General features: G+C 40.7%; 2 protein-coding genes across 2 annotated transcripts in view; one reads left to right on the top strand and one right to left on the bottom strand.

Moving 5' to 3' along the window:
• clpb (caseinolytic mitochondrial matrix peptidase chaperone subunit B) overlaps window positions 1-37,868 on the bottom strand; it is a 43,199-nt gene extending 5,331 nt beyond the window's left edge. The window contains exons 1-10 of the mRNA XM_036149767.1: window positions 37,204-37,868; window positions 37,041-37,092; window positions 33,718-33,804; window positions 23,956-24,059; window positions 22,714-22,842; window positions 16,519-16,616; window positions 13,106-13,220; window positions 6,625-6,702; window positions 3,444-3,499; window positions 1,043-1,087 (exon numbers count right to left, since the gene is read on the bottom strand). Of these exons, the coding sequence (XP_036005660.1) occupies window positions 1,043-1,087; window positions 3,444-3,499; window positions 6,625-6,702; window positions 13,106-13,220; window positions 16,519-16,616; window positions 22,714-22,842; window positions 23,956-24,059; window positions 33,718-33,804; window positions 37,041-37,092; window positions 37,204-37,660 (1,221 nt within the window). The 5' untranslated portion in view covers window positions 37,661-37,868. The remainder of the gene's footprint in view (window positions 1-1,042; window positions 1,088-3,443; window positions 3,500-6,624; window positions 6,703-13,105; window positions 13,221-16,518; window positions 16,617-22,713; window positions 22,843-23,955; window positions 24,060-33,717; window positions 33,805-37,040; window positions 37,093-37,203) is intronic.
• A 4,329-nt stretch (window positions 37,869-42,197) lies between these two features.
• Window positions 42,198-71,793, top strand: stard10 (StAR-related lipid transfer (START) domain containing 10). Its single transcript, XM_012859400.3, has 7 exons — window positions 42,198-42,717; window positions 42,797-42,975; window positions 62,073-62,220; window positions 62,356-62,459; window positions 67,870-67,987; window positions 68,456-68,508; window positions 70,415-71,793. The coding sequence occupies exons 2-7, from the start codon at window positions 42,817-42,819 to the stop codon at window positions 70,619-70,621; spliced, it is 789 nt and encodes a 262-aa protein (XP_012714854.1). The 5' UTR covers window positions 42,198-42,717; window positions 42,797-42,816; the 3' UTR covers window positions 70,622-71,793.
• Window positions 71,794-72,089: the final 296 nt, after the last annotated feature.

Here is a 72,089-nt window from a genome sequence, read left to right as displayed (position 1 = left end):
TCCAATTGGTAATCTATGGTAAGACTAGGAAAAAAAATGACAGATACTCTCCATCCAACTTTTTCTTTTTTTTTTTTGGAGATTTTTCACAGCTCTAGTGGCTCGCTTTTTAGCACAGTAGGCTGACAGGAAGGGGGTGGAAGAAGGGGAGAGACATGCGGCAAAGGACCGCGGGTCGGAGTCGAACCCGGGTCGACCGCGTGGAGGACTAAGGCCCCTCCATCCAACTTTATTGAGCTATTTTGCAAAGAACAGACACACTGCCATACAAAGTATGGGCTGTGGGGGACTGAATAGAAATGCACGACACACTTTTCAGATTTTATTTGCAAACAACGTTGCAAACTACGTCTACTTTCACTTCCACTTCACTTTCCTGCAACTTTATTTTGGATCTGTCAGAGAAAATCCTAATGAAACACTTTGAGGTTCGTGGTTGTAATGTGAAAATATGTGGAAAACGCAAGCTGTGCAAATACGTTTGCTTTGTATTATGTACGGCTCGCTACTGAGGCTGGTTTCTGATACGATCCTCTTAAAGTGACATACTCTATTCAAACCTCCTAACAAACTTCTCACACTGCCTTGTAAGTGTGGTCCGTGACAAGACTGAGAAATAATAACTGCCCTTGAATCAAGGCTTTTACTGCCTACAGAAGTTTCTAAGATGTTCAACACAAAGTCTGTAGACTGCAGTAAAATGATTAGATGCAGTTATTTAAGGCTGGAACAACATCCGAATCACTGATTAAATGTATCCATCATCAAACCCCCATAAAGAGGCAAAAACAGTCAGAGCACTCATTGTGGTTTATGCATTAATTATGAGTTCATAAACAGAATTAATCCAAAATGTCAGTGCCATGCATGCAGTGCAGACAGATAGCAGAGTTACAGCAGCTCTCGTCTGGAATGATCTCACTTCTGTAGAGCAATATGTTCATTAAAGTCTACATCACAGACGATTACAAATAAATACGCACACACTTTATGCATTTAGTTACATTTTATAAAAAAAAAAAAAATAAAAAAAACAGCTTACCTCGTGTTTTTCCTGGAACTCAGACATGTCCATCCGAATGAAACCCTGCAAACACACGGCGGATAAATAGGAGCCCTGGTTCCAACACAGTGTTTGTGTGAAAATGTTCAACTTTCTAGAGCCTGCCCTTTCACAGTCATTTTAAAATATTAAGCACAAACATTCACAATGAATTTAGGAGATATGTGCAGAGTGGTCAGGGTCTGCATGCCAGAAAATTCCAGAAACTGGAGAGGAAGGGGGAAGGAAACACTTAGGAAGGAAAGGAAGGGAGAATGAAGAACACAAGGGCACAGAGGCAGGATAAATGGAGGGAAGAAAGGAAGCATGTGAAGGAGCTTCATAATAGCTCCTAACTCCTGTTCCTTGACCTTTCATGGGGTCAACAGTGAGAACTCTATCATAGAGAGGAAAGGAGCTTCGGACTGCTGCGCTGAATTCGGACAGCCTCTATCTCAGATGGAAACGCACATGGATGACATGAGTCCAATCCAGGCATACAGCCTTCCAAAAATGAACTACAAAGTGAGCGATCTCTTCTCTCTGGACATTTTCGATGATTTCCGTGAGGCGGCTGTGCCGATACGTCATGTCACGCAAAGGATTATGGGATACCCACAGTGCCTGTAAGGGATGTTGCGATGTTCCTAGACAAAACTAGCTGTGGGAGGGAGCATACAGGCTACTTTTCCTGCCTCCTTCCTTACTGACTGCCCTATTCTGAAAGCACTTATCATGGCAACTGCTGACGCACTTCCTCTTTGGCTAAAGAGTCCTTGCAGTATAAGGGTATTCGGATGGAGCCTAGGGAGGAAAAAGAGGAGGGAAGGAATGCAAGAAGAAAGGACACAAGAAAGGAAAGGACAGAAGCAAGGAAATTAAAGAAAAAAGAAAGATGTAATGGAAAAAGGAAGCATACAAAGAAAGATTGAATGACAAAAAGGAAGGAAAGAAGGAACCAGGAAAAAATTAGGACACAAGTACACAAGGAATGAATGGACTTAGGACACCATTAAGGTAGGATAGACAGAAAGAAAAGATAAATAAAAAGGGAAAGAAATAGCATTACAAGATAGGAAGGAAAGAGGGAAACACATGAGGACACAAGGATATACGGACAGGCGACAGTAAAGACACAAAACGGAAGAAAAGACGGACAAAAGAAAGATATAAGGGAAGGAAAGGAGGAAGGACATTGATGAGCGGCAGAGACAGGAAGGTTGAACATCCTGTTTAGACATGGAACAGGGAATAACATCTGTAAATACAAATATCTGTAATAGTCGTTGCTGTTTACATACATATCCAGGCCTTTAAAATACTCAAATCAAGTTTCAGACTTTTCCACACAGTGTAGGAACCCTGGAAACAAGATGTGGATTTACAGCAGCCATGTAAATGTATTTACCCCCCCCCCCCCATGGGGTATTTTTATACATTTTGTTTAATCCAAAGCTCAAATTCTTTCCCACTGTGCAATATTTATTCACTCTGGTATCTACTTTTTAATCTTCTACTCTTGGTGTTTCTTTAGAGATCATTTTAGATCAGACTTAGTTTGTTCCTTTTTTTCCTTCACAGCTAATAATTGTGTGTAACTGTGCCACTTTTCCCACTGTGGGACAATAAAGCAATTCTTATTTTATCTTGAATGTTTTTAAATCAGATTGAATGTCATGGATCTGCACAACACGGTCTAAGTTGGCGAAGTCAACTGAACAAATATGTATAAAAATCATGAGCACATATTTTTTTCTCTTTTTTTTCCTTCTTTTCCCCCCCCCTTTTTTTTCTCCTTTCTCACATTCTTGATATTCTGGAGCAGAATAATGAAAAATGTCTGCCTGTGATCTGAGGTCCGGGACGGAGGTTCACCTTCCAGCAGGACAACGACCTGAAGCTGACTGCTAAAGCAACACCGGACTGGTTTAAGCGGAAATATTTTAATGTGCTGGATTGGCCTAGTCAAAGTAAAGACCTCAGTCCAATTGAGAATCTGTAGTTAGATTTGAAGATCGCTGTTCACAACCCAAAAAAAGCATCCAACATGAAGGAGCTGGAGCAGTTTAGCCTTGAGGAATGGGCAGAAATCTTGGTGGCAAGATGTGGCGAACTTGTAGAGACTGATCCAAAGTGACCCAAAAGGTGAACATTTTATGCACGCTGAAGTTTTCTGATATTTTCTCCCCATTTGCTTCACAATAAAAAAAATAACCATCTTCAAAGTTGCAGACATGTTCTGTAAATGAAATGCTGCAAATTCTCAAACAATGCATTTTAATTCCAGGTCGGGAGGCAACAACAAGAGAGACATGCCAGATGGGTGTGAATACTTTAGCAAGGCAGAAACCTGCTCCACTTACAGCAAAACCCCTCCTGTTCATGTGTGAACAAAACGTACCTTTTTAACGTCTTTGTGCATGTAGCGGGCCACCTGTTTCGCCAACTCCGTCTTCCCTGTCAGAAAACACAGACGTGGCTTTCATTATTCCTTCGGCAGCACAAACAACCTCGTCCGCCATCTTAATTGCTGCACTTTGAATTTGACATTGAAAAAAACAAAACGTCTGTCTGTTCGGGGTACAGCATCATCAGAAACCTTCGGTCAACAAAGCGATTTGACTCTTTTGAGGCTCAAACACAATGTTTTCCTCTTTGCTAAGTGCTCTGGCCTAAATCCCAGCCAGCACCTTCTAGAAAGCATTCAATCATCTCTGCTCTCCTGAAGCCCACATTATGTTTGTCGGTAAAATATTCTGCATATAAATGCTCATATGTGATATTGATGTCTTGTACTCGGCATGCGTGTGTGTGTGTGTGAGGGCCGTGCGTGTTTGTGTCTTGTTGCTGGGTTTAATATTGATGTCTCATGGCCAGAGTTTGTCGCTGAAGGGAACGGAGGATATGAACACTGCCTCTCCCTCATCTATCTCGCTGCCTTGTCATTTCATGATCTCTCTCTTTCTTTAGCCATCTATCTGGCCCTTAATATCCCTCTCTCTCTCTCTCTTTTCCTGCTGCTGCCTGCGATCACACCTACACACGCACACACACACGAGCACTTCCACATTTTGCTGGTGGTAGAGGATGCTTAAGTTTCTTTGGAGCAATCTAAAAGTCGTTTTTTTTTTTTTGCTTTATACTGAAACTCCTCAGAGAGTGGAGCTACTAGACTACTATAGATAGCTGCCTCAACTTTAAAGCCCCTCTCTGCATCCTGTTTCACTCAGTACTTCCTTGTCCGAAGTATTCATAAACTCTGTACAGGAGTGCAGGTCTGCAGCGGCAGAAAGGTCGAGGTACTCTCGGTTCATGCCCGTCCCCTGAGGACATCATTTCCTGAAACCACAGGCTGCTGTTGATCATCTCGCTCCCAACAATAGAGCCTTACAAAGAGGTTGCAGTGTTTCAATGTGCAATCAGCTGTTTATCTGACAGCTGGTGTGCGCTCAGACACACACACACACACACAGCTCAGGGGGGCTGTACCAAACAAAGGCTACAAATGGACGAGGCTTTCTGCTTTCAATACTGATCAATTAGGAAAAAAAGACGGAGTGCTGAAGAGAGATTTTGGCAAACATGTTCGAGGAATATGTGAGCAATTCAAGTTAAGATGGATTTAAGGAAAACAGGAACTTTGAATTTATGATCTCCAGCTACAGTACTTATACCCTTAATAATTTTTGCCACATTACAGCCAGCTATCAATTTTACAGGGATTTTTTATTTCCCTTTTTGCACAGACCAAAACAAAGCAGCCGATAATGGCATAACAGAAGGAAAAGGATGCACCAGACTTCCCCGTAGGCCTGTCACGAGAACACATTTTGCTGGACAATAATATTTTATAAAAATGATTATGATTAACCGTAATATTGTCACTTGGGGACTTTTTTCAAATAATATGATAATGGAATAATGACACAAGTATAGACTGCAAAAAGGGAAGTCAAAGTAGGTAAAATCCTCTTGAAATGAGTGGATTTTTCATTGATTTGAGCTGGTAAATCAGACTATTTGACCTACCGGCTCAGATAGATCAAGTGGTTGCTGCTGTGAGACTGGATGGGAAACATCTGTGCGCTTCAAGTCTTTCCCCAGATTCTCACTTGTTTTTAGATGTGGACACTGGGTCATTCTTAGAGATGCTTAAACTTTGATCTGAAGCGTTCCACTGCAGCCATGGCTGTATGTTCAGGCTTGTTGCTCTGCTGAGAGCTGGGCTTCGCCACAGCATAATCCTCCCACTGCCGTGCGGCACAGAGGGAAGGTGTGTTCAGGTAAAAGTAACATTTTCTTGAAATGAGTGTATTTATCCTTGATCTGAGCAGGCAAGTTTAAATGATCTCCCAATGGAATAACATTTTTGCATTTGAAATAGGAACAACTCATCTCCATCATCTTTTTTCAAGTGCAGTATATTTTATTATCTTATCTTAGGGGTAAAAAAAAAATACTCTTTCCATTGGCAGATAATCTTATTTACGTGCTCAAATCAAGGACAAAAAAAAAAACACTAATTTCAAGAAAATGTTACTTACTTTTAGTTACTTTTTGCAGTGATAAAGACTAAATCTCTAGATCTCTCTCCCTGTACAGCCTGTCATATTAGAAGGAGGTGAGGTATGGCGATGGACAGCCATGTCCTGGTAGGTTTATTGTCCCATAACTAAAGTTACCCAACAATGTGGGATAGTCTTTGAATTGTCTTGTGACATTGTTTTTTTTAAAAAAAACAACCCAATCCTGCTTTTAACTTCACCACCACTTCATCTCTTACCTGATTGTGGTGTTCCTCGGCCTTCATTTGGGTATCAGCTGATTTCAAATCCATGCCAAACTTGATCGATTTTTATTTGAGAAACATCTTAAACTCTCGGCCAATCAGCTCTGAGCTGCTTGGCTTCAGTTTATCACAAAAACCACTAATTAGAGATTCGGACCTTTTTGGCTGCAACTTGAGAAAAATGGGAAACATTTCAAAGGGTTATGAATTCTTTTGCAAGGCACTGTAGTTAAAGATCTCCTAGTAAAGGTATTTCACTTATTTAATAAGCATCTTGCATGCTAAATGTGTTACTAGTCAGAACGTGTGTGCCTCAGAAGTTCGCTTTAATTAGTGCGGAGAATAAACTATGAGCTCTTTAGTTGAGTGCTTCTTTTGGCCCGTTGCTTTAATTACCCACACTGATCACATATCTAATAAAAAAAAAAAAAAAACGTAGGCTAACTTAGTAAATTGTCTGTTTCTCACAATCCCATAAACCTAGATTAGAAACAGCTAAAGCATGAATTCAATATTTTGTTCATCTCCTTTAAACTGCAAAGTAAAGAAAGACAGTTAAGAGAGAAATGTATTTGCTGAATCAGCCTAAATTGTATTTGCCATGTGGCGTACTTCGACCATCCTGTATTCCTTGTTCTGTCACTTTAACCTCATCATCTTCTGAAGGGGAAAAAAAAAAAGTGCTCGGCCTCTTTTGGCTGCTATTTAATGGCAGCAGAGGAGCTCCACCCTGCTGTTTACTACATGAGATCAAACCAGGGTTGAAGACAGGTGTGCCGAAGGAAGGAGCTACCGATTCCTGACGAGCCAAGGAAGAGGAAGACGAGAGGATGCTCTTCATCGTACCAGCCGTTCTCCTTTCTTCTGATGGCTAAAGAGCAAAGAGAGAGAGAGAGAGAGAAAGACCTCGTTATAACATTTGCATTTGTTGCCTTTGCTTTTTGCCATCAAGTTTCTTAAGTATCACGGAGTTGACCTGAGGGCGGACGGATTCCTGAAACTTTGATCAAAGAGTAAAAGATCAGGGATGAGAAAAGGGTCAGAGACATTTGGTTTGGAGGAAAAAAAATAAATAAAGAGGAGAGAAAACAGAGCAAGACAAGAGAGCTCCAGAAAGCTACCCACGATGCATCTCTCCCCCCCCTCCTCTCAGTCAGTGGGGCCATTAGCCAGCAGTAATTGTGTTAGCCTCTCTGGCGCGGCCATGGTGAAATCAGTTTAGCATAGATCGCAGCCTCACACACACTCCTGCTTAAAGAGGAGTGCCTACCCTACCCTGCCATCACCCCAGCAACCAAACCCACATATACACAAAGGCAGGATGATGATGTGGATGGCAGGAGAGTAAAGAGAGTATTTGACTGTGGTTTGAGGCACTCAACAAAGAAACAGACACCAGCACAAACCCGTCTAAATGTGAACCTGCGATCCAGACTGGGGTCCGAATCAAAGATGATCAGGGATTTCGTTGTGGAACCAGTGGAGTAATTATTGCTTTTAGCAACAAAAAAAAAAAAAACATCTTTCTTGCCTGCTGGTGCTGGTCTGAGTTCTAATTGTAAGTTGACCAGCTTCCTATACACATAACAGTTCAGTTAAAAAGTCCAGAAGATAACATCACGGCCAAACCAGGAATTTTAATCAAGTTATTGATGTAATGTGGCATGTTGGCCTTCTAAGGATGGGAGACATTTGTGTAAATTACATTCCGAGTGTGGCCACAAGTCTCTTGTGAGTTTTAATAACTAAACACCATTCCAGTGGAGCTGAATAACACATCACAAGGCCTTCCAACCTTTTTTTATTCAACCTTTATTTATACAGCTTGTCTCATTGAAATCCAAGAACTCATTTACAAGAGAGACCATGGCCTCATCAATGTGGGCCGTATTGCAATGCCAAAGGACTGCGTGGATGCTACATTTGAAAAAGTACATGTCCCACTGGGTTGAAAACAGCTGAAATGTTCTGTTACACAGTTTTTCCTATGAAAAGCCTCATTAAAGACATGGTTTTAGAGCAGCAGTTTGTGAAGCAGGCGAGCAGACAGCCTGACTAATCTGCTTGGTATACTTGTGTTAAGCAGCTATGTCACGGTCTCCTATGTTTCCAACACCCATTTTGTGGGTTCAACACAGCCACAGTAAACAACGCTTTAATTTTCACTTTCAGTTCGAAGCATTCAGCCTCCCGAGGTAAATCAACGGCCTGCATAGCAGAGCATTAGATTAAGTCATATTATTGATCCATTGCTGCGATATTTGATGCATTCGCTTCGATTCTGAAGCAGTGGCGTATGACAAGCTGCTATTCACACACCAGCTGCCTCTACTACATTTAGCAGGTTGTCTAAGTAGCAAAATCAAAACAGTAATTACATTATAAAGATATAGAGAAAGATCTTTGGCTCTTTATTCATAAGTAACTCGACATAAAGATAGATTTAAAAGGGAAGGGGGCGACTGTAAGGCCAGGGTTTGGGAATCAAACCTGGGACTGCTGTGTTGAGGAGTACAGCCTCCACATATGGTGCACCTGCTGTAAAAGCAAGCCGTGGTGCGCCCCCTGATAAAATTATTTTTACTGTTCGCCGACACTTTGAGCCCATCTACAAGTCCTGAAGACAAAATATTGTAAAAAATGGGAGGAGGGGGCATTTGGTGCACAGTTATTGTTCAGGTGGGGTTCATGTGGCGCTTATCTGCATGCGTTCTTCCACAAAACGGATTTTTATTTTAAGACATATTTCTTTTTAAAGTCCTGTTATATCTACTTCAATCTTTTAATCGTCATACTAAGCGTTTCATCATCTCTTTTTCTCTTTTGTTCCAACTTGTTCTATCACTCCAGACATGTAAAGCACTTTGAGCACCGTCTGGATTGTTGAAAAGTGCTATATAAACAAACTTTGATTGCTTTAACTGCAATAACCAATAAGCTACGTTATGTTTTAAAGCAGGAGGAATGTTTACTGTGTTAAATATCATTATGTTTTCACTCAATGATGTAAGTGCCAACTATACTCCTTCGGTCCTTGACGCTCACGCATCTGACACAGATTTTAATGACGTAGATGCTAAAGCTCACAGGCAGCGTTGGGTGCATTGGGATGAGGTTAGAGAACCTGGATAATGAGGAAAAAAGTCAATTTATAACCAGTCCATCTCTAATGAAAGCATCATAGAGCCCAAAATGTTGCACTTGTGCTAAATTTTCCTGAATGAACGGCAAAGCTTCAACCGAATCCTTACGCAGTCGAGTTAAAATATGAAAACAACAGACACAGCGTATCTGACACGTGACACAGGTGCTAAACCAGGCACCAATAGCTGATAATCAACGAGGAGGAGGAGGAGCAGGAGAGAGGAAGCAGAGGGAGGAAGCGAGATAAGGAGAGGAAAGAGGAGTGAAGATGTGGAGGGAGATAAAGAAGGGAAAAACAGAGGAGTGATGGAGATAAGGAGACAGAGAATGAGGCAGAGAAACAAACGAGTGTGTCAGAGATGGACCGAGAGATGAAAAGTGACAAGAGGGGCTCCAAAGCTCCGTCTGCTTTATCAATGGCCGTGTGAATGACAGGGTAACCTTCTGCGTTTTTGTGCGTCTTTTAGCTGATTGAGACCGACTTTGACAGAAGGGCACACTGACATTTCTGAGAGGACCCTGACAAGAAGAGGGAAAGGAAAGGGACACAAAACAAATGAGAGCTGGCTCTCTCCTGCACACACACACACACACACACACACACACACACACACACACACACACACACACACACACACACGCGCTGGGCAGCGTGTATTCTGCAGGTCTGGTTGGCCCTAACATGATTACAGAGGGATGATTCTCTTCAATAACTCTTAGCCCTGAGAGCTAAACCTGGATCAATCTAACCTCCTTCCTGTGTGTGCATTTATGTGGGTTTTGTGTGTTTGTACCGCGTGTGTGTCTGTGCGCGTCTTGCTGCAGGCAAGCTGTTTGTCATGAGGAGTTACGGTGGAAACGACCATTTTGAAGACATGACAACACAGCAAAACATTTCTTTAATCTCTTGCCGTCTGGTCTGCAAAAATATTTACAACAACAATCAGTTCAGCGGACTGTCTGCGAAATTCATTTCCTCACTCACATCCTGCCGCGGAATTAGATGAACAACGATGAAACAATAACGTGATTAATCAATAAGTTGGTATAAAACCATCTATCAACAACTGAACAACAAACTATGGTTCTTTGGGTAATTTATCAAGAAAAATGCCAATTATTTGCCATTATTTGCTCTGCTCTTTAGTCTTTAAATTATTGCTTTTAACCCTTTGCAGCCTGACAGGTGAAATGATTGGGTTTTCCCTTTTCTAAACTGCATTGTTTATTGGATGCTTTTGGTTAAAAAAAAACACAATACATTTTCCACATTTATCTCCACATTTATCACTTTTACCATTTGTAAAACCAGAAGACAATGTGAAAAATACGTTTAGCAAGAAAATGTACCTAATAAAGCTAGTTTTTTTAAAATAAAGTGCCAACTTTTTTTAATAGGAGGAAGGGATCTCAAATACTCACACAAAAAGAAAAAAAAAACGTAGACATTTGAGAAATATAAGTAAATTATTGTTAACTGGGAAGCCGCTACTCACCTAATTTAGTTTGAATAACATACAAAGTGCCAATTCAAGAAGGTGCGAGGAAAAACAATCCTTTAAAACATATTTAGAGACGGACGGTTGTCAAATATGGCTTTTGAAATAAAATGTTGTTTTATGACGTCGTTTGTTTTAAGAGTGTATTTCAAATAGAGATTTTCATTAGGCAGAACTGTATGTGAAACAGTCTATTGTCAGAGTATTTTATTACTTTTTATAACCTGACAAATTAATAACAAACGGGCAGACTGATCAATAATGAAAAACTAACAACACAATCTGTTGCTGTGCGGTGCAAAGCTTGCATGTGCAGTTCTGAATCCCGCCCTCTCTCTCTGCTTATCTCTACATCCCTTTCTCATTTGTCGTCCCCTTATCTGGACTGTAACCCTCTCTCTTTCCTGAACAATTTCCTCATCTGGAGATCTTCACTACCTCACACACACACGGACTCCCCCGGAGTTTGACTGATTGGCATAGCCTTTGATAAAGCTGACTGAAAACAGCTGACACGGGTACAAACGTTCACAAGATAATGGCAACCTTGTAAATTTATTAGAGTTTTCTATCTGTAAGCCTCTTCTTCCTTCACTATAATACAGCACCGTGTCTAGAAGCTTATGATCCTTCACGTATTTTTGTCCTGGAGTATAAATATGACTGGACATGGAGAGCTATACATCTCATCCCGCTCTTCCAATATGGAAGAGAAGACAACATGCTTTTAAAGAAACAGCTCAACTAGGTCTATACTCAGAGGGATATTATTAAAAATGAAAAAAATATATATAAAAACAACAGGAACCATGTCAATTCAGTCTAGATGTGGATCCAAGGGATGAAACAATCTTCAAATCTCTCTCCGAGGACTTTCAAACTCACCAACTCTTTTCTTTTTTCTTTTTTTTTTACACAAGCAATAGCTGATTCCCTACTGGTTGTTCAGGAGGAATCATCATAAAGAAAAGCCTTTTCTGCTTCGCCATAAAACAAACAGCTGGTGTACACTGCTGGGTACGGTGGAGGATGTGTGATGCTGGGGGCCTGATTCACCTCAGGAAGCCCTTCTTCTATGAACATCTCAGCCTCCAGACCCAAACCCAACAGAAAACGTGTTGGTTGAGCCAAACTGAGGAGAACATCAGCGAGATCCCAGGACGACGGCTCTAGAGCTGTGCAGAGAGGAATAGGTCCATCTCTCTGTGTTGCTAAAGGTGAAAAGAGAAGAGGTGCTGCTTCAAAAATAGAGGGGTGTATAAAAACTTAGAAGCAGGGATATCAACAAGCTCTGGTAATATAAACAAAAACCTATTATTTATTCAACAGATAAACGTATTTAGATTTTAGTGTGACACAATGCTAATACAATTTAAAAGGAGTTCATTTTAAGGCCTTTAACACAACATTACCAGGGAGGGATGAATAAAATGTGAATTGGATCGTTTGTGTTTTAGTAAAAAGTCTTGTATAGCTTTTAGGACGACTTGGGAAATAAAAAAAACATTCATCGTCTTGTCAAACACTACAGGTCCCATGATTATCTCCTTCCCGCTCCGAGGGCTTGTTGGTTTCCCCCCCCCCGCTGACACTTTTACACCAACTTTACGTAACCGTTTGCCTTCAGTGAGGCTTCAGACCGAGGTGAACGCTATTCTCCTGTTAGTTATTACCGCAGCAGCGGACTCTTAATGTCTCCGCCTAGTTTCGGTAATAACTTTATTATTTTCACAAATCTAAAAAAGTAAAACGTACAACACTCTAAAGATAACAAACGGCTCGTCTGTGAAGCAGCACGAGCGTTTCTGAACATTAACTCTCGCTCTCTCTCGTCTGCAGATCAATACGCCGCGCGGCCTCCGCGGATGCCTGCTGTAATATCAGCTCTTTACTGTCTTCTGTGTTATTGTGCTCTAACTCATCCGCCCTCCTCTTTTCTCATCGCAGGACTCGGCTTCACGGCTCCTATCGGCTCCAATCGACGTGAACGTGTTCGTCCTCGCGTCCTTTCCAAGTTGCCTCCTATTAGGCGCGCTTGTTTCGCCCGTCCTGTTAACACGATTTTACTTATCCACCCCCTGACTGCGCCGTGTAGCCTGATGGAACAACGATGTAGAGATTTACAAGCTACAAAGTTCAAGTGGAAAAGGGAAAGCAGGATGAAGGAGAGAGCCGGTGAGATGGAAATCGTGGCAAAGGGGGGGAAAGAAAAAGAGAGATGGGAAAGGGGGTAAGCAGAAAGACAGAAGGAGAAGAGAGGGAGGGGTGTGGGGTCTGTAGTATGTATCCTCTCTTTATAATTGTGTTAACTGGCGGCTCCAAGCCTGGCCTCTTCAGCTGTCCTCACACACACACACACACACACACACACACACAACACCTGTGCACGCCTGACAGACAGCTCATTCATCACAATTAACCAATTACAGCCTCCGCCGGTCTGTCTGATCCCGCCTACAGCTGCAGGGAAGAGAGGAGAACAGGAGGAAGAGCGGAGCAGAGTACAAAACACAAACAAGAGCGCCGACGGGGGAAAAAAGGGCCGTGTTGGGAAGGAAAGCTGTGACATGCGTCTGCAGTCTGCTTCTCTGTGCGCTCTGTGATAGTCCTTTAGAATTTGTGAACGTGTACCTGAAGCCACCGTGTTGATGGCCCCTTCCTGACCGATGATGTGCTCCTTCAGCCTCCTCTCCAGGGGGAATCTCCTCCTTTCCTCTGCCTCCCGACGCGCTTGCAGCTCCTTAAACTAAATGGAGACGGAAAGATCAGCTCGCGGGAGAGTAAATGAGTCTGGAAGAGGGAGGAGATGCTTGGGGGGAGTATTGAGGGAAATCAAACTATAATAGGCTCTCAAACTGAGGTTAAAAGACCAAATGAAAGGCGGAGGTTCTGCTTCTCACTGCCAGTGGTGCAGGGTAGCTCTGATCAGGTCTGTCCTACCTGGACACGCCTTTGGCTGCAGTCTTTTGCTGCTGTCTTTTAAATGTGAAATTAATCTACATCCGAGTCTCTCCTGCTGCTGGGTGTTTACATGTTTTACTGTTTATAAAGTCCACAACAAACTGGGGAGAAAAAAAAAAGACGCTATTTCTGCTCCTAACCATTAGACACGCTGATTTTAATTTGATAAAGAATCAAACAGGAGGAGAGTCTCTGCACATCTTTAGTGAGGTGTAACAGCAACACCTTTAGTTAGAAACACAAGCAATAAACATAAAGCGAGGTGAGTAAGATGCCCCTGAAACAGAATTAACATTGTGGACCAGAAAATGCTTGTTTCAAGTATGACTAAACTGAAAAAAAGAAGAATTAAGAATAAATAAAGCCAGGTTAGTGCTGCTTTGTACCAGAGCTGAAAGGCTTTTATTTGCGCTGAAGGTGACCCATAACTAGAGATGTTAGAGTAAACACAAAAAACACTCGAATCAGACAGTGTTATTGTGCCAAATCAAACATCTGATGATTGTAAAATTCATATATACCTTAATACATTGTTAAATAAACGTCATCCATGACTTTATTTTTTCCCCCTGATGTTTTAAATCACAAAGCTGCAGCGACCAATTTCCCGTTCTCCTCATTCGATCATCTCTCTTTAAAGCCTTCCACACATCTACCCCTTCTACCTGTGGTTTTCCTCCATCCGTTGCTTCTTACTTCCTTAGTTTCTCCTTCTCTTTGTTTCCCACAGCCACCCCATGACTCATTTATCCTTCCCTTTTTTGTCTCCTTAGACTCCAGTTTTCCCCCTGCAGTGGAGGCAGGCGGCTTATTCTCTCTTTCCATCTTGCTTAGCTGCAGCCTGCTGTCAGGCTGGTGGATAACTATGGATAACTTGAGTTTGATTTCAAAGAAAAGGCAGAAGCCACTTCCGCCACCATACAGCGCTGATGCTCAAAGACTAAAGACTTAAAAGAGGGGTTTAAAATGTCTTTAATGTTAATTCTGTTTCAGGGCATCTTACCTAAAAAATATATTTTTTTTACATTGTAGAACATGGATCAGTACAAGGGAAGTAAATCTATTCTTTCAGGCGTAGGGTTCATTCTGTTTTTAAAAATGTCTCATCATTTTGCATGTTTCCTGCTTTTGCTCAGTTGTGCATTCCTTAAAGATTTAATGTGCATCAGACCTTAATCATACCTCATCCTTTGCACGTCGGCGCTCAACAAGACTCCAAAAAGCCATGAAAAGTATATAGAAATGTCACAGGCTCGCCTTTTATGACATGTTTTACACAAGCTTATAAACAGCTTGGAAATCTAATAACACCTATCACTTTCAGCATCTCCAGAGAGCACTTATTGTAGAGCAGAGGTTACAGATAGACACACCAAAAAAAAAAAAAAAAAAAGGTTATTCTGCAATGGGTTAGAACAGGAACAGTATACGATGTAACAAACAAAATATATAACTGTTTATGCTTATAAAAATGAATAAGTGAGCAGCGTGAATGTCAACATATGACCACAAATGTAAATGCATCTATTTGAAAATAAGAGACCTGGAGAAATAACTTACAAGTTTCACCACTAGTGAACCACTCTTTATTATATTTCAGTAATAATTTGCATTAATTCATACTCTCCATTGTTTCTGCAGCAGGTAATACCATTTATGGGGCTGTGTTTGCATACGAAGTCTGGTTCTGTAAACTTGCAGCATTTCAATCGAGATTTAGGGAGCACTGCTGACTCTGCTGTCAGAACAGTAAGAAAAAAAGTCTCAGCCTATGAACACATGGATTAAAGCTGCGAATGTATTCCTGAAATTCATCTTCATCGTCTTATAAAAACTTAAAATGATTGTATAAGTATCAGATGCCATCAGATCAGAGTCATGGTAATGAAACCCGATGGCGTAGATGCTGTTAGCTGTTGGATGAAGGCTCTAAATGAGCCATTTTCAATAAATGAGAAGCTGAAAAGATGTAAGCAGCTATTTCAAAAAGGAAAGTATTGCCTACGATATTTTGAGACGAGGGTGACTCACTGAAGCTGTGAGGGAGTGAAACAGAGGGCAAGACTTTGGGTAGATAACAGGAAGGCTGAACACATCACAACAAAGTGGCTTTATTACAATCATGTGAGCTTTCCATGTCTGTAGTGGGGCTTTTTAGATTTGAACGTTGGCAGCATTTTGGATATCTCAGAGCTGAGGTAAGGATCTAGATCATAAAGAGAAGCTACTCAGAGGTGGGTCGTGAGTAGTTACATTTTCTTTTACAATTGAGAAGCTTTCTGAACCGTTTTAGTAAAGCTAATCGAACTGGGCAACAATATAAGATGCTAAAGACAAGTGTATTTATATAGCACCATTTATACACACGGTAATTACAGGTGGTTTGGAGAAAAAACAGAGAGAAATTAAATAAATACCAATACACCCAAAAAAAAAAAACAAAACATTAATATTTTGTTTTATAAACTCAATTTTACACCATCTTTCCTCCTGTTATTTCACCTCGGCTCCTAAAATACTATGTTTGAGTATTGCTTAGGCAGGAAAGCTCAAAATAATAAAAATAATGAAATAAAAATGCTGTTCTTATGCCTTCTTATATTATCTTGTTAAATCAAACTGGAGTTGATTTAATTGGAATTGCAGGTTGAAGCTATAAAAAAAAAACTCCAGATCCAAAGTCTGATACTAAATTCTGATTAGTGCATCGATTAAAAAGCATCCAAAATATTCCCAACCCAAAACAAGGTGTCCTTATCAATGACTCAGCTCTGTTGTCTAGCACAGGTTTGACCCCATTTAACCTCCACCAGCTTTCAAAACTTAAACGCTCAATAGCACCTGTCAGTCAGTGACGACACCGACACAGACCTCCTGAGGAGTGGCTGCCTGCGTGCATGATGGGAAGTCAACCAGACAGATGTCCGAAGCTCTGAATGGACCCGAGTGTTTCAGACCGGGACGAAGGACGTTTGGAGGAATAAAAGCTAATCATAGCTCCTTGTGCATTCTACAGCGCTTATCCGAAAGGCTGAATGAGACGAGTCTTTTGTGTTTGTGTGACGGCGAAGCACGGGTCATACCTTGCCCTCCCACTCCTGCAGTGCCGCGCTCACTTCTCCCTCCTTAGCGTAGGTCCGCGCCGTGTGTCCCAGGCCGTTGGTCTGCAGCGGGTTGGCACCTGTACGCCATTACACACACACACATACACAGTTTTACAGTTGATACGTAGCGAATCAATAACAGGGTCATATGGCGTTTTCATCGCAAACAAAATAATGTGGACACACAGCAGCAGCCATGATCAATGGAAAGAGCGAGGAGAGAGTTCGAGAGGTCAAACTGGTTTAATGATTGCTGGGGCCTTCTGCAGGAAATCAGAAGGACCATGCAAGGCCTCTGTAGGGGGTTTCATATCTGCAACGCGTGCCGATAATGCCCCCTCTGACCCCTCCACCCAGGCACCAGCAGCCTGGACTGTTGTGCCGACTGAACACGCAGCAGGCTGTTGAACCTCAGCATGAGGTTAAATAAAGGAAAATAGCAGTTAATGGAGTTAGACTATGAATGCTGAATAAGCATAATGTCACAGCATGTGCAAAGTGGGGCAGAGCTGGATGAGATCAGTCAGGGGGTTTAGCATAGTCATCGACACAGTCCTACACTTGAGCGCTGTCACATTTTACCACGCTACAGCTACAAACTTCAATTCACTCAATAAGGATTTTATCCATTTACGTCACACAAAGTTTTATGTAACTATAAAGAGAAAACAATCTGGGGCTTTCTAATCTTTTTTTTTTACAAACAAATATGTAAAAGGTTTGGTCTGCATTTGTATTCAGACCCCTCAGAGTTCCCACTACAGGTACCACTCAGTAAATTACCGTACATGTAATATGAGTCATTAAAAATACCTTTTGAAAATAACAACCTTTAAGCAGGTATTACACATACTTATTATGCCTATATATTTATTATTTTCATAATGGTCTGATGTAATAATCTAATCTTTTGGGAGATCAAATGTTGTGTTTCCAATTGCTATAAAAGGAGAAGCATCATAATAAATAGAAATAAAGGCTTAAAAACATCAGTTTGGGAGCAATTATTCTATACAATGTGTTTCACCTGAATTATGGAGATAAATTAACTTTCAATAAACTTACTGAGACGCACCTGTCTGGCTGCAAGTCTTTTGGGATACGTCTGTCCTAGCTTTGCTCATCTGCCTAACATAAACTAAACCTTTTGGCCGCTGTTTGTTGCAAGAAAACCCAAGGTGAGTCCGACTGGATGGAGATTATTTGTAATTATCAAATTCTGCCCAGGCTGCACAATATACTGCAAGTATATCTTCATTGCAATGTCAGTGTGTGCAAAGGACTGTTTGGAGTGCAATCAATGCCAAATATAATCCAAGTGTTAAGAACCTGCTGAGGTAACGTTTAGCCAGCAGATCCTCATACTGGACACAATTGACAGCACAGATGACAAAGAGAGTAATGAGGAAATTAGGCATTTATCGCAGTATTTACCGATGGCATCTCCTGTGCAAGGTTTTCTAATACCATAGTCTTGCAACAGACTCTCAACTGGACCTAGGTTTCATATTTTTAATCAGACCCTGGATTTTTTAAGGGGGGGGTTAAGAAGGGCTGAATATATATGCATTTCACACTTTCCATACAAAACCATACATCTTTTCCTCCTGATTCAAAACGTTCCTACTTTCTGTTTGTCTATCACAAAAAATCTCCAATAAGTACATTGACATTTTTGTAAAACGCTGTATATGCACACCTAAATAAGCGTTGCTCTTTTGCAGATCAACTAAGTCTGGTCCAGCAAACTCAAGTAAGTTTAACTACTATATAACCTTTTTAAACAATTTCTTATGTGCTAATACAAACCAACGCTGTGCTCGGCACGAAGAATCCTGTGTTTATCAATACATTTGGAAAACCGTTCGGGATTTAACTTTTAGCTGAGCGTACTGTTGTAAGACCTCTAAAAATCAGACCCAAGTGCAAATCTAAGTTAAAAAAAAAAGTGTGAGGGCCTTCGACAGGAAATCTGTCATTAATGAGATGTTGGTGATACTTGTAGTGCATTAACAGCACTTACAGGTAATATTAAAAAAATTACAATTCCCATCCACCAAGTTTGCTCTTTAGCAGAGAGGGGATACAATCAATGCAGGTAATGGCGGATCTTATTACTCTGTGCCCCGACTACAGAGACTAATAATCATTGTGCTGATTATTGATAAATCCTTAAATTTCACGACCAGCTCCCAAAGCTATCGATCCTGACAACAATACACCACTAACAGTCCCCCAAACAACAAAAACTTGAGGGAGGAAAGCAATAAAGTACCCCACACCGCACACACACACACACAGATGCACACACAGTGGACATAATAAATAGCATCATTTAGGGCTTTAATATCAGGCCAACCCTCTGGGCCATAGCACTTTATAACAGGATCAACACTAACACGAGTCACACAAGCAGACACACACACACACATCCCAGCTGAACATTGCCTTCTCCTCTCCGTCACCCACACACAATCGCACACATCCCTTCATTAGGAGTGCTTTAGTTATGCCTATTAGGATTCCCTCCTCTTTCCCCATTTCCTCCTCCCCCTCTTTCTCTGCAGCTGGTGGGAGAGAGCCCCTGCTGGCCTTTATGCATATGTGTTGCCCTCGTGTCTGTTTCTGTGTGCGTCTGTGAGCATGTGTGTCTCTCCTGGCCTCCTACCACCTACGGAGCTGCCCATTACTCAGCGCCCCTGGCCAGAGGCCTGATGTGGAGCCAGGGGAAGAAGCGAGAGAGCCGCTGCAGGTAGGGTGGGGCGACTGCGGGACGCGGTGAAGCCTGAGGGTCGGCCTGGAGACTGTGATGGATGAAGATGGGAGCCAAGGTCCGGCTCAGGCCAAAAGAGCACACCCGTAGCTAGGAGAGTAACGTGGGTGCACTCAAACACAGGGGAAATAACAAGCCAGAGGAAAGACACTAACACGTACAGTGCATCAACAGGAAGACAAATAAGGGAAGCAAATGGCACCTAAACCCAAAGCTGTGGCAAACGGCAACTTTCTTTGTCACGATGCAAAACTAAGAAGCATTCAAGGCAATAAAAGGAAGTGGAGTAGAGAAAAAGACCCCAGAAGGGATGTAAGGTTTGTCAAAAACGATTGCCACCATCAAAAGCTAATACTTTAAAAAAGTCTCCCGTTTTGCATACATTTGCACAGGGTGACGGCAATGAGGGCGACTGAAAGCGCGCTACCTTTTGACTGTAATTGGCCCCGATGGTGGCGCCAAGCCAGCGAAGGGCCCCCGCCGGCCGAGCTACGACCAAATCTGCCATTGATCTGATTGTCTTAGAACAAATGTCTCTGCTTTGTGAAATTTCTTACCTTTTTAATTCAAAAATGTTTCTGCGGAACATTTGATCTAGTTAGACGAAGTGATTTGTTTAAGCGCACTCCCAGATGTGGGGTTGAGACGGGAGGGACGGAGCTTCAGATGCACCATCAATCATCAACATAAGCAAGACATTAATACGGGCTCTTGTGTGGGTTTCAGGTGGTTAGGGGGGTGTTTTGTCCAAAAAAACGAATGACATTTTATTAAAGATGCAATCAGCTTAAAAAGAAACAACTCCAAGTCGTCTCCAGGCTGCATCACAGATATAAAAAAATAATAATAATAATCACACAATGTATGAATTCATCCATATGTTAATCGAATGGAAATGACTACAAACCTAAATGGTACACATAATATCGCTTTATATGTAAAAACACTTCCTGCAGTCGTCGAGGTACCCCAAGGGCATGTTCGCAGTTTGGGCAGGGTGGGTGGGTGGGTGGGTGAGGGGGGGGGGGGGGTCACAGTTCAACGAGGCCTAGCTTGTTTAAGAACAGCTCGGCTGGAAACTGAGTGAGATACGCTGCCCCCGGGGCGTGTGTGTGTGTGTGTGTGTGTGTGTGTGTGTGTGTGTGTGTGTGTGTGCGCAAGTCAACGACAGGTGTAATGGGGGCTGGGGGAAGATGAACAAATTATGAATTCTGGATTCGTTTTATAAATCTTTTTATATCAATAACTGATTAAATGTTTGCTCAAATCTCCATAATGACCTTTTCCATTCTTTAACTCACTGTAGCAAATTGAAGCCTTTGCCATAAATATTATCACTAATAACTGTCGGAACAAAAGCCTCTTTTCAGACAAGGGGACAAAATAAAAGAAAGGCTTCGGTTTTTTGTTTTCTCCCCAGGAAAGATGGGCGCCTTTTTTTTCCCAAGCAGGAGCAGAACGTCTTCATTCAAATCTCCTTTTTAACAAAGTTTCACCCGGTATTACAATTCCTAATCTCATCTTCCATCTAGAGAAAATGTAATGGGACCTGTGCTATTAGGCAGACTAAACTGATAACTTTAGGGTAAAAAAAACCCAAAAAACATAGCATTCACTGGCCAGCAGTACAGCGCCTTGAAAAACCTCAAAGTATTTGAACAGCTAGACTGTCACAACAATGAAGTCTGCAGGGGAAGAAAAGATTTTCACAGATTTTGTACAGATAAAAACCTGAAAGTGCGCCGCATTTCTATTCAGCCCTCTGACTTAATAGTTATTAAAACCACCTTTTGCTGCAATTACAGCTGTAAGCACTTTGGAGTCGTCTCTAGCAGCTTTGCTCATCTAGACGCTGATATTGTTGCCCGTTCACCTTTTCAAAATACATCAAGATCAGTCAGGTTGGATGGAGAAGGTCCATAAGCAGCATTTTTTTTTAAGTCTTGAAAGAAAAAAAGGGAAAAAAAAGAGAAAAAAATGGGAAAAAAAGAAAAATAGGGGGAAAAAAAGGGGAAAAAAAGAAAAATAGGGGGAAAAAAAGAAGAAAAAAAGAAAAATAGGGGGGAAAAAAGGGAAAAAAAGAAAAATAGGGGAAAAAAGGAAGGAGATAGATAGATAGATAGATAGATAGATAGATAGATAGATAGATAGATAGATAGATAGATAGATAGATAGATAGATAGATAGATAGATAGATAGATAGATAGATAGATAGATAGATAGATAGATAGATAGATAGATAGATAGATAGATAGATAGATAGATAGATAGATCTCAGAGCCCACTGTCCTTCATGCCACGTCTAATGACTGCATCGGCTCCTCAACAGGCAATCCAGTGCTGCAGAAACTTGTTAACCACCTATTGACTGAAGTCAGGTGCAGCAGGAAAGACCTAAAACATGCAGGACAGTGGGTCTAAACCATCCCAGCGCAGGTCTGAGTGTGTGTTTCTGTTGTCCTTGAGAGAGGTGCAACTCCACAGCAGTCTCAAGTCTGTTGCTGCCTCCAACAGGTCTTCTTCCTGGAGTGCGCATCCATCTTCTTAACAACTCTTGACCAGCACCCCTGACCCTGCTAAAGAAAGCCATTTCCACATTATGATGCTGCCACTGCCATACTTTAAAAGGCGGATGGCATGTTCGGGGTGTTGGAAAGAAATGTACTCAACTGGCTCCGGCAACTTCTTTCACGTGTTTCCAAATTGCCAGAAGCCAAGTAGGGCTCACGGCAAAGGGTTTCCTTTTGGCTTTCTTTCAACAACGTTGGCGCTCTTCTATAGATGCAGGACTGAAAGTGCACAACTATCTGACTCTCTGATTAACGATGCTCTCCTTGCGCAGCCTTTCATTTTAGTGGCAGAGCATTTGTCGGTAAATGTGCAGTTTGTGCCGCACCCCTTTCGCTTTCAGATGACGGACAGAGCAGCGCTCTGCAAGACGTTTAAAGCTTGGGACATTGTTTTATAGCCCAACCCTGCTTTTAACGTCTCCACGTTATTCCTGACCTTCTGCCCCGTTTGTCGTTGATCTTCACTAATTGTTCTAATTTTGCTCACTGATGTTCTCTAAGAAACCTCTAAAGCCTTCAGAGAGCAGCTGGATTAATACTGAGATTAAATTACACACACGTCAACCCTTTGGACCCACAAATAACTTTCCTTCATAATAACACACAATCTGGTCTGTCTCAAAGAATCCCAATAAATACACTGAAGTCTGTGGTTTTTACAGGAAATAAAAATGTAAGAGGGTTGAAGGGGTCTTAACACTTTTTGAAGGCAATTCTTACCGGGATCTTCAACACTTTTGACTTTTTTTCAGTAAACCTATAACTCTGAGGTCCTGGTTTGATGGGTGGAATACACTGGGACGGGTTCAGCGGTCAGAAGTGGCAACATACCGGCCTCCAGAAGCATGCGGACAGTGTGAGGGTCATCGGCCAGGGTGGCGTAGTGGAGCGCAGTGCAGCCGCGGAAACCGGCCCGGCTGCTGAGCCGGCTGCTGAACTCGTCCTCTCTGGACACCAGGACTGCACAAAAACAAACAGAAACAGAGACAAGAGCGAGATAAAGACCAACGTAAAAGAGCTTTCTCCATACAAGACTGTTTTTAGGTCGCTTATGAACTTTCGTTCTGAAAGTTTGCAATTTTCTCCACATTTTAGCTCAACCGTCTAACATCGTGGTATATATATAGTCCAGGTTATGTATTAGGAAATCTCCTGCTCTGTTCTTCTGTCATAATGGAGACACTTTATCACTCTCTCCTTAGTTGTGTTTCATAAAAACACTCATCTTGTGCCACTATTCTATCATCCATTTTTATTTTCTCTGTCTCTTTCCTCTCCTCTTGTGTCCATCAAATTCTTTCATCACCAGGACCCTCTTCCCCCCCGTAACTTTGCCACATCTATTTCCAGAGTTCCTCTAAACTCCCTGTTTCGTCCTCCCGCCCTTTCCCTTCCACCCCTCCTTCCCTCCAGAAACCCCTAAACATCCACATCTTCCAACTCCTCCATCTTTAACCTTCTCTCCATCCGTGTTCTTTCAGTGCCTTCTTCTCTCCCTCCATCCTTGCTTCATCAGTCTTTCCCATCCTCTCTGATAGTCTCCGTCTGCAGTGTGTGCATGTGTGCGTGAAACACAGGGTGGGATAATCATGGCTAACCCAATAAAGCGTCGCACAGACCCCCCTAGCCCATCCATCAGTGAGCGTCTGGGAAACGCTTCCCCACGCTACGCCAGCCCCACGTGGACCCAAACCTGACAGCCATATAAATGTCTGCAATATACATATCCCGTATAAATATGTCTGCAGAAACCCAACGCAGACTTGGATGGTGGTGGTGGTGGAGGTGGTGGTGGGGGGGGAGTAAAGTGTCGGTGCATATGTGTGTGCACCCCTCATGCATGCATCTGCGTGAGTAACTGTGTAGCTTGGAACAAAAACAAATAAAAAATACATTAGTTGTCACTGAATATGTAAAAATAAATAATACAGGAGGAATCGAACATGTGCATAAATGTAAATTCTTATGCAAATGATTATGTCTCGTATTATCCGCAGGTTAACGTGTGTAATAAAACAACCACACACACACAAACACACACACAGGAGAAGGCAGCTGTGAAGTTTTCCCCACCTTCCAGCGAGTGGATGCCTTTCTCCCTGGAGGTGTCGTAAACGTTGTTGAATTCATCTCCGGCGTTCGGGTCGGCGCCGGCTTCGAGAAGGACCTTCACCACGCTGGAGAAGAACAGAAAAATAAATAAATAAATAAATAAATAAAACACGAGACGCATTTACTATCCACTTCCTAATCCCTGAATGCAGACCTTTTGTTTAGGGGTCAGGACACAAAGGCATCGTTCCAGGGAGCAGAACTCCTCTATATGCAAAGATGTATTCTTTTTTTTAATGTAACACACTGGATGACCCTGGACATTTGTTTTGATGGTACTTCAGGCTGGACTGTGTCTTTAAATAGTCCAGATAAAATATATTAAATAAAAGTTGACTTTTTTCGGCTCATCAGTCCTGTGCAATTTTTGTACCTAAAGAAAGACAAAAAGTCAGGCTTGTCTGTCTCCTTCTGGGTAACCCCACAGACGCTCCAACCACATTTAGGCATCAGCAGACATCTTATTGTAGATTTCTGGTCAGCTTTCTCTATTCAGCCACATTTGGAAGGTAAAGTTGCGTTTCCATCCTTTTCAAACAAGGTGGTAGAACCCATGTTGTCTCCGCAAACGCGTCGTGTTTTAATAAGAGCGAACCAATGATCCCCATTCTCAGCAATTAATTGGAACTTGTTTTGAATTTTCTCTAATTTTTCCTGGTGTCACTCAGCAACATTCACTGAAATATTCATAATTATGTTTGTTTAATGGAGCCGTTTCCCTTTATTTAACCCAAACTCAGCTGGTTGGACGTATTTTTGGTTAAAACGGACGATTCTGATGCGGCAACAGAAATATAACATCACATAAATATCATGAATTATGTGACGTATACTGTATTAGTATTTTAACTTAAGGTTATCATACCACAAGAATCTCATGCTAAACCTGACGGCAATAAAGAAATTCTTCAGTTGTAAACATTTAATCCTTTTTTTACTGCGTACATTAGTACGTCACAACACTCCAAATGCAATAATGCGGCTCATTTCTAATGCTTTCTGAAGACGGCAGCTAGAACCGCAACAACATTTCACACGTTTCTATTTTAGTTTTTGCAACACCAACCTTGACCTTTACTTGTTTCCTCACTCCTGAAACACAGAGACATGCAAATGCAGTTCGTCAACTGACCATGACACTTGCGCCGGATCCCCTTCCATCCAATCTGTCTTGTTATGGTGGATTCACTCCAGTGGCCACCCCCCCCCCCCCCTTCTTCAGTTTCCATTTGTATGTCTTGTAACACGTACATATGTGCAGAGTGAGAGGGCAAGGGTCGGGGCCCGTTTCCGGCACTGATTGGGTGGGGGGCCTGTGTGATGAGGAGGGTATATGCGTGTAGCCCTTCACTGGAGCGTACCGTCTTTTAAAGCAAACACAACAACCTCGGCAACACCACTGACTGTGACCCAGCAGATATTGCAGGTAGCGAGTCTCTGTCTGCTCTGACTTTTGTTCGTCACCGTGAACATGGCCATTGGCTTTGACCCGAAGACACGGATATTTACACACGGGCACACAAAAACAAAAAAAAATATTCTGAATGCGGGCTGAATGGGGTTGACGGCATCCGCGAGGCGGTGGCTAACAGCATGACCGCTGTTTGTGTCTCGCTGTAGTCATGGACCTGGAAAACTGCAGCGTCCAACACATCTCACAACTTATTAGGTATTAAAATAGAACCTGACTATTTCTAACATAGTGAGAGTTTACAAAACAGAAACTGCAAGGAAGCAATCAAGTAAGAAAGAAAGAAAGGATGCATGGATGGACCAACTGCTGGGTGGAAAGATTGATGGATTTACACAATACGATTGATATTGTCTGAAAAATAATTATTTCGCAGACTTTCCAGACCAGGTATAAACCATTAAAATGTAAAAAAAAAAGTAAATTGAAACCATTAAAATGGAATGATGCCATAGAGATGTTTGAGGATATGACCTCAAGGGCCTTAAACAGAGCAGCACTTAGACCATATAAAGAAAAATGAGCAGATTAATTTATAGGAGAGGGCCCTAACGCCTAACTGTGCAACATTTTTAACACATCCGACATAACACCAGGTGAATGCATTCTTATTTATCGTTTCATTTCCTTTTATATAAAATGCCAACCAAAACAGTCTCCCCCCTCCCCCATGTCTAAACCTATTAAAATGTGAATTACCTTCATCCAACCAAAACAGTCTACTTTTTACACCACTATTAGTTATGATGGCATTAAAAGTTTGGTTTACAGCTAGTCAAATAATTTAGTAATCAATTAACTGTTAACTGGAGAACACAGACTCTAAAACATGGCACTTGCTGAAAGGACAACCCACACAGAACAGTAACTAAGCCAAATTTGTAAAAACAACAACTATATATATATATATATATATATATATATATATATATATATATATAAAATTTCAGATATATATAATGAAAAACCCTTGTCTGCATATTTGCTCCATCCAGAGCTCCTCAGGTGGCAGTTTAAGCTTCACTTGGTTCAGATTCTGTTAAAATAATTAACTCTAATAATTAATTAGGCACCTTTTGTTATCCAAATACTACTCAAGGCCATAATTAAATTGTCATAGGTGAGCATTAAATTAAGTATTGTTTTATTGTTTTACATTTTTGCCATTTACGATGCATTTACAATCCAAAACTACAACCAAATAAAAACACTCGTCTATTGGAGGCACGTTATTTTACTAAGAGGATGTCTTTTTAGAATAATAAATCAATCGAAATACAAAAAAAACAATATATTGATTACTGAAAAAAAAAAAATCAATAGCAGCAGCCCTATTTACAATCATTTTAAATACACATGCAATTTGTAGCATTATCTGCTTCCAAATGTCCTCTTATATTTTATTAAAATTCAGATCTGGCCTCTGTCATATATATAACAAAAGGACATATGAATCACGCGGGGCAATAAGGGTGTGAACATTTTGGACAGGTCTTTGTGTCTGACTTGGCTCGGGGCTTATAAAAGGACTATCAGGGGTCTCCTTTTGTTACTGTATCAATGATGCTTGGGGTGGGGTAGGGGGCCATGACCTACAGAGGGCGTCTCTCGCACCCTTGCAAGCACTTCTACAAACGCATCAAAGACGTCTTTTCGTGCACGCACACAATCTCAAACTAGGTTTGGTCACACGAGGGTGGGCAGGACTGTGTGAAGAGAGGAGCTGGCCTGAAAAGGTTTAATGGCACAAGAAAGGTAAACACCGGGGAGGATAAAGAGAGGAAAACTCCAGAGCAGGATGAGGAGGAGGAGGGCATGAAAGGAGGAAAACAATGCTATAAAGAAGAAAAGGGAAGGAGATTTAATTAAGCAGGACAAAGCTAAAACTAATGAGCTTTTAAAAGCAGTTTATAGTTTTACTAATCAACTGACGATCGAGTGTCCAGGTTTATTTAGGACAGTCAGGACGGGAGCTACAGCAGTAATTTGAGGCCAAACTAAAGACCTGAAAAGGTAAATTAGGTTTAACTCCAATTTTAAAGGGACGGAACATTATATGTGCAAAAGTAATAATGTCTACCAACTTTAATATTCTTTTAAACCTTATGTTTGATCTAACAGTACGGTCAAGGTCAATGTCTTTGGATAGACTGCTTTTCTTTGTGGACAGCATAGATGGCAACTCAAGTTAGAGACTTAAGATGCAACAATTTAAACAAAAAGTTCAGCTTTGACTTAAAGACTTAAAACATGACTTGGACTCCTGGTCTAAGCTCTAGTTTTATTACGTGTAATGAAAAGTGAAAGGAAGTCAGGCTGTAACAATACATCTATCCATATATATATATATATATATATATATATATATATATATATATATATATATATATATATATATATAATGATACATATTGTCATTTTTAAGATACACCTTCATTTTAAAATTCACAACGTATCAGACTTCATGTGTTCTATTTTTATAATTATTATTAATTTTTTTAAATTAAAAGAATGGCGCTTTTGATTTAAATGCCTGATACCCATAAGAGCTCAAAAATAAAATAATCAAATCATGTTTGGGTTGTTTGTGAGTTGATATCAACGTAAATAACATGACAGTGTCGTCCACAGACTTCAATTTAATGGAAATCGTATCATAACAGATTTTGTGACATCGGCAAACATCGCACCGTCAAACCAACAAACGGGTATAAAATTGTCTCGTGATAAAGCTGGTGATTTACACCCTTGTTGGTGGATTATGGAGCGCCACAGGAACGTAAAACAATCTGCTCATGTTGGCTACTGCACAACGCTGATCTTCTCCGTCTCTCCAACCGAACACTAGTAATCGATTCAGGCTAAATTAACTTAACTTGCCTCCAAAAATCTCAGTGCTAAGCTGGCTGCAACTTAACAGAGAAAGTTAAAAAACAGAGACTGGATCTGGAGTTAGGGCGCCAGACTTCAGACTTCAATTAGACTTAAAAAAAAAGAAAAGAAAAGAAAACTTACGAAGATCTTACGATGGACAGTGGTGGAGCGTAGATAAGACAACAAAGAAGCTCACAGGAGAGAGATAAACACCAAAACTGCACCTAATCGGGTTGAAGGATGAACAAATCGCACGAGCCAACATTCCTTGGTCATGATCAATGGGGGCACGGCCATCTTTAAGGAGTGTGAGCTGGTTAAGACGTGCATCATCCAATCGGAAAGCCAAGGTTTAAGGAGCTGAAGACAGCCAAGCAGCCGGTAACATCATCTCTACTAATTTATTTTTTCAGTAAACAGAGTTAAACAACCAGTCTGAGTGTCCAACGGTACCCAGCAGCCAAATGATGCTGACGTTAATGGATGGCAGATTTATCTCATCCTCCAGTCAAAGAATGCCAAAACTAATGGCTGTCTCGACTGGAGTTATAAAATACAATGGCAAATTAAACAAGCAAAAAGTCTAATTTCAGGCATTAAATGCCAGCTTTATTTATTGTACTTCTGATTAAATATATCACTCTAATTGGCTTTGGCGGGATGGCTTTGGACCATTAAAAATGGACCCCATGGAGATGTCACCGCTCTGCTTTAAGGAAAGGAAGGAGAGTTTATAATTCTCTCCCACTGCTTGGCTCACAGCTATAGCATTGCTGGTGTTAAATGTTCACAAACCGTATTGCCTCTAACTCTCCTTTCCTGGAACTACTGGCAAGCTGGTGGATTACAGCTTGAAATTTAGCTACAAGTCCTCCCTAAAACTAAGCAGACGTCTCACCAAGGAGCCATATTGCTCAGACCTGGAGGCGTGTGGGCAGCATATACCATTCTTTGGGATTTACAAAATCATCTCTATGCTTATTATTGAGTATTCTTATACCTTAGAACTTCCTGAACTTGACTGAAACCCTTCTTGCTCTGGCCCCTTGCTCCTGCGCTCGTTAGCGGAGACCCTCTACGTTAAATGATGGAAGAACAGCACTGGCACACTTTGTCAGGGCGCTTAAATCATTTACATTCGGTTTTAAAAGATTAGAACAGAAAACATATGTCTGGGATCCAACTTCTCTCAAGCTCAGCAGCACCAGTGCTACGACCTAAAAAAAATAAAAAGGTCCACCCTGTAGTGCTCTCTACATCCTCTCCCTGCGTTAGCACCAGGCATGCAGACACGGGGCCGGGGCTCGGTTCCTATCTGGCCCCGGAGGAAGACAGGAAACAAAGACTTCCGCCTCCCTTGTTGTAAAACAAGACACCCGAGCTGAACCGACCATCCATGCTCCTCAAACCACCTGGACCAGACGCCGGACCTCACTTGACCCCGCCCTCAGTCCATTCGCACCTGGGGTCAGGGACAAGGCAGAGTAAAAGGTTTCTCTGCACTTGATGACCATCTGTTGCTCAATTTCAGCAAAAACAATAAAACCCATGTGAAAATACGGTATTATGTAGGCTCGGGTGTGTTTATCTGAAAGTTATAGGCAGAACATGTAACGCCTGCTTTAAACGTTGTAACATCTGTAACTTTTGTTTTAAAACGAGCTGAGCAGTAATTACCTTTTGACAATTACCGTATTTTCCGGACTATAAGTCGCAGTTTTTTTCATAGTTTGGCCGGGGGTGCGACTTATACTCTGGAGCGACTTATGTGTGAAATTATTACACATTTTTACCGGTATATCATTACACCTGTTATTTTCACACTAAACCACAAGAGGGCGCTCTAGGCCTGTGTTGAATCAGACGTAAGCGACGTAGAAGCGGAAGTGCCGCATCTTCTACCTCCGGAGTTAACAAAGTGATTTGAAAGTGACACAGAGGATGAAGATTTCACTGGATTTTAGTTATTTGGAGTGACACAGACGCTTTGGTTAACTTCTTCACATGTTATTTATGCTATAGTTATTCGAATAGCTTTTAATATGTTATGTTAACATACCAGGCACGTTCTCAGTTGTGTCATGTAGCGTAAGCTAACCGTACAATTATTCAGCCTGTTGTTGCCTCCGTTCTATTTTTATTTAAAATTGCCTTTCAAGATGACATGTCTGTTATTGATGTTGTATATTATCAAATAAATTTCCCCCAAAAATGCGACTTATACTCCAGCGCGACTTATGTATGTTTTTTCCTTCTTTATTATGCATTTTATGGCTTGTGCGACTTGTACTCCGAAGCGACTTATAGTCCGGAAAATACGGTACATAAACTATTTTAAAAGCACTATTGGCCGAATATGACACTAAAAACCATTTTAAGGTCATAACTCTTTAATTAGCCTTCTTTTGCGGCATTAAAAATAAGACGCTGGTACGTGGAAAGACATTCCATTAATGGCATATGCGACAAAGCCTGACAATTTACCAATAATTTGTTTTACCGCGGCCAAAACGTAGCGTGTTAGCAGGTAATCCCGGGCCCAAACCCATAATCCCCTCTTCACCTCCCTCTCTGCTCACATCTGCCCATTCCTCTGCTCCTCCTTCGTTCCAGTCCCGTCACTCGGCCGGCGGCTCGGGGTGGTCAGCGGGCGTTACACTTGGCTAAGCCCTCATTGTGCACGTGAATGCGGCGAGGGAGGGACGGAGGGACAGAAAGAGCGATGGAGATGTGCATTGTGTGTTAAAGAGTGCAAACAGAGGTTCAGGCCATACGCCTCCCCGATTTAGCCCTACATCAAAGCTAAGCAAACACACACAGCCGACGTCTTACCCTTAACGCCACCGTGACTCCTTCCCAGAGCCACGCCTAAACCCCTGGATGTAAGCACGGCCGCCTCTCCGCGGTTTTAACTCGGATAGTTTAGTGATGAAATCCTGCACATCTTCAGATTACAAATACCACTTCTGGTCCAGAAAACAAACAACAACAAAAACAAAAAAAAAACCTCCGACAACACTGGAGGTGAGGAACGGAGTACCTCAAGAATGAGATCCAAAGTGACACCCTAGCTACAGGCCAGGCCTTGCTCATGACTAATGTTGCCAGCGTTTTCACTTAACAGCTGCAAATAAAGTTGTGTGTGGCTGAGTAATAGGCAGTTGGCCTGTAAGATATTTGGTATAACCTCCCCTTGTTTCCTCGCTGTGTTATGGGAGTGTGCGCGCAGAGCGTGCGTTTGTGTGTTCGATATGAGTGATGCGTAAGGACCAATGTTCTGTCTTCCCTGCAGCGGTGACGGCACACTGGGGGGTTGGAGGACTGGATTAAACACAGAGGAGTGTCTGTCTTGCTGAGTTATAGCACTCATAACACAAACACACACACACACGCACGCACACGCTGCTGTGACACACACAGACAACGGGAGCAGACACACAAACAATCAAATTTGTATCCAAAAACATTTGACACACCAAGCGACGTGTCATTAAACACAAAGTGACGCGCGATCAATACGTTATCCGGAGACAATCAGCCGGCGCAGGAGATCTAAATCCAGCTTCCCGGCGTATTTTTCACCGCAAAACTCTTGTCTGTGCTTTCTAGAATCAAGAGCAGGTGGTTGGGTGGATGGAGGGACGAAGTACAAACTGATGAACGGACGGACGGATGGATGGATGGTTGGTCAGCGGACAATTAAGCTGATAAATGGACGGACAAAAAAAATGGCTGGGTGGATGGATGGCCGATGGACTGACCCATGGATGGCTGGACCAGTGCCTGAACGGAGGACGGGATGGGAAATTAGCAGATACCAATAATTACTATTCAATTAGAAATACCTTTATATAAAGTCCTTACAAGACAATGTGTGAAGACATATATATATATATATATATATATATATATATATATATATATATATATATATATATATATATATATATATATATATATATATATATATATATATATATATTAGGGCTGGGCAACGATTAAAATCTTTAATTGCGATTAATCGCATAGTTTACCTGATTAATCGCATTGTATGCACGAACTCCATGAATGAATTCAAAAGTAGTGTAAAGACCACTTTTATTTTAATGTTCTGCTGCCATATGAACAAAAGTGTTGTAACATTTGTAGCACATGTAAAACAAAAAATAGCAATAATAATAAATTAAAGCTTATTGCCACTGACAGGAAATTCTCTTTATGGGGAAAAAATCTACCAAAAACAGGCAATTTCTGAGGTAACAGCAGGGAGCAGCATTACCATTTTATGTTCAATACCAAAGTATGAAGCACAAAAAAAGGTCTACAGTAGCTAATTATCCACTTCGCCATTACATTGGTTAGCTTCTCTGAGTCACTGAATTGTTTGGCGATGTCTACAGTGTGTTTGGCATTTAAGTGATATGTTAAGCTCAAGGTGCTCCGGTGATAAGAAAGCTTAACTTGGCAGTGGTTACAACTAACTTGTTTCTGTCATATTCGTTGGTGGAAGAACTTTAAACTGAAATGCTTGCTAACTCGATATGCTTGCATGTTTATTTGACGTTAACACGCGTTTTTTTGTTGTTGCTTTCACGCGTGCATATAGTGAATGGCAGGGAAAAAACAGGCAAAACACATGGATACTTTGAAGCGAGAAGCGACTTCACCGACGGCGTCGATGCAGACCCCAGCTCCGCCCGCTCCGCACAAAACTTGTTTCGGCCGGCAATTCATATTATATATATATATATATATATATATATATATATATATATATATATATATATATATATATATATATATATATATATATATATATATATATATATATATATATATATATATATATACATACACACACATTTCATTTTTCCATCTATTTTCTTCCCTATTGTCCATCACAGTAAGTCCCTTTGCAGCTATTTCCATAGTCAGATTTCCCATAATGCCTCTCTCTCATGGAGACCCTGTAACCAGTAAAGTGACCTCAGAGTCCTGATGGAGCAAAGAAAGAAAGCCTGGTTAAATTGGATTTGGCCCAGTCTTAACCTCGGCCCCTCTCTCTCTGTGTTATGTGTCTTCTGTGGGCCAGGAGGCTAATTTAATTATTGGGGGAGCGGGTTAAAGTGGGGGGGTGGAGGGGGGGGGGGGGGGAAAGGGGAAAATGCCGTCTGTCAGTCTGGAAGTTGCACTTTGCACTTCTCAAAATGTAACAGTAAGAGCTGCGGCAGGAACACGGAGGACATATGTTCGCTGGCAGCTGTCCGGCACAGAAACCACCACATCGCTCTTACATGCACAAACGAGGGCGGGCGTGTCACAAGTTTAAAACACAAGAAGCTGTTCGGGAGGTGAAGACGGCAGAAACGGACACCGACCTGTGCTGCCGGTTCATGGCGGCCACCATGAGGGCCGTCCATCCCAGGCGGTGCCGGTGATTTGGATCCACGCCTTCTTTTATTAGCCTGAAGGGGGGGCGAAAAGAAGGAAACAGCTTCATTTTACTGTCACATCAACACTCACAGAAGATGGTAAAAGGCAGCAGACTCAGCAAAACACAACACAAACTCTTCTTGTTTCAACACGTACCGAAGTACAACAAAAAAAAAAAGCAAAATGTGCAGATGGAAGGATAAAAGTTGGCCAAATGCTGGAGTATTGGAAGGCCTTAACGCAGTTTTGTCTAGTTAGTGTGTCTATGACCCAGCCAGGTGTGTGTGTTTGGGGGTGGCTCTGCCTCAGGGTGCACCATCAGGGTGCTGCAGCCACTGTCCCCTGTAGGTGACCGTGTAAGGAATCCTTCTATCACGTCTCGTGCCGGTCAGAGAGGCAGCGTCGGTGTTTACAGTCAACACGGTGGCCTCCTTCTGGTCTGCACTCAGCCCCCGACTCGCTCCGGCTCTGTTTTCACCGCCGGTTCTGCATGAGGTGGCAGGGTTAGGGATACAGGTCTAATGGCTCGACGCTGCAGCTGCAGGTCGGCTGTGCAGAGCGGACCAGCTGTTTTCAGCTCAGGCGCCTCTTAAAAGTTAAAGGCGGGGGCAGGATGGCAAAAAGAAAACAGATTCGGATCAGCATCTACGTTAGAATAGTTCTGCATCTTGAAGCCAAATGTTCTTTGTGCTGGTATTACTATTACTCTACATCTCTCTCTACCAGCCATGGTAAATAAATGCATGACCACAAAACATATAGGAAATCTACGGGTTTCTACCTAATTATCAGATTAAAAGTCCAAATTCCAGAGTTATCAGGCCTATTCTCACATAAAAGTGTACTATTACCAGTTAATGTAGAACAAATTACTAGATCAATGTGTGCTTCTGTGCTTTTTCGTCTCTCTTGTTGTGTCTCTGTTCTGTCTTCTCTAACCCCAGTCGGTCGAGGCAGATGACCGTTCATACAGAGCCCGGTTCTGCTGGAGGTTTTTCCTTCCCGTTAATGGGTGGTTTTTCTTTCCACTGTCACTTCATGCTTGCTCGGTATGAGGGATTGCAGCAAAGCCATGGACAATGCAGACGACTCTCCATGTGGCTCTACGCTTCTTCAGGAGTGAATGCTGCTTGTCGGGACTTTGATGCAATCAGCTGGTTTCCTTATAAAGGAAGTTTTTGACCAATCTGTATAATCTGACCCAATCTGTATAATATGATTGAATTTGACTTTGAAAAGTGCCTTGAGATGACACGTTTCATGATTTGGCGCTATATAAATAAAATTTAATTGAAATGAATTAATTATATCACAGTTGATAACCAGAGGATGCATGGATGGATGAATTTGAATCATGTTGCTCATTACAAAAATTGCAATTAAAACGTATTTTAAGCAACAAACGGTTATGCAGTGGTGGATTTTGTAAGGCCCTCTCAAAAAGCAGAGCTCCCCTTCGCGGAGCGCCTCCCAGCAGACACGCCCTGACACTCTGCCACTCCTGATAACTCAACCGGAGCACTTAACACATCTGTGACCTGTTGAATGGCTGACTCCCTGCACTCTCACCTACACCATCTGCCACATGTGGAAAGGTAACCCAAGCCTGAAAAGTGGAGACGCACATATGCGCACACCTATACATCTGCATTCAGAGGCCCACCCGGGGACACACAGTCAGCTCTGCAACAATTATAAACCGTGTGCTGATATGAATATCGTACATAACTGGGTAAATGACAGGCAATATGACTAATGTTGATAGCAATAGTATGCATTAACTCTTCTTCTTGGCATATATGCGATAACAGTAAGTATTTCAGAGTTATTTCCAGCAATAAAACCTTTCAGCAAGAGGGATTCCGACTAAGGGCCACCAAAATGTTCTCATGATGATGGCTGACATAAAAAACATGCGGTACAACACGCCCTTTTCCACAGAGAGGGAAACAATCCTAAAGTTTGTAGAAAATGTCCTGCAGACCCAGATGGTCCAACTCTGCCACCCGCTGGTTTATGACACATCTGCAACTGCAGGAGAGGGACGGAAGGGCTTTCACAACAGCGGATGACCCTGACTGTTCTGGAAACTGTCCACACAGCCTTTGATTTTGTGACCACAGAGGCTGAAGAGTGGCGAACGCGTTCTACTGCATTGTCTGATGAGCGTGCTCAGATTCCACAAAAAGGAAATTAAATGTGTGCATTCATATTCCTTACGAAGCCATGGACATTGTTATGAAGCAATAATGTCCCGTTAATTACAATTTTCCAAATAAGTGATAATAAAAGGAACATATGTATTAATACAGAAGATAAAAGTGGCAAAAAAAGAAAGAATGTAATGACGGGTTGGATGTATCCAGAACGCAAACACAGGTTTCCAAGAAAGCTATGTAGAAGAAGAACAACAACGAAAGAAAGTTCAATTCCTTTGCTCTTTCAGCTGGGGAAGATCAGATCACCAGGAATTTTCCATAATTCAAACGATTCAGAAGAAATGAGATGGACCGGTGTTAAGAAGGAACACGGCACAGCAGTGAGAGGAGATGTCGCCTGAACAATCTTAAAAGATCATGGAACTAAAAGCAAATAAAATAGGGTGAAGAACACAACATCGTTGATCTTCATGTTCAAGAGTAATGAGAGAAATCAGACATGTTTAAACAAGGTTAGAGATTTAGATTTGAGGCGACATTATAAATCTCAACTGCTGCCTAAAACGGAGACATGACTACTGACCTGGTACTATTGTGAGCTTCACAAAGTTATAGCCAAGCCAGCTTTATTTAAAAAAGCTTTAAAAACTGCAGGCACCTACCAAAGTGCTGAACAAAAGGCATGAATGATTAAAATTTTGAACAAATGACATAGATAGTAGATATAGCCTATAATTACTTGTCATTATTGCCTAGCGGTCGTAGTTTCTAATTCTATTTTAAAGATTTTACAACAAAATTATTTTTCTAATCAACAGCTGAATTTGTGCAAATACTTTTTCATAGTTAAATGATAAATTATAGGAAACGCCCAAGAGTTTGTGTGGCCATTGTTTTCAATGCCTGTATGATGCTGTCACTAGGAAACTTATTAAGGGTGTTATAAAATACCAATTTAAGAAAGACAGCCATTTGGCAAACACCACCAGTGTTTTCAAATGAGTTTTTTTTTCTTTTCTTTTTTTTTTTTAGCAACTAATAGCTATAATAATGGCAAATATTTATTAAGGCGGAATGATAAAGTGTTTGTGTGTAAACTTGTGTTGTACCTGGATACATCCTGTGCATTGTTGGTTCTCGCTGCCTCCAGCAGAGCATCACCTTGTCATTAAATAAACACAATAATGGCATTAGTACACAGCAGAAAACCGTGGTTATAATAACTTACTGCAGCCAATTATTTCAACAGTATTTTTATCCTCCATTTTGTACCTTTGTTATCTGAGTCTCTCCTCAGGCAAAAGGCCACCGCTGCGGCTGACAGCACACCGGCTGAGGCCAGTCCTGCACGGCCGGCGCCCCCACCTGCACCGCGGCTCTCGCGCCCACCGGCCTGCCTGCCGTCCTCCCAGTACTGGTTGTTTTGGCGCCCCCTGCTGGCCAGAGCCGCCCAGGAGCTGCGGCGATTCTCCAGGTTTGACAGCCATCTAGGGGCGAGGTGGTGGTACTGCACCGATGGGTTCACGCTGGTAACAGCGGTCTCTTCAGACAAAATGCCCCTCCTGGAGACCCGCGACGTGGAAACGATGGGGCTGCGGGGGGTCTCCGCCGGTGTGCCGCGGAGGCTTTGACCTGCGGCTCCGCTGGCGCTGGTCTGGAGCACGCGACCGCACGGTGACAGGCTGCGCGACCTTCGCGTCAGCAGCCTGGTGGGAACGGATGACAACATGGCGATAAACTCACAATAAACACTGTGAGGTGGACGGTCGGTCCCTCAGCGAGACAGCGATTCGTGATGAGCTTGACTCTCTGTGAGAGGAAAGCGCCGCGTTGGTCCAGGTGTAGCTGCCACTAGCTCTTCTTACAGCCAGGTAGTTAGCCGAAAATAACCGTTTCACCTCATCTTAGCCCTGGACGTCACTGGAAGTCGTGGTGCATTCTGGGAATTGGAGTTCTGTCACCAAAGTAAAACGTGCATCTTGGAGATGCATTTATTAAGCCCGGGTGAATCTAAGCTGCATTTAAGATAATAAAATCAACTTCGTGTCACACACGATTGATAAAACTGAGTTCAATATTTAGAACATTTATTCATATCTATTATAACTGAGCAGCTAATGGTATTCATTTAAAAATATGTTTAGATATAACTAAGGCAATCTTTAAAATATCATTTTATGTTTCCTATGGAGATAGGTGGAACAAAACATAAAAATAAAATAATAATAAATAATAAAATTAACTGATCTGGTCCACTCTGTCCATTGATAAAAAAAAAAACACTCTGAAGAAGATTCTGCATTTGAGTGTTGCATCAAGTGTTGCGGAAGTCTTACTCCATGTATCTGTAAAGATGTTTACGAAAGATATTTTTCCCAAACAGTCATATTTAAATTGGATCCTTCCTACCACTACTCCTCATTATTAGCCCTCCATGTTTCTGAAATAATTTGTTACTGTGAATAAGGAGAGGGGTAAAAGGCACAGCTTTCTAGTATTTAAGAACAAAGCTTCTGAAAATTAAGGGTTACTGGTTTCATTTCCAAATGCACCCCCAAATGTTAATCCAGGACAAGGGTTGCATTTCACGTGTCAGGCTACTCCTGAACCAGATACATCAGAAACATCTGACTTTGGCTGAGGAAGAAAAGGACTGCACTGTTGATGAGGGGGCAGACCTTGACACCAGTCCATACTATCAAAAGTTCCAATACCTGCTTTAATGACCATGGTATCACTGTGCTTGATTGACCTAAGCCTCATAGGGTAGCACCGTGCAACAGGGAATAGTCAAGAGAAAGATGACAGACACCAGATCCAGCAATACACATAAGTCTAAGAGTGCTTTTAAGCAACCTGACCTTTCTTCACACCTCAGCATCTCGATAATATTCTAATATGTTGAGATGCCCCTTCATGTTGAAAATACAATGAAGAATTTTCAAAGATCGATATATTAGTCCTTCGTTAACAAGGATAAAAGTATTGTCTGGTGCAGGATTAAAACAACATACAGGCCTGCTGGCGTTTATGTAATAGGAACCTGGAAAAATTATCTGCTGCATTAATCAAAAGTGAGCATCCCATTCATCAGTGGGATATTTTACACACAACCGGAAGTAAGTGTGAAAGCAAATGTGGAGCAGGATGGTTAGGGGTAGGTATGACATTAATACATTTAGACTCAGAAATACCAGTTAACTTGTACAGTTTAATCACTGCATTAACAAAACATGTTATTCTTGCATTGCATGTACATCCTATTGATTTTAATTAGGACAATGTATACAGGTTTGCTTGTTTGTTTTTAATTTTCAGGGACCCATTTCAATCTCCTTGCAAGATTGCTGCTTTCTAAAAACAGACGAGTTTTCAGAAAGCAGAGATGAACTGTTACGTTCCAGTGGACATTGAGCATTACCGCCACCAGATGGCGCCAACGCATAATCGTTAAAGTATTTGAAAAAAATAAATAGGCAAAAATTAATTATGGACCTCAGGTTGACAAAATTGCTGAAAATGTTGTACCATTCTGTCATTGAAAGAAAATGTAATAATAACTGTAGTCTTGGTAAATTAGATCACTTTAACTATTAAATATAATATAAACCTTGCACATCACATTTTAAGTTGATGAAAATAGACAAAGTTACTAATTCCCTTGCTCTTATGGAATTTATTTTAACATTTTTTCGGAGAAGAATATGGATCACAATACTGTATGCAATGATGACCGACCAAGAGCTCAAACTTGAGAGAGGAATGCAGTATCTCTTCCTATTATGAGCTGCTTCTTCAGTCTCATTATATTGTTTCTTGTAGCAGAAATGATTCTGCTGTGGATGAAAATGCACAAAGGCATGGACAATAAAAGCACCAGATAGAAACAATCAGAAGCAGGTCATGCAGAGATTTTTTAAAGATATCCCAGATTATATTGATTTTTTTTTAAAACACAAAAGGCTTCCTCTGATTGAGTATGTTTTAGATTGTGAGCTGGATACATACTATCCCTCAGCAGACATGAATCATCGAGAACAACATACTCTGCCAGCATAAATCTGCTTGGCACCTTTCAGATATGTCAGTGTGGGTTTGCCGTCATGGATACTTGACATTCACTCCCTCCGGCATCGCATTTATTATGACACTCTGCATTCCCACTGCTGACTGGATCAGTGTCTGTAAACGGTTGCCCCTGTGAGCCAAAACAGGGTGTTCCTGGAAAATGCTTATCTGAGCAGCTGGCAGGTGTAGTTAATGGGCATTATTACACCTGTTGTTGTGAGAAAAAGACTGATTCCTTGATATTATATGAGTGGCATGGTGGTTTTACACAATTCTCACAAACCTGTGAAAGTATTGAGTAAATGCTGAACTTTATAGCATTAAAGTAATGATTTGACACATTTTCTTTAAATGCTAAAGTTTTATTTTTTATTATTATTATTAAATCTTAAAAGGAGGGTGGATAACAGCAATTGAAACTCAAACTGGCAGCTAGTTTGAGAAGAGAGCAGCCTGACGTTTAAAAAAGGCTGCCTAGCATGCTATGGCAGGTACAATAGGAGACACGGGTTACATCAGACACTATTTTGTATTTTTTACAAAGCAATGGAGCTTGGTCCAGCCTTCAACAAGGCTCCTGCACCATTCGGGCTGGATACTTGACCACCCTGCTTAGCAGAATCTGCAAAAATTATTTAAATGGCACAGGTTTCCTAGCACAGACCCTGCTTTTAGGATTAGTCCATAAATCTTCAATATGATCAACATTCATCGGAGCCCTTCCAGAAGCTTAGTACGGTAACAGCCTGCTTAATCCATAAAAAAATTAAACAATTTTTGTGTGCGTTTGATATGATTATCAGTGATATGATATTGTGTGAAATGGTTGCTCACGGCCCAAAAAGTTTCAAGAAGATTTAGACCGGGGCTTTGACATTAGACATGACAGTGAGGTTTGAGAGAGTCACCAAAAACTCTCATGCTGCCATTTCTGCTCTATATCCATCCAGAAATGTCTTCAGCTTCAGAATAGAAGTCGAGTTGTTTTATTTATTTTTTTTAACCTTTTTTGGATTGATCATGACCTGGATGACTGAGAATCTTCACCAATTTGTATCCATCCATTCAATCATTCATTGTCCTCCAATTAGCTCAGATTGCAGAGATAACAGCTCAAAGTAGAAAAAACCCAGAGAACCCTCCAGCTCACTCCGGGGGATCCCAAGGCATTCATCAACGTAATCCTTCTAGTTGAAAGTTAGATTTACATTTTATATGGATCCAACCAGGGGCCCCACTGACATCTGGTAAAGGATCTGTGGAGGGAGTTAAAAGATTAGGGCGATGGAAAGGAGTTCCTCCAACCTCAAAGACTTGGAGGTCATTTCCAATGAAACCAGCTAAACACCAGTGGAGACATGCATTATAAGAAGGGTCTGACTGCTGTATTTCTGATGAAGATTTTTCCATCAGTTACTAAAAAGGGTATAAATCATTTTCATTGATGCCATTAAAAAAACAACAGTTTTTTTTAAACTGTAAACTGTCTTTAACTTGACAATCCTTCAAAAACAGTCATCTGCAGAACCAGACATTTTGGCAAGGAAAGTAGTCTTTTTAAACGTGAAACTGCAGAAAAATTAACATTATTTTGGGCTGCAAAATATTACAGGGATAAAAATGTCAGTAAACATACTCTCCAGTAAGGCCAACAGGGGGCAGGCCTCTTCAAAACTAAAACGTAAACGTTGATACGTGGGGTTCATAAAAGACATAGTGAAGTTTTAATTGCGCCATAATTTAATCAGGCAAACGTGAAGCAGTTTAACATTTTCAAGTTAAATAATGCTAAGTAAAATAAGATGAAAATGGACGTGAATAATAAGGATGCTTAATTCCTGGGTCAATTTTTGGTGAAATAAATAAATACGAACAATCATCTTTCTGTGGCCAACCTTGCGAATAATTAATAATTAATTAGTAGAACTTAGGCTACGCTTAAAGCATCTCAAAACAACAACTTTCCAGACCAATTAAAAAGTTTACAGTAAGAATTTTTATTTTTATTTTGAAACCAAATTAATAGGAGGAGGGAAAGTTCTCATTGTTTTACTTCTTCCCCCGAGGCGTCCTGCTGATCTGGTCCTCTAAACGCCACACGCGTTCATGCGGAGCTGTGACCGTTTACGAGGGGCACCTGAAGGTAGCACGGGGGAGGCGCAAAGTGTTTTAGGCTTCCCTGCGTTGCTCCTCCTCCTCCTGCTGCTGCTGCTCTTCCTTTCATTGCTTCTGCCTGCATCTCCACCACCACCGCCACCTGCCACAGCTGGGACGCAGAGATGGAGACCTTCCGCTGATTGCTGTAATCTGACGGAAGAAACGTCTGAGAGAGAAGGCGAGGGAGATAAAGAGAGACACGGAGACAGCAGAGAGCTGGACTCACAGGGCTAGAGCGAGACAGACAAGCGGAAAGACAGAAACATATGGTTGGACAGTAGAGCGTTCTCCCCCCCAGCCTCTGAGGACTGCTGAAGCGGACAGAAACTTCTCCAACCACCGGCACATCCGCCCATGTCACCCCGCCTCACTTGTCCTAGTTCTGCGCTGCTCACCTGTTTCATTAGTTTGTTCAAGGGAGGATTGCGGCGTTTGGACCTGCCTGGACGGCGCGCGCGCGCACTCACGCGCTCACACAGAGAGAGAGAGCATCACAAGACGCGCTGCAGCTTCCTGCGGGGAGGAAATTTAATTAGACAACTTATTGCCACAGAAGGGGAGGTAGTGTATTCGCTTTCTTGGTTGTTTCCGTGCTTTCTCCTGTACCGCATTCCCAAGTGAGAGTCTCCTCCTCCCTCAGCTCGTCACGGCCAACGAGCCATGTCTGGACAGACGGTGACCGTCCCGGACGACAGGGCGTTCGCCAGCTTCAAGGCGGAGTGCCTGTGCGAAGAAGGCTGGGCCATGTCCTACAGCAAGGGGGGCATCACGGTGTGGACCCAGGGCCTGGAGGAGGGGAAGTCCGTCCATAAAATCAAGGTGAGGCGACCGAGTCTGTTGTGTCTATTACACGCAGGTGCGTCTCGGTGAATCCCCATGCCACAGACCAGCGGGCTTACTTAAGAGATTCAATACGAAAAAAAATGTTTTGGAATAAGTTTACATTTCACGGCAAACGAGAGTGTTACAAAAGGTAAATTAAACATGTTTTAATTCGGAAATGTTAAGTTAAGGCCTACACACGATGGTAGGAAAGTGTTGACATGACAGCTGTCCATTAGGTACCCACGCCCTGCCATAAATCAGCGAAATTCCTTTTTCTTAAAAGAAGCCGGCTGTGTCCAAGTGAATGGATGGAAAGTTGGGTGGAAGGAAAAACGGTGCATGACCAACAGGGAAGGCCAAGCCTTCTAAACGACTTCTGCTAAACTGACCTCAAGAGTTTGTGGGACTAGCAGTGGCGGTTCTAGACCAAATTTACAAGGGGGGGCCAAGGTGGGGCCAGTGTTTTTTTCACAGGGGCACAGAACAAAAAAATGAAACAATAAAATGGCAATATTTAACTGTGTAATAATATTAAGTGAGCCACTTGTGGTTTTGGAACTGCAGGTTTCGGACCCCTGATCTAGCAGTTGAAAACTTTGCCCCCAGTTCAATACGGCTAAAGCTAAACGTGAAACATCTTAATCTTTAAATCCTTCTAAGAGTAAAACTGTATAGGTAAAAAATAAAATTGGTCAAAGTAACCAATCAGTTATGGTTTCTTTGCCATTGCAAATAATTATGAGAAGTGTATTTAATGTTATGTCTTTAGTACAGGGGCCATAACAGGGGCCAGGACCATTTCCACAGGGGCCTGGGCCCCTGTTGGCCCCTGTCTAGAACCGCCCCTGTGTGGGAGGATGACGAGGTGGAAAGTTCAGCTGCAGCCGGATCTTCACATGCGTGTCCAGGACACGGGCGAGAACCACAGATTATGTCAGAAAGTGTCTACCTGGGCTGAGGAGAAAAGGAGCTGGACTGTTCCTCTGTAGTCTAAGGCGCCTTTTTCAGACAAAAGTAAGGGTTGCACGTATTTTGCAATTCAATATCTCAAAGTCTGGAGGCAGAGTGGCTGTTTAGGACCAGCATGAAGTTTCTACAGTCTGTGATTATTTAGGGCGCCAGTTCATCTGCTGATTTTTGGTCCACTTGGCTTTATCTTCTTCAGTTTCTAAATCTGCTCAGGCCATCTACCAAGACATTTTGGCACACTTCATGCTTCCCTCTGCTGACAAGCTTTATGGCGACGCTGATTTAGTTTCCCAGCGGGACTTGGCACATGCCCACATTGCCAAAAATATACTAAACAGCACATAAAGGTACCCCTCAGTAGACAGACATTTCCTCCGTAACGTAATAGTCTAATTATTTCAGATGCTGAAGTTTTGAGCTTCATTAGCTTCAAACCATAGTCCTTTAAATTAACAAATTAAAACCTGTTGCTGGATGTGCAACCAATCTGCTTAAGTACAACTTTCACTATATCAATTTAATTCCTAAAATTAATAAAACTTTCTGATTTATTGAAATGCACCTGTAGACAGAAAGCAGAAGTGCACTGCATTCTAGTTCTTTATTCATGTGTTGCAAATGCAACACGGGTAAAAGAAAGTCACGGCATCAGCACAACTAAAAGCCAGCGGCACAATCTAGATGCAGGGAAGAGTTCTGTTAAATTCCCATATGATCTAAACTGCTGACATGCTTTAACTGCAGCTTTTTGCTGCATGGCCCATTGTAGTTTTGTGGGCTTTCTGAAAAGCCTTCTAAAAGGGAAGAGTTGCCGAAGAAAAAACACACTGACCGGTGTCCATTTGTAATTGTAAAGGATTAGATTGAAAAAGGTTTTTCACAGAGCAACTGACGAGGATAACTCTGAGAGTAACACATCCTGGTTTAGATGTTTACATTGGCGGAGCTGTCGATAAAACCCTGACGCATGCTAAGAGAAAATCCTCCTCCATTTAACAGAAGTGAGAGCAGGTGGGAATTAAAGAGGCCCGCTTATTTCCCTAGAAATAAACAAATCACTGTTAGTAAGACTAGTGTCTTGCAGAAGTGTTCCTACTCCCTAAAAACCCCAAACTTAAATATATTTTACTAGGAAATTTAAAGCAGCACCGTGTAAGTTTTGACTGCAGTATTAGCTTGATAAGAGGTAGCGACCCCAAAGAAATCCAGTCTAGTCGCTTCTGTCTGACGCGCTGCCGTCGCTTGAGAAGAGAAACGTACGGAATCCTGTATTAGATCTTCAATGACTTATTGAAACAGTGTCTTTCACCGTTGTTTACATTATGTGGCAACATGTCTACATGGTGTAACATGATCTGTGATTCATCGAAGCAAAAAAAAGTCAACAAAAATACGGCTCTCCTGTCAAAACCCGGTACAGGTAAGCACGCCTCTTTTGAAGCAAACAACCAGCGCCCTTCACCAGAGAAGTCACATGACTCTCCACGCAGCACCACAGCAACCATACACCATGTGACAAAGAAAACATATAATACATTTATGGCTCCTACACACCAGCCCTCTAATTATTACTCCATAATTAACAAACAACAATTCAGCGACTAGGAGGCATAAATGCATTAGCAATAATAAATCACAAATTTAAAGCCTGCAAGTTGGTGTCCATCAATAATAATTATCCACGCTGGAATCTTGTTTCTTCATGTTTAAGTCATGAGTCAAAAGAAATGTCTCAAGAAAGCAGGTCTACTGTCAAAACGTGGGCAACGGTCATAAATCCCAAAGCAATCTACAACTTAAGCTCTGCATGGCGCCATGGAGTCTACAGTCTCTCTGAGGCTAGTTCATCCTTAACCAGCCTCAGCCTCCTGCACCAAACAGACCGTTGTAATAGGCCGGTCCAGGCAGCTAGTCTAAGTTTTTTATTTGAACCTGTCGGACGAATCAACTTATGTCCGGGAAGGTATGCAAACCCTCCTCACTAAGATTTTGCACTTGTTGAAGGCTGCAAAAGACTTGAAATTAGAGTCAGAAGTTCACCTGCCAGTAGGACGATGAGCCTAAACCTCCAGCTACAGCCACACCAGACTGGTTCACATCAAACCATGTTCATCTGTACGCACGGCCCATTCAAAGTTCAGACCTAACTGCCAATTGCAAATTGTGGCAAGACTTGTATTCACTGACGCCCTCTATCTAATCGGACTGAGCTTGAGCTCTGTGACAAAGAAAAACGGGCAGACAATTTGATCTGTAGACATGCAAATCTGTTAGAGACAGACAGCAATAGCATAGAACCACCACAGCTGAAATTGAGGTGAAAGTTTGCTCCACAAAGTCAGGCGGTCTGAATCCCTGCATGCTAGCTACACTTTGTCATATAATGTTTGAAAAGAAACGTCCTTTTCATACCATATTACTGATGTGCAATTTTTTTTAATGGTTTACCTCAGTAAATGGATTGAAGCATACGGATGTAGTATGAAAACGTGAAAAGGTTAAAGTGGTTATGAACCCTTTTACAAAGTACTGTACATTCAAGTTCAATTCAAGCACCTTTTAGACCATTTAGAGCTTACTTTGTTTACAAAAGCACACTTTTATATTTTACAAAGTCACAGCAGGGTCAATCGGATAACAGATGACTCGTTTTTTCTGTTTATTGGTAGATTTTATATCATTTGGAGCGACCCAATGATTTTTTTGGGGGGTTTTGCAGCTGCACATCTGTTAGTCCTACCATGCTGATCAAGCATATTGGAGCAAGAATAATATCTTTTACAGTACTTTGCAAAGTCTGTTGTAATGGCGCACCGATAAGGAGGCAAACTATTTTTTTTAGTATTACCCTGTAAAACGCTGAAGAAGGACACAAACCGCAACTGAGATGGAAAAAACCCACATGTTCAAGAATAATGTAACGTTCCTGATTAAAACAACAAATACAAATTAATAGGAAGCACTGAAGAATAATGCTGTTTTACTGAGGAACAAAACAAAACAAAAAAACATGAACCCTTTATCATAACTAAACCACTTTTTGCAAAGAAATGTAATGTCATTGTTGCTGATCTTTATAAAACACAAAACCACCAGGAATGGTGTGTAGCCTTCAGACCCTTATCAGCCACAGTTGTGTACACGGTACTCATGTTTGTTAATTTCACGCATGACGATTAAAAATGGTAATATCACAGCTTCACACGTACACTCGCCCCCACGCAAAGAGGAATTTCCACACTGTAAGAAAGGGAAACACGAGGCTTGAAATTCTCAAATGTTGCAGAGGATTTGTGGCCTTGGCATATTTCTAGGATGCCCATGCAATGAAGTGGTCTGGATCAATAACTGTGGTAAAACGTATGAGCTGCAGGATCATTTTTACTGCATTTACAATGGAGAGAGGTCTCCTCTTTTGAATTTGGACAGGGTGAGAGGTTTTGAAGTGTGATATCACTAATCTGCACAATAGCGCTTTGTTGAAAGAGGTCGCTGCTGTAGCAGCTTTGATGACTACATTTTATTTTTTTTCATAGCTCATGTAGTTGGATCTGCTGTTAAAGAGTGAAAGCAAGCAGAAATTTGTTGGCGCTGAAAGCAACAGATTTGGCAGTTAGTCAAAGAAATCAGCAAACTTCATATCTGAAAGCGATGCATCTTTTGTTTCTTAGCAAAACATGTTGTTGTTGTTCAGGAAGGGAAAATCAAGCCTTGAGGCTCGTATTCTTTTTCCGTATTTCCACATGAAAAGTGTGGTCGTTGAGATCAATTTAAGTTACAGATCTACATTATTTAAAATTTTAAAGTTTTAGTTCCATGCTTATCTTATTTGCCTAAAGGGTAGTTCAAATGTTTGTACTGTAGAGTTCATGAAACGGCTTTTTATTCCCCTGCCTCTTGGTGTTGTAGTGACAAACTGACCTCCTGTTCCCAGAAATACTTTGGAGGGCAGTTATTGTTCGTTGTAACAGAAAAGTTGGACGTCAGGCTAATTTGCTAGATTTTAGTTCACTTGTTGAAATAATGCGAGGCACGTGTGGAAATGCGCCTCAGGTAATCTCTGTTATCTAGTCAAACTGTCACTTGGCTTTGTCGTTGACGCTGCAGCAGGATGACAGTTTCTGTACTTTGTTTTAGCCACGGGGGAAGAAATAAAAGCTTCATGCTATCCAGCTATATGCAGTTTATATCCTACAACTTACAGCAGCGAATCATGCCCATCACTGTTACAGTTTCAGCCACACTAATGCCATCGCTGAAACATCTGGTCTCACACAAAGCCGTGATTCAAACTATTTTAGCTCTAACTAAAGAAACCCTCATAAGCTTTCTATATTACCTACTTGGTGTACAGTGGTTAAAAGTAGTGTTGCGCCGATGCCATTTTTTGGCCCCGATACCATCTGTTTGAAATTGATGTGTGTGTTTATATATGAAGAACTGCATACTACTTAGGGTAGTAGAACTTTTTATTGCCTACCTGTAATGGGTGATAATAGTTGAATAAACGTTTGGCTCTCAGAGGTCAAAATAGTGCAACATTCATGAAATTATAACATGTATAATAGTAGTGCAACAGTAAGACAGTAAAATTACATTAATAATTGAGTAATCTCTTTTAAACCCTGAGTTTTGGCTCTCAAATGCCAAAATAGTGCAACTTTCATTAACTTATATAACATGTATAATACTAGTCGATAGAGAGAAGGCTGTGTTCAAGTGACATACAAACATCAAAAAGGTATCGGTGCTTATTTGTTGGTACTCACCGATACCGATACCACCATCTTAGTGCTGGATCGGAGCCCCGTCCGATACTGGTATCGGTATCGGTGCAACACTAGTTAAAAGCACACTGATTTCTTTACTGATGGCGAGGAGTATGAACCGACAGACACATCATGCCCTCAACCCCACAACACTAATATAGAAGAGCCCAATACTTTTTTTTTTTTTTTATTTGTAATTAAAAATAAAAGCAAAACAATTAAACATGAGGGTTAGTCAACTTGTGGAATCGAGATGAATAACATTCTAAATGCAAAACCTATATAAAAGGAGCAAATGTATGCGTTTGGGGACCATGGGAAGTGGTGCCAATGAGAAATTGGTAAGAAAACCACTGCAACAAAAGTAGCAAAAAAAAAACATTAAATCACCAGATGATAAAATAAAGAATAAAATCCCACCATTTTCCCCATTTACATGACCTGTTCAAATATGGTTCAAAAAGCTTAACTGTCTGAAGACATCTTGTGTTTTAGTGCAGCTTTAGTTTCACCTACAAATCTTAAGGCCTTTCCAGTTCACCACTGCCTTCTTGCTCTGAAATGACGATCTCTCTCCAATGCTCAGTTTGGCTTTTCCCCTGAACCGAGATAACAAATTAATGTGTAACGTAAACTATTGAAACAACATCCGTCATTTTGTATAGTCATCTCGTGAATGGCACCAGTGATATGTGACGGTTTCAAATCCTCCTGATGGTGTTTTCAGAGTTGCCGTAGGTCTCTACGGTGCCAGCCACAGGCCTTTAGGAAAACGGTCATCAGGTTGGAATGACTGGGACCTGTAGGGAATAAGCGCTAAACAACAAAGGTTTGTCTGAACACGCGTCGTTATTAAGTTTAAGGCTAGGGATATTTACACAAGGAAGAGGAAGTGAACAAATTCTGCCTTGTGACCACAGAAGAATTTCTGGTTAGCAAATAGCATTTTCTTTTTCCAAATGCAACAGGCTCTAATGCACATGGCTTGGAGATAAAACACGAATCAACCTAATTTTCTTATGTATTGTACCCTGATGGGGCTTAGCAGGTGTAAGCAAAGCACATTACTTTCACTTCAGTTTGAATAGTTGATCGTAGACATTAGGATTGTTAGTCAAACTTTGTCGAATGTCCATTTATATTTGAAGAAACTGGGACAGAATGCCACTGGGAAACAAGTGAGAACGATCCAATAATGAAAAGAGATCAAGTTGCACTCAACGCGTACTTTGCCAGGGGGACTATACAATTTCCTGAGTCCTCCAGTCTTGGGATATTGGCCTGTATCCCACAGTAGCTGACGGTAATCTGATCTTCCAGTGCTGGTTTGGACAGTAAGCAAACAGAAAGGGTTTAGATGTGGCAGCAGTCCTCTTTCCTGCTGCAGTATCCGGGTCTGAGGGAGCGTGAGTTTGCCACCAGCTGTTTACTTTGTTAAATAAAGTGGTGTGCGCACACATGGGTGTGTGTCCATGTTCGTACAAGTGAGATCTTCATATGGGGGGGGGGGGTCATTGTATTTAGCTGGGATCTTACCTGTGAGTCAGACTCTGTCGGTGTAACGTAAGGCCAGTCAACATGGTGCTGGTCTACTTCATTGGCATAGTCTTCTTGATAATGTCCACTATGTTTGCAAAGGAAGAGATCTGCTTAATCGTGCCGTTTTTTTTTTTTTTTTTGTTTTTTTTTTACCACATGCACCAGGTGCGTTTCCCCATGACAGCTGCAGTCTGCAAACAGGGTGCACACATGCACTAGTCATTTGGGTTGGGCCTCTGTCTATAACTGCCACTTTATCTTTATGTAAATATGACAGTAACAGGAGCTTGCTTTTTTTTTTCTTTTCTTTTTTTTTTTTTTTTACATCGTATGAAATTAGTTCAACCTTTTTGTTTCGGTCTCAGGCAATTGAACTTCCGCTCTACATTGGGTGGCGTTAATTGTTCCGCACCGGTCAGTTTGGGAGTCTTTGTGCTTATGTACACGTTTTGAGTGGCTGGCAATCAGCTTATGCCACAGATACAGCCGATCTATTTATAGACGGAGTAGAAGGGTGCAGTTTTGCCGACGCGCGTAGAATCATTAATGGGAAAGATGAGTAGTCTTGACCTAACTTTTTCAGGATTTAAATAAGAAATTATAAAGAAAAATGCATATCTAAATGATCATGAATTATAATTAGTGTGCTAATTATCCAGATAATTACATTAAAATGCAGCTGTTCTATTCATCAATTGTAACTTTAAGGCGTAGCAGTAATCAACGTCATCTCACATCCAGAGATGTTCTGATCCTAACAATGTGGCAGATTTATATTTGAGTTTTACACTAAAATATAAGAGGATGCAGTTGTGTTCAAAATATAATTTAAGTTAAAAAAGAGAGTAAAGCTCAATATGCTCATCAGCGTTTATCTTAACACACAAATGTAATAGAAACACAATACCAAAGTAAAACATGGGGACAGATTTATCAAATTTCTTATGAGTCTGCAAAAGTGAGGAGAAATTGGTATTTGGCCATTCACGTAGCTGTACCTGCATTTCTCTTTACACATTTAAACACTTTCTGCATAAAGTGCAAAAAACAGCACAATACTTGACAATTTGCTGTCTTTAAGAATTGGACATCTTCTTCACATTTGTGTTGCATGGAGTCGTCTAACTGCTGGTTCACGTGGACCGATATTTCAGGTCGTTTCTCATTGATTTTCATTCCACAGTTCCTCTGCATTTCTTGGCTGTCCCCCACCAGCCGAATGTTTGACATCACCCTACAGGTTTTCAATGGAATTAAGGTGTGAGAATTGGGCTGGCCACCCGACAATGCTAATCTTGTTGGTCTGGAACCAAGAGTCCGCTCACTCACTCGTGCATTTAGGATTATTGTCTTGTTTAAACGCCTGTTTCAAGTGCAGTTCCCCTACAGCAAAAGGCAACATGCCCTCTTTCAAGGAGCATTGTGCAAATTTAAAGGTTAAATATTGTTTTTTTTCCTTCATACATGCTCTCACAAGTGAATGAGAGCTGCGCAGCTCTCATTCACTTGACTACTTTGAGTCTTCACCACCATTCATGCATTAGCGAGAGAACCCCTGCTAACTTCAATATTTATAGCTTTCTTAACTCCAGAAGACGACATGCCTCTAAACGTAAGACCTGTGCAATCGCAGCACAAATGCTTTTTCCCTTTCATGCATGTGCACAACAATAGTGTCGTTTCAATTTGTCGCCAGAGGAGGCAGATGTCTGCAAAAATCCTGGAACTTACACTATGCTCCTTTTAAATATTAGGTATTAAACAGATCTATTATCGGCATCACACTTTGCCTGCATCATCATGCCTTCACAATGTATTGTGGCTTTATTTCAATTTCTTGGTTTCTTCTGAGAAACTGTTTTGACAATAAAAAGAGCAATCTTTAATTTTTTTTCTCATTAGGCCAGTCGGTGTGTTGTCTGGTAAATTGTAACCTCATCTTAGGTTTGTCAAAAATAATCTATATCTTGATATAATCAGAACTGAAGAGTTTTTTTTAATAACATGCTTATTTGCGTAATAATCTATGTAAACTGACCCCTTCACATTTCCCCAAATCGTAGCAGTTCTTCCAGCCGCAGTGCTGCAATTTCAAAAACACTCCCTGAACAATGATCTGCTGCAGGCGGTTTAAACTCTAACATGTCGTGTACAGCCAGAAGAGCATACACACGACCATCTTTATCGACAAGTCAAACACACAAGCGTTTCTGTCATGACAATGCATGCCATGACTGCTACAACTACACTTGTAAATTATATGGCATGTTGAAATCTCATTTCAATAGAAGAAATTAGAATAACTGTTTCTCTTCCCTGGAGAAATTCCATTGTTCAACCCACACTTTGTCATCCAAAACACTATATACTATAGATGGCGAAAAGAAGAATAAATATTAAAGTTTTATGCTCTGGTAAGTATTGGACATCTATATTATTTTGTACTATATAGGAACAGCATTAAAAACGTGTCTTGTTGCCTTCCTGCTGTAAGCAGTCATTTATTCATATTGTGAGCAGTAAAACTTTAACATTTTAAGTTACTTTTCAGCATCTTTGATTTGCAAGGCTAGAATTATAGTGAAGGATCGGTTTCTGTGAATATCTCCTAAATATGCTGCCAGCATATTTAAAAATCAATCAATCAATCAAAAAACATATTGCATGACAGAAAAGATAAAAAAATATTATGCTTTCATTCAGGTTTCCTATTATCTGATGAAAATATTTCTCTCTCATGCAGCCTGATTGTTGAACGGCAGACATTTCTGGACATGGCAAAGAAAATGCTGTTTCTTTTTAAATGCTAGGTTATAATTAACTCATGATTTAATAAGAGACCAATCACTTGGATTTTCTTCCCCTTAATAAAAAAATGATCTGCTGTATTTACTCAGACTATCTTTGATTTAAAAATTAGGTGCAACAAAAGCAAAGATAACAAATATGTAATTTTTTATATAGTACGTGTCAACATAAAAATACATGTCATGCTTCACATAAAAACAATAGTCACAAAGATAAAACATTAAATTAGGGGAAAATAGTTTTTCCGTTGCACTTGAAATGTCAGTTAAGGCCTTGGCAGGTCCAGGTTTAATGGAATCTTTTAACTTTTTTGCATTTATTACTTATGGGGGTAATATTTTTTTATTATAGTTTTTAATAAAATGTTAATATTTACTAACATAACTACTTACTACATAATTTTAGCTTCTTTTGAGAACTGCTTATCTATACCTATCATAATCAAATTGCTTGGTTAAACAAATTTATTTTTAGATTCTCAACTCAATACAGTTGAAGCATCATTTAAATTTCTTACTATATACAGTGGTCTGCAAAAGTTTGGGCAACCATGTTAATTTCCATGATTTTCCTTCATAAATCTTTGGTTCTTAGGATAAAAAAATCAGTTAAATATATCATATAGGAGACAAACACAGTGACATTTGAGAAGTAAAACGAAGTTCATAATATTTACAGGAAGTGTGCAATAATTGTTTAAACAAAATTAGGCATGTGCATAAATTTGGGCACCACAATCAAAAAAAAAAACTCAATATTTAGTAGATCCCTCCCTCAGAAATAACAGCTTCTAAACGCTTCCTATAGCTTCCTATGAGAGTCTGGATTCTGGTTGGAGGTATTTTGGACCATTCCTCTTTACAAAACACATCTAATACATTCAGGTTTGATGGTTTCCGAGCATGGACAGCTCTCTTTAAGTCACACCACAGATTTTCAATAATATTCAGGTCTGGGGACTGAGATGGCCATTCCAGAATGTTGTACTTGTTCCTCTGCATGAATGCCTTAGTAGATTTTGAGCAGTGTTTAGGGTCATTGTCCTGTTGAAAGATCCAGCCCCGGCGCAGCTTCAGCCTTGTCACTGATTCCTGGATATTGGTCTCCAGAATCTGCTGATATTTGGGGGAATCCATGCGTCCCTCAACTGTAACAAGATTCCCAGTCCCTGCACTGGCCACACAGGCCCACAGCAGGATGGAACCACCACCAAATTTTACTGTAGGCAGCAGGTGTTTTTCTAGGAATGCTGTGTTGTTTTTCCTCCATGCATGACGTCCCTTGTTATGTCCAAATAACTCAATTTTAGTTTCATCAGTCCACAGCACCTTATTCCAAAAGGAAGGTGGCTTGTCCAAATGTGCTTTAGCATACCTCAAGCGGCTTTGTTTGTGATGTGGGCGGAGAAAAGGCTTCCTCCGCATCACTCTTGCGTACAGCATCTCCTTGTGTAAAGTGCGCGCAATAGTTGTACGATGCACAATGACTCCATCTGCATCAAAATCATGTTCTATGTCTTTGGTGCTGGCCTGTGGGTTGACTTTGACTGTTCTAACCATTCTTCGCTTCTGTTTATCCGTGATTTTCCTTGGTCTGCCACTTCGAGCCTTAACTTGAACTGTGCCTGTGGTCTTCCATTTCCTGACTATGTTCCTAACTGTGGAAACAGACAACTGATATCTCTTAGACAGCTTTCGGTATCCTTCCCCTAATTCATGATGGTGAACAATCTTTGTTTTCAGTTCATGTGACAGTTCTTTTGAGACTCCTATGTCGCTACTCTTCAGAGAAGATTCATAGAGGAGGGAAATTTACAATTGCCCCCCCCCCCTTAAATACTCTCTCATAATTGGGTTCACCTGTGTATGTAGGTCAAGGGTCACTGAGCTTCCCAAACCAATTTTGAGTTCCAATAATTGGTTCTAAAGATTTTGAAATCAGTAAAATGACAACAGTGCCCAAATTTATGCACATGCCTAATTTTGTTCAAACAATTATTGCACACTTCCTGTAAATGGTATAAACTTCATTTCACTTCTCAAATATCACTGTGTTTGTCTCCTATACGATATATTTAACTGATTTTTTTTTTATCCTAAGAACCAATGATTTATGAAGGAAAATCATTGAAATTAACAAGGTTGCCCAAACTTTTGCAGACCACTGTAAGTAAAGGTTTGATGTGTATATTCTTTTTTTTCTCTCTCTCTCTCCTCAAACTGCTTATTAACCAGATACAGAAAAGACATATTTAACATTTCTTCATCTGTGTGCCAGCCGTTAATGCATTAGTACTTGTAAAATCCTATATTTGTTAGCTGACAACATGAGTTGTAGAAGATGGATTGCCAAATCCAAGGTACAGTAGGTCAGAAAAGCCCAGACAAGAATAAAGGTGGTGTTGTTTCTACTAACAAACTGAAAGAGGAGTCACAGGAAAAAGGACAATCAAACCAGGAGAATTGAGGGAGGCAAAAGGCATTCAGTGGAAAATGAAGACATACCGTACATCCTGCTAAGTTAATGTGTGTAATTGAATTATATACCAATATAGCAAACTCACCATAAGAAGCCCAGAGAGCAAGAAGGATACAAGAAGTGGGTGAAACAGGGTTCAGAAATGCCAAAGGAGACACAAATAACAGGTGTTTGGTCCGTTTATGATTATCCACCGTATGCTATCCACCCACACCAAGCATCAAACAAGTTCTTATCACCACCCTTGTTGCCCAACCAACTTTTCCCTCTCTCCTTTGTTCCTTTCAGACACTTTTGCTCTATCTCCTCCTCACCCTTCCTCATACAAACCTGTCAACTATCATCTTTTTCCTTTGGGTTTGATACAAAAATCCTGAAGACAGCTGTACAAACAAACAAATAAATAAATACAGGGATGCCTGTGTGATTCAGGGCAAAGCCTCCCTTCTGCATCTCTGTATGTGTCTGAGCAGGTTTTCCTGCTGTACTAAATCTGTATACTATTTTTAAATGTGCAAATAGTTTGACACTCAGGATGTGGTCAAAGTAAGAAGGCTAATTAGGAATCATCAGGAATAACACTTCCCACCTGCTCTGTGAACTAGTCAGTACTTGACTGCAAATAAGACAAAAAGCTCTTTGATAGTCAGATATGATTTCAAGAATGTTTCATCCCTTTTATTATCCAGGCAACTGCCTGTTTAACGCTAAAAACAGAGCAAAAAGTCAAACTAGACAGCTTCAACCAGCATCTGCAAACAGAAAAAATTCACAATATAAACTCATCTAAGGGCCTTCATACTCTGTCTGATTTTAGCAATTACTTCCAGACATGTAGAATCCTTTCACTTGAATAAAACCCGTCTGACGGCATGAAGTAGACACTGACCTGTTTGGGAAAGGTTCAAAAGCCATTTTAATCCTTTTAGATTCGAGTACACCGAAGTGAGACTTGATTAAGACTAATGTACATGACTGAACAATTAGCCAGAGACTGGACAAAATTTGCATTTATCTAAAATATCGCAGGCAAAATTCACTCCCAATTAAAAAATAAACACAACGTGGAACTCTACAGCTTTGTTAGCTTTGGTGTAAAACTTGTAGCATTTGTGATAAAGAACACCTTTTGTAACAGTCAAACACGGCGGAGGTGTTACGACGGTCAGGGGCTGTTTTGGACAACGGACTGTAATTGATGGATGGCTTGTTACCCTGCACAAATAATCGAAATGGTTGAAAGTCATACAAACACAGGTTATTATCCCATCAATGTGGCATGGTTACCTTAATGTTTGATATAATCTGGATTTAATATAGACAACCACATGTTTAGGGTACGGTCTTGAGAAATTATTTTTGTAGAGCATAAACTGCCCTGGCACATGCAGACAACTAGCTTCTCTATATAGTATGCCTGAAATGACACAAGACAGGCAGAAGTGAGTAGTAACTAGTTACCTTTACTCAATTACATTTAATTGAGTTAACTTTTTGAGCAAAATGTACTTTTAGGAGTAGTTTTACTGCACTGTACTTTTTACTTATTAGTATTGCTACTTTTGAGCATAAAATTTCTGGCTGTTTTACCTACTGTGAGTAACTTCACGAATAAAGAAACTTGTTTTAATCAAAAATCCACCAGGGAGACAAAAACCTAGAGTTCATGTTAAAGTGAGACTTCTTATTTGTACACAGTCTTTGTTATTTTAATGTTATTTTTATCTGCTGAGCTCATTGAGCTTTTGGAGGTCAGATGAACGTACAGTAAACAGTAGATATTGTCACTGGAAGTACTTTGCACTGTTCTAACATGTTGTGTATATATTAACTGCTGTAAGTATAGCTTTTAAGTTCAATGTTGAAAAAATGATTTAGAAAATTGTTTCTTTTGTCTTTAGTAGTGCATATCTATCCACGTAACCTCCATATTTTTTGTCAGTGCAATTACATTATTTTTAAATATATCATCAGCTGTCAGGATTAGTTACTCAGTACTTGAGTAGCCTTAATACTTTTTTTACTCTTGAGTAATTTCTTGACTGACAACTTTTTACTTCAGTAAAAATGTGTTGAAGTAGTGCTACTCTTACTTGAGTACAATTTTTGGCCACTCTACCCACCTCTGGTGACAGGGCACATGAAAAAAAAAAAAAGCCAGCCCACTGTGCCTTGTCATTATCTCTGTTCACATGTGTGACACCTTCCTGTTCACGACAAAGGCTTTGGATACAGTGATGTTCTGTTAATTACATTATATATTGTTTCCTATTACCCAGGTTTTATATCAGCATGACTTATCTGAAGCACGATGCGGCTGTGCCTGAGTCGAAGGGTTGCATATTTGATTTAAAACACTGGTGGTTTGACAGTTTTAAAACTAGTGTATGTTGCTTCCTGTTACGTGTCACACCCAAAGGCTGCACATGCCTCGTTTTTATTTTAAGTTTAGCAACAAAAAAGATTCAAGCTGATTCATTGCAAGCCATATTTAACGTTTACAGATCATTCACTCATTTTTAGATCTCTGGCTCGAGGGGAAAAGGTTTTAGCAATGAAAAGTTTGAGGTTCTAGTTTCAGTAGCTCTAAACTGAATAAAAAAGGAAAAATGTCCTGTGATGATGTTTGTTTTTGAGTTCTCAGATTAAATTAAGATTAGGTCGCATTTTGTCAAGGTGCTGTTCCCCCTCGGGAGTTTTGGGGATCGTGTCAACACAGATTTAGTGTTTTTTAGGAGTGCCAAAACAATGTCTAGTGAAACTGATTCCAAAAGTAAGGACTGCATGGTGTTGCACTGTTCATTAAACAATTAGGTCTCAGGTTTCAATCCCAGCCTGATCGCTTTCTGCATGGATTTTGCATTTCCTACCCATGTATGCGTAGGTTCTCTCCGGGCACTTTAGCTTCCTCCTATACTCCAAAGAGGTGACTGTTAGATTATTTGGTTACTCTAAATTGCCCTCAGGTGTGTGTGTGTGTGTGTGTGTGTGTGTGTGTGTGTGTGCGCGCACGGTTGTTTGTCCTGTGTGTCTCTGTGCTGCCCACCCCTAAACTGAAAACTATAATTTAATAGCCCTACCTGTTACCTAACATCGAGCGATCTTTCTGCTTCACGCCTGGTTCTCTGTTGTTGTTGGCATGGTGACAGCACCACACAATGTAGGTCTGGCATAGTTCCCATTCAGTTTTGGGTCAACTTCTGTTAAGGAAACCTTTCTACTAACATGCCATATTTAGAAGGAGCATGTGAAAAAAAATAAAAAGAGGATACGAACCTTAAATTTAAAATGAGCCTCAAAATGCAGTGCAGGACAAATCATTTAGAAGGTACAAGGTTGTGTTTCCCACTTTGTTTTATTGGTTCTTAAAAACACAAAAACCTTATTCTTTATTTTTTTTTTTTTTTTTGCAATGCAATTTTATTTTCATGTGGCGACAGATCAAGCTGATAAATCTGAATTGTTTACTCCAAAAAGACTCTCAATGCCACCTCATGCTACTGCAGAACGTGTGAACTGTATGTTGTTCCTTGTGCAACATCCATACTTATAAGCAGTGCTTAAATAGTAATTAATATAATTTCTGAATTATCTAACATGTCGTCCCATGTGTGTTTTCTCATAAATAAATACAAAGTGTTAAAATATTTGCAAACCATTGTGTGGCCTTCATACTCTGTTATATAGCTTAACTGATTTTTCAAGCTGGGTTTGAACCTGCCAACAATCATAATTGAAGGATTTTATTTATCCATGTCTAAGGGAACACTTTATATCAGATTCATATTAAAGAATAGCTTGAAATCCCTATTCAAACAGTAATGATGATAATTTCCCTAAATAAATCCCAGGGGATGGAGGCAGATGAATAAAGACAGGCTGCCTTCTCCACTGACTAGTATGGAGAGTTGAAATCTTCTGAGACAGATTTGGTCCACTTCTTTTTTTTTTTTCATTTGCTTGTCTCCTCTTGCTTATTTTTTTTTATCCAATTCAAATCCCTTTCACTTGGCGCTTCTCTATTGCTCTTGTTTACATTATTCAGACTTATCCCCACGATGGTTGTAGCTGTAGTAACAGCCGGACTCCAGGGTTTGAGGCGTTTCTTTGCTTCTCTCTTTCTTTGCTCGGCAAAAACAGGAGGTCCCCGTGGTTCTATTAATAAGATGGACTACACCCGTATGAAGACGCAAACAAAGAGGTGGCATTGATGGATTGACGAGACTCTGCTAAGATCCACTGATCAGATCTGATAGATTGCTTTTTGTCAGTGGCGAGAGGAGTCGGGAACATCTGGGCTTAAACCACGACAAAAAAAGATCATTCACACCTGCTGCCAGTGCTTGACTCTTGCCGACCATGACATATGTCCTATCTGTCTAGTATGGAAGGTGTTGTTTTTCTGTGTGAGAGCTCAGGTCTAGTAATGACTCATCTATGGTCAGCAGCTTGTCTGTCTCCTAATGTGCTCCTCTCTCTCTCTCTCTGCCTTTCTGTCTCACACCCAGTCTCCCTCTTTCCACTTTCTGACATCAACACTCTCCAACCATCTGATCTCTGAAACGTGTCCACGTCTGTTACATCCGTTTGTCCGTGGAGGTTTCTCTGCAGGATCCTCATCATGTTTTCCTCTCATTAATTTGAAGATCAGCAGCATTGCATGTGGATGTTAAGATTTTTGCTAGTACATAAAATAAATGTACTGTTTAAATCCCTCGCCTTTTTATTTTTTATTTTTTGGTGGCATGAATGGAGCAAAAGTTTAGATCTTAAAAAAGAGATGGGGAGCATTGGACAGAGGTTAAACCATCAAGTCTGGTCAGATCTTATTTTTATCCCTAATGCTAATAATAAAAGTCTATGTTTGAGATTTTTAAGTGAAAAATTACCCAATGTGTGCAGAACTATGTAAATACGTATACAAACATCACATTTGTAAATAATGAAAAGTAGCGTGTTGAAAATACCATCAGTCCATTCAGCCAAGATTGTGGTTATTATAAATGTATTTGTACACATTTATATTTCACTGCCAGATCAAAACAAAGCATTCATTTCACTTAACATAATAAAACCTACATTTTAGCTGATGCGAAGCAAGAAGATGGACTGTCACGTAACTTGTTGAACTTTTGAACTTCTGCGCCACAGATTTTCAGTTAGATTTAGGTATGGACTTTAACACACATACTTATCCTTTTATCTAAACCTGCATCCTGCCACTCTGGAGCCCGTGTTGCTCTTTACGCCCTCCACAGTGGCTCTTTACACATTTGACCAAATGCAATAAAAACCAATCAGTCTTTTTATTTATAAAGATGATAAAGACTGGGTTTTAGGAGTTTTCTGAGGTTTTCGGGCTACATTTGCAAAGGATTTCTGCAACAGAATGGCACTAATGGCATATGGGTCGTTCATTCGTTTTTTTTTTTGTTTTTTGTTTTTTTGTTTTTTTTTAAATACGTTTGGCAAACTTGATGCTTAATTTTGAAACCATGGAAAGTTTTGTTCAATAATATGTTCCATTCTAGAAGTTGATAATGGATATGAAATAGTAGTTCTAAAACAATAAAACAAATACATTTTATGTATAACTTTATAGGTTGTTCATAAAGTTTGATAAGCTAGCTTTATCTAAGGTTTATGCAGGTTTTGGAGCTCTGGATGAGAGACAAGAATGGGTGTTTATAAATGTTTCTGATCCATGATGTAAATCATTTCACTGTCACTCTGGCTGTGTGTTTGTCGTTGTTGTCCTGCTGGAAGGTAGATCTCTGTTCCCAGTCTCAAGTCTTTTTTAGCCTCTTGCAGGTTTTCCTCCAGGATTTCCTTGTATTTAGCTCCATCCATTTTCCCATCAATGTCTATCAGCTTCTTTGCCCCTGCTGAAAAACGGTACTCCCATAGCATGAGACCTTCTACTCACTATATTGCTCCAAGAGGATGCTATTTTAAAGTAATGTGTAGTGTTGGCTTTTCTACCACATGCCAAAAATGTCAAGTTCAGACTCTGCTGAAATAAAACCATGCATCATTGCCTTCTACTTTTACAATTAGGCTGTGCTTTGTGTTAGTCTGTCACATTAATCACCAACGACCTCCTGATGGCAGCCGATTTTGGTTTACTTGCTATCCTCATTCGTCCGGACCTGAGTGCAACCTTTGATACAATTTCTTACTCCATCCGTCTCCACAGACCCCCACTAGATTCAGAATAAATTTAAAAATTCTTCTGTACACATTCAAGGCCATCCACAACATCGCTCCCCCCTCTACCTTTCTGATCTCCTTTTACAATGCTACTCCCTCCTGCACCCTTAGATCCTCCTCTTCCACTCACTTTACTGCTCCTCCTGCCCGCCTCGGCACCATGGGGAGCAGAGCTTTCTACTGATCTGCTCCCAAACTCCGGAAGTTCAGGGAGCATGAGCAGTATAGCAAGGCACTATAAAATCTTCAATATTATTAACTTCCATTACTCCTGTGTGCTTTTTCTTTTTGGCCTCACAATGAATCCTCTTCTTTCAGTGTCGCATGGTATGCAAGGACGTGCCAGCCGACACGATGTACGACGTTCTACACGACATTGAATACAGAAAAAAGTGGGACTCAAATGTCATCGAGACCTTTGATATCGGAAAGCTCACAGTGAATGCAGATGTCGGGTACTACTCATGTACGTTGCACTGTTCTAAACGTTGTCTTTTTTTATATTCATGAGTGACTTTGTGAGGGGAAGTGGTCATGTCATGAAATGCATATTGTCCTCCAATGGGTATTTTAACTGGAGATGCATTGTTTTGTTTTAAAGGGAAGTGTCCAAAACCTCTCCGGAACCGCGACGTCATCACGCTTCGCTCCTGGCTGCCGATAGGGAAGGATTACATCATCATGAACTACTCTGTTAAGCACGCCGTGAGTATACAACCACAAACGTATTGGGTGTATACTTGCTCTGGTCCTTCCCATTCATTCCCTTCATAACCTTGTTGTGTGTGTGTGCTAAAGTGCACTAGAACGCCAACACAGCATTATGAAAGAAATGGAAAACAAAATGGGTGCTTGTTGGCTCAGCTGAAATGAATATGGGTCCACTTCAGGAAGGGCATTGTAGCGCATGAATGTCTTTATGTAGAGAGGAGTTGGTGCAAACATTTCATCGGCCATTTAAAATTCCACTTATCTTGCAGAGAGGCAGTTCGTCCAGAATGAAGAGACAGTTTGGCACTTGTCCACCAAGGCAACCCTGTCCACCCCTTGGTGCCTTTAAGAGTGAGATGTATAATGATTTTTCACTGTAAAATCATTCACCCCGTACAGCTGAGCACTGCACAGTATGACTTTAGCTCTTAAACATACTTTCTAAGAACTTGTCCTATTTAAATGTCAAATGGTAGCAGAAAAAAAACTGTTATTAGAGAACAGGAAGACTGTGAGTAACAAGTTGGACTCGGGCCCAAAACCTCTACTGATAATTGGCGGCTTCTGCTATGTGGAACTGGGGGCTCATGTAAAAGCTCCTAATAATCTCCTGTCAACAAGGCTGTTTCGACAATATTGAAGTGTTGATTAGGAAATAGTTAGGGAATCTTAATGAGGCAGTGAGCCTAATGAAATTTGGTGAAAAAATGTTGGAGATTCTTCTCAGAAGAGGCTCTCATTATTCCTCAGATAATGTTGAGAAGAAGTGGTTCTGATTTCAGGGTATTGTTACTTTGACATTCTGGATTTTAGTGTTGTGGTCACCTGTGTTGGTGCCCTGTTGAAGTATGGGTTTTTCACTAGACCTCTGAAAGTGTGCTGTGGTACCTGGCCAGGCTAGCTTTTGGTTTCCATGTACATATGCTTTCTTGACAGCTTTTGATAGATACTGACCCCCACTGACAGGCAACACCCCACCAGAGGTGTAGTCTTGGAGATGCTCTGACCCAGTCGTCTTTAGTTTGTCCCTTGCCAAACCTGCCCAAATCATTATGCTGCCCATTCTTCCTGCTTCCAGCTTGGGTTGTCACGATACTAACATTTCAAACTCTATCGATTTGATACTCGATACCATTTTCAATACCACGGGGATAAAAAAAATGACAAATAGTTAAAGGCATAACATTTTTTTATTAGCATGAAAGACTCTCCTTTTGCAACCTCAACATGGCACCTGCTTTCTTGACAGACTCACAGATGCTAGTTAAGTAACTGCAAATAAATGCTAAATAAATAACCCAAATACATGCCCAGCAGCATGCTAGCCACAGCTAATCACACAGTAATGCTAACCACTGGTCGCGCTAACATGTGTACTACCTTTTAATGTTAAGGTGACCAGATTTCACTTGTGAAAACTGGGGACGTCTCTGGTTTTGTGAAGCAGGGGCGATGATGCCGCCGCAGAATCCCTGCTCCGGGGGTTAGTTTGTTTTGCCTAATCTGCAAAGCGGGTCAGGCAAGTATCGCTACTTTTGACAGTCCTACTTCCAACACATCAACACTGAGGAAAGATGTGACTTGCTGCTAGGCATGGGCTAGTTACCGGTTTCACAGCATACCACGGTATGAACAAAATCACAGTTTCAAAACCACTAAAGTTTTCTGTCATACTGTTCCTGCGATAAAAGCGTTTTTACATATACATCTTGTCAGAAAGCAGGTCGTGTGCAGCTGCAGCATTACTTGCTTAAGTTTATTATACCATCATAATTTCATACCAGCCCATGCCCACTTGCTGCTTAATATATCCCATTCACTTACATAATGAAGAGATGTTTAGTTTTATTTATTTCACCTGTTAGTGGTCAAAATGTTATGCTTAAAGACCTAGTACAGGACTTTGCAGATGCATTATCCTTCAGCTTTTCATTAACTGGATGTCAACTTTCAGAAACATTTAGCACCAGCAATTGGATTTCTTAAATACCATTTAAATTAATCTAAATGTATTTATTTTTATAAAGGCAATTAACTAATTGGGTGAAAACTGTGTAATGGTGTGCTTTTAAGCTGGTCTTAGAGACAGAATACAAATAGGATTGTTGCCATGTCGTGTATAATGAAACGACATGGAAGCTTAGTAGCTATTTTTCATGGCTGAATAAATCACAAGTCTGAGAAATTTTCTTTCACAAAGGGTTTGGTATTGGACTGAAAAAAAGAGTGAAAGCTTAAAGAAAAACGTAAAAAGGCCCAGTAACTGTTAATCGAAAGGGCAAAGCTTTAGCACAGGACTGATGATGCTGTGTTTTTGGGGTTATATTGTTGAAAGCAGCCTTACACAGATGGACAGATGATGATCACAGTTTACCATGTTGTTAGCATGGATACATTCATTTAGTAAATTAATCACTGAACCTTTCGTCTGTTAGGAAACTCTGCCACAAAATAAATCCTTTTAAAATATATTTAAAATGTTTGTTTGCTGGGGGACCTTATAGAACCCCGAAGGACCATTAATCGAGACCATTTTAAAAGATGAGAAGGTTCAGATGCTTGGAAGTAAAGAATGAATTAAATATGAAATGACTCAAGACTTTACTGCAGTATAGTGGAAAAAAAAAACCTTGTAAACAAAGTATTTCTTCATTTCTTTGTAAATAAATTCCCAGGCTCTCTCCTTCTGGGGTTGACGCGCTAGAACAACATTTACAGAGGGATAAGTCCTTTCATGTGACTGGTTTCTGTGGACTTCCGCCTTGCCTTCCGCATTCCTGCCTTAATTAGAGTTCACAGACATAATAGACCCAGTGTCCATGCATGAATGTTTGTGTTTGATCTGTGTGATTTGGCAAGGTCACTGTTGCTTATCAGCCCAACTTCAGACTTTGCACTGCAAGGAATCCCATTTTGATCAATATGCCATTGACTTAAAAAGGCCGGTCATTAAAACAGGCATGCTCTAAGCATATAGCATACAGATAAATGGGGGAATCAAACTAGAAAATTGAATTAAATTAAGTAGGCGGTTAAATTTTCACTAGAAAAGTAAATTACTTTTATTCCCAGTAGAAAAAACATCTTCCCCTCTTCTTTGTTCCCCTCAGCTTCAACTTCACATCAATACTGGAATGACATTACCTCTGAAGTTCAGGTTTTTTTTCTGTGCTGTTGCTTTTGCGTTGCTATCCTAATATTAACTCGTGCTGATCTTTATCATTTCTTTTGCATTTCATTTCAGAGAGTATTGAATGACGCGTTGTATCCTCTATATTCCAACTACCAAGTAATACCTGCGTTTATTGTTTGTACAGCAAGAGGATATATTTTTTCTTTGCCATTGAATGGCCCTTTAAAGAAAATCAAAGGAAATAAATCTCTTCCATAGTTGCTCAATTTATAAAGTTTTTTAATGTTTTCCTCCAGAATCTTGACAAAATCACAGAGGAATTGGCCCACAGTTTATGAAGCCAGTATGTGATGTGTTAACTGCTCAATTCTTCAGTGTAGTTTTAATAACCTGGACCAGAACTCGTAGAAAAGGAGAGAAGGAATTGGTTTTCTCATCTCACCTTTTAATTTGCTACAAAGGAAATGGAAACATAAAGATGGGTTGAATGTGCTTTCCTGTACTGTTTTGATCCAAGCGTGTCAGACGTTGCATTTGGACCTGGGAAAAAATGATGCCCAATTGTGACTAAAGTGTCAGTTTAAAACAGCATGTCATGTCGGGGCAAAAAAATAAATAAACCAGACGCACAGCGTGGTTTTCCCAGAAAATATCTGATGACTTGACATTTGCTCCAGGTCGTTCTTGGTTGAGGGAGCTGTAGCTTGGCAGTCGGTGAGTCTGTCGCACTGACTGACCACAGATTCAAGCTCACAACCAGAGGCTTTCTTTCAAGAAAAAGATTTATGGTAAATGGCTTTTATTTGTCTAGCGCTTTATCAATTCAGACGACCCCAAAGCTTTACACTACAGTCAGCGTTTCAGTCCGATGGTGGTGAGCTATGTTTGTAGCCAGAAGCGATGCTGCCATATATCGGCGCCAGCAGGCAATCCTGAGGGATCGAACCGGCAACCCGCCATTTGCAGGACCTGTGCCACTGTCACCCCTAAATACATAGCACTGTGTGAACCCAGCTTTGGAGAGCAAAGGAAATATTCTTTATTCTATAATGTTCTTTCAGTGTGAACTTGCTTGGACAGCCAGACCTGAGCATGTTACCCGTCGTTTTGAATGTCCTCCACTTGTAGACTAATTTCCATACAGTAGTTTCAATTTCTTTTGTGACCTTCAGATTCCTATCCCAGAATCCTGAGCTGCTACAATCTACTTTCTAAAGGCCTCATCAGCTCTTTTAATCTTCAGATTGTGTTTCCTCTCACTTCAACAGTGAGGGAGTACTCAAGATACACAGTTTGGTTGGAGACATTGTTGAGTTCCTGGTGTGATGCACCTGTGTGCAAAAGTAGACACTTTAATTGGGAATAAATGTGGGGATCTTTTCATTTATTACATTTTTTTTAAGACGTTTTTGCAAACTTTTACTTTACAAAAATCTTTTAAAAGTCTGCAGTTTTGTCTGGCTATGTTACTTGAATTTTTTTGGCTTTAAGTATTTCAGGACTGATGACATCTCCTGTTAATCAGAGAGAATTTGATACATTTTTGAAGGGTTTATCTTGGCATCAGACAAACATTCAACCCTGTTGTCTATAAATTAATCAACTGCCCAAGGTATAAGATATTGCTTCCTCGTGTGCTGGATGTCAGAAAGATGAGTCAAATTTAGTCCGCTTCCGCTTAAATGTCCATTAGCTAAGAATATGCTTTTTGATTTCCGAGAATCCTGCAGATTATTAATGAACTGAGCTCTCAAACTGCGCTCAGCACAAATTCCTACGCCATAACCTGTTAGTAGAGAAGAGAAGATGCCAGAAATAAGCATCAGATGGCTGGAAAAAAAAAGATAAAGCAGTGATGTGAAGTTGCTCTCTGCTAACAATTTCCAGCTCCCTGCTGCTCTGTGTGCTTTAGTGCTCTGCAGCGAGGCTGTTCCAGTTAGTGCTGGCTAACCAGCTCTGTATGTCATTATGATGAATAATTATCTAAGCTATGTGGCCAAAGATGTTAGCTGTGAAATTATACAGTATGCTGCAGTGTCTGAGAGACTTTCCTGCTTTATGTGCATTGGATTTAGAATCAACATAAAGCACTAGTAGTTAAAAACACATTTTGACATGTTTGCTTGTAACTTTTGATAGATTTGTTGAAATGTCTAGAAAGTCTATTCTTTTCTTATACATGTGCATTCATTAGCTGACACTTTGGCTACACGCATTCTCACAGATGATAAAATAGAGGGGATATCATGAAGTGTATTGTTGTTTCCACAGAAATATCCACCTAAAAGGGACATGGTGCGGGCTGTTTCCCTTCAGACGGGCTACATGATTCACAGCCAGGGACCAGGCAACTGTACCCTCACGTACATGGCCCAGGTAGATCCACGAGGTAAACGATGCACACACTCTGCGGCAAACAGACACACAACCTTGCAAGAGAGCGTGCACATGCAGCACATAATGATGGAAATATAGAAGCTCCCTCTTCCAGGTGCTTAATGCACGCTGCATAAATTATTCATTCATCTACCTTTTGTTAAAATAAGTTGTCCTGGTAACCATATCAAGGACGTTTGAGGTTTGATCCGTCTATTTTCGTGTCCTGCCTTTTCCCCGCTGAGATGTTCTGTGTATATTCAAGTCTTTTTTTTTTTTGCAGGTGTTTATTGTTCAGATCTTAAGAATTGCCTCCTTTTATGTGTTTGTGTGGATTCAGCAAGTACCAAGTTACTAAGCCTCTCTTTGATGTGTTTGATGTGTAATGGAATAGAAGCAAACCTACAGTCCCCCCACCCTTCCTAGACATCGTCTTTCTCTTTTGAGTCACTCTTACCCGGCTCCTTCTTTCTTTTTACAGGTTCATTACCCAAGTGGGTTGTCAACAAGTCTTCTCACTTCCTCGCTCCCCGCGTAAGTCATGCACATATTAACACGGATCCTGTGTGTTTGTCCATGTGGCTATCTGCAGTCTCTCGTCTTAACGGTACCCTCACAGCACATGGGCTGTCACGATGGGAATTACATGCCTGTTAAAAAAGACATTCTGTCAAGCTCTTTTCTGAAACATGGGTTTGCTTCGCTTGTTTCTGTCTGGGGTGTTTAAATGTGTTTTGAAAGGGTGCAGAAATTCTGCAGAGAGTGCTCTGGGATGTCTCAGTGCTGTCGTGATCAGTAATGAGCAGTATAAAGAGATTTGCTAAATGTAAGCGTTACAAATTCTATTTCAGCTGCTAACCCTAGTATCCTGTGTTTTAATTGGAAATGCAGAGCAAAGCTATAAATGTGCGAAGGGGCCTGACAACGTGGCTCTAAATTGTAGAAGAGGCTTTAATTGATATAGTTTTGGGGTTTTGCACCTTTCAGGATTTCTCTCTGGCTTATCTACTCATCCCTTCATCACTGCACAGTTGTGGATTAAACAATTTATGATGGACAGAAATCTTCACAAACTTTTCTATGTTAGTTTTCCACTTGCACTGAGTCTAAGATACAATAAAGGGTGATCAGATAAAATTACTTGTAAACTTGCAAAATGGTTTGCAAACTCATTCTTGGTAAGAAGAAAATGGTTACCTTTAAAAATGAGGATTGCTTGAATTATTCTTCTCCTGTCGGCTATGGTTACTTTTTAGGAACCACGTGCTGTCGTCGTTTTGCATCAGAAGGGCCTCTCGTGTAACAGTAGTGCTACTAGTAAGGTTTCACCCAAATCATAAAAAGAACTCTAGAGAGACATTCAGTTGCTGTCATAAAATCTTTGGTGTGTCCTTAGAGGTCCATCAAGTGGCAGGACCGCTTTAATTAAGGGATTAGGTTACCACTTACAGAGCTTACTCAGGAATGGCAGCAGATGTGGGCATTTTGACATGTGCAAGGAGGCAGAAACATCTGCATACTGGCAGCAAAGAAGCCATTTTTCTCAAATAAAAAAATAAAATAAAAAGTCCAAGACAGAATAAAATTCCACTGGAAGATCCTGGGTTGAGCCAAGCTGGAGAGGATGGTAGTAAAGTTATTTTTTATGACAATATATAAAAAAAAACAAAAAACAAAGACAGCCCGGGGAAGAAAAGGTGAATGTGAACATGGTTCCTGTGCCATCCTGATGGTGAAGAATTTCATGACCATTAATGTGTGGGGTTGCATGTTGTTGAAGAGGAGAGGCTCTCCGACACTGAATTACTGCCATGACTAAGCAATCGTATCAAAAAGTCCTTCAGAAGCAACTTTGCCCGATGACCGAGGGAGAATATTTTTGTCCTTGCTTGATGAACCACTATGTCACAGGACAGAAGTGATGATTAAGAGGCTGAGGGATCAAAACATAAAAGTATTGGTCCCGTGACCAGGAAACTTTCGAGAGCATAACCCTATCATTAGATCTTCTAGTCAATCGTCAAAATACAAGAGTACAACAATGACAACAAACTAAAACTTTACTGGATAAGAATGCATCAGTGTCTGTCAAGATTTGAATCAGGAAGTGAGATCCAGTATGTCACAACAAATTGCAAAAGTCTTTGATGTCATGATGCATTTCCTAAACAAAAGCTTTTGAAATATTTACTATAGAAATTCAGTTGAAACATCTGACAAAAAGATCTGGCACTGAAGCGGGAAACTGTCAAAAGCAAAACTTCTGTCACTCGTTTAATTTAATCTGTAGAGCTGTTTCTATCCTCAACACCCAAGTATTTCATCTTGGTTTAACGCTTCCTTTTTTATCAGGAAAGTCACACCTTTATTTTAATCAGAGCGTATCCGTGTAATAATGAACCGAATTGTTGCCATTATTTATGCTTCCATCCTCTTTTAGGCAATGAAAAAGATCAGCAAAGCTTGTCTGAAGTACGCAGAGTGGAAGCAGAGACACAACCCCAACTTCAAACCCTGGCTGTACCCCGAACAGACCACGTTACCCACAATCCCCCTCTCGGAGCTGAGCATTCAGCGCGCAGAGAGTCTGGAGAATATCGACGAGAGCTCCTTGGCCGAGACTCAGGAGAGAGAAGACAGCGACTAAACCAAACGTGTCCGTACAAACAGCAATGCAGGGATACATAAATGCTTAATAAACATCCCATCATTACATGTATGTATATGTGATTCTGTCTGTACACATCTGTATATTGTTCATGAAATGCATATGCAAACATATCATTGAGGACATGTATGTAGGCATTCATGCACAGGAACAAACATTACCAACTTAGTCACATTAACATACATATTGGATGAACACGGCAGACATTTCCCCATACAAGCAGGGAGCTCATGCAATACTTATAGAAGTAAATAACCTAACATTTGGTGTTTTCAGAGTAGCTGTAAAGGATTTTTTTTTTTTATCCGAGAGGGTTTAAATTTTCTAATGGTAAAGGCAAAATTTCATACCAAATATAGTTCCTTGTTGTATTATTTATACATCAAAAACTTTTACACGCCTCGTCACATGGCTACAGGCGCCATTGCATTTAACCGGAGTTCTGTGTGATAGTCCAACACACAGTAGTGAATTATTAAGTTGAAGGGAAAATATTTTAGATTTTAGGGGGACCCTATTAATGAGGTGTTGTTTTTTTCATTGAAGAATTTTTTTTTTTTTTTTTTTATATAGATATGTCATAAAAATGGCTAAATACAAAACAAACTTTTGCCTTTCAATCTGCAATTATGCACCACTTATGGTTGGTCTGCTGTAAAATCCAAATAAAATGCCTTGGAGTTTGTGGTTGCAATGAGACTAAATGAAAAGGTCTATTTGATATGAATAATTTTGCAAAGCACTATCTTTAGTAAACCATTTACCAACAAATCTTAACATGCACATTACTGCTACACATACCTATCAAAAATAACCTAATGTCTGAGCTCAGTGCACCAGACACATAACCCACACATGCTGCACCAGTGCACTCAGACCTTATAACTCAATCTGTACGTCTCTCAGTCCCTCGGTGTGTCTCCATGACATTTCTAAGCACATGACAAATATGCAGGTGTGCAGAAGGCAGCTGGAACCCACAACCCCGACCTTCATCCCTTTTTTTTTTTTGTCTGAGACACACACACACACACACACACACACACACACATGCAGATTTACATCCATGCAATGACAACTTCTCTATTTGGGAGATGTCTGAATGTATGTAGAATTTAAATAAATACAGCTTCCTACAAAGGTTTCCATCATGTCGCTGCTTTTCTGACTTCATTGTGTTTTACGTGTCCTTGGGTTGTTGCCGTGGTGCAGTGTGGTTGATCTCGCTCATTCGTGCAGTGTTTTTTTTTTGTTTTTGGTGTTTTCTTTTTCTTTTTTTTTTTTTTCTTTTTTTTTTGTGGTGTAACCGTGGTGTCATGATCAGAAGAGACGAACATAATGACATGCAGCTGCTATCAATGAACTGTTTGCGCTCACAATGGGAAACGGTGCGTGCGTTTGATTGCGTGCATCTACGGATTCACTGGCCCAGGATTCCCCCCCTCTC

Source organism: Fundulus heteroclitus, chromosome 18, assembly GCF_011125445.2.
Source record: "Fundulus heteroclitus isolate FHET01 chromosome 18, MU-UCD_Fhet_4.1, whole genome shotgun sequence".
Lineage (NCBI taxonomy): Eukaryota > Metazoa > Chordata > Actinopteri > Cyprinodontiformes > Fundulidae > Fundulus > Fundulus heteroclitus.
The sequence above is the reverse complement of the archived record's forward strand: the minus strand, read 5'-3'. Positions and strand labels throughout refer to the sequence as shown.

Excerpts from the sequence above, each read along its gene's own strand:
- stard10 (XM_012859400.3), top strand. The coding sequence starts at position 42,817 with ATGTCTGGACAGACGGTGACCGTCCCGGACGACAGGGCGTTCGCCAGC. Across the intron at positions 42,976-62,072 it reads AGTCCGTCCATAAAATCAAG|TGTCGCATGGTATGCAAGGA; the intron begins GTGAGGCGACCG and ends CTCTTCTTTCAG. Across the intron at positions 62,460-67,869 it reads ACTACTCTGTTAAGCACGCC|AAATATCCACCTAAAAGGGA; the intron begins GTGAGTATACAA and ends TTGTTTCCACAG.